General features: G+C 38.1%; 7 protein-coding genes, 1 non-coding gene and 1 pseudogene across 10 annotated transcripts; 6 read left to right on the top strand and 3 right to left on the bottom strand.

Annotated features, from left to right (window-relative positions):
• Positions 1-3219: 3219 nt before the first annotated feature.
• On the bottom strand, positions 3220-5620 carry LOC110891501 (probable enoyl-CoA hydratase 1, peroxisomal). The gene is made up of 3 exons (XM_022139201.2): positions 5163-5620; positions 3813-4095; positions 3220-3457 (listed from the first exon to the last, which is right to left on the bottom strand). The coding sequence occupies exons 1-3, from the start codon at positions 5570-5572 to the stop codon at positions 3350-3352; spliced, it is 801 nt and encodes a 266-aa protein (XP_021994893.1). The 5' UTR covers positions 5573-5620; the 3' UTR covers positions 3220-3349.
• Positions 5621-8215: 2595 nt separating this feature from the next.
• Positions 8216-11485, top strand: LOC110889022 (annotated as a pseudogene).
• Positions 11486-12049: 564 nt separating this feature from the next.
• On the top strand, positions 12050-13878 carry LOC110887508 (probable pectinesterase 67). Its single transcript, XM_022135095.2, has 5 exons — positions 12050-12316; positions 12661-12823; positions 12914-13120; positions 13199-13446; positions 13511-13878. Exons 1-5 carry the CDS (start codon positions 12051-12053, stop codon positions 13656-13658), a joined length of 1032 nt encoding a protein of 343 aa, XP_021990787.1. The 5' UTR covers position 12050; the 3' UTR covers positions 13659-13878.
• A 3065-nt stretch (positions 13879-16943) lies between these two features.
• LOC110891503 (huntingtin-interacting protein K) lies at positions 16944-18296 on the top strand. Its single transcript, XM_022139203.2, has 4 exons — positions 16944-17131; positions 17196-17251; positions 17869-17935; positions 18062-18296. Exons 1-4 carry the CDS (start codon positions 17003-17005, stop codon positions 18152-18154), a joined length of 345 nt encoding a protein of 114 aa, XP_021994895.1. The 5' UTR covers positions 16944-17002; the 3' UTR covers positions 18155-18296.
• Positions 18297-19640: 1344 nt separating this feature from the next.
• LOC110891502 lies at positions 19641-20843 on the top strand. The gene has a single exon (XM_035980406.1). The coding sequence runs from the start codon at positions 19815-19817 to the stop codon at positions 20304-20306; it is 492 nt and encodes a 163-aa protein (XP_035836299.1). The 5' UTR covers positions 19641-19814; the 3' UTR covers positions 20307-20843.
• A 1093-nt stretch (positions 20844-21936) lies between these two features.
• On the bottom strand, positions 21937-23349 carry LOC110889023 (ubiquitin-conjugating enzyme E2 32). Its single transcript, XM_022136512.1, has 4 exons — positions 23275-23349; positions 23071-23203; positions 22835-22989; positions 21937-22571 (listed from the first exon to the last, which is right to left on the bottom strand). The coding sequence occupies exons 1-4, from the start codon at positions 23347-23349 to the stop codon at positions 22356-22358; spliced, it is 579 nt and encodes a 192-aa protein (XP_021992204.1). The 3' UTR covers positions 21937-22355.
• Positions 23350-34912: 11563 nt separating this feature from the next.
• Positions 34913-35019, bottom strand: LOC118484451. Its single transcript, XR_004873562.1, has one exon. It is a non-coding gene; the product is annotated as a small nucleolar RNA R71 (small nucleolar RNA).
• Positions 35020-55215: 20196 nt separating this feature from the next.
• LOC110891505 (lysine-specific demethylase JMJ25) lies at positions 55216-60063 on the top strand. Of its 2 annotated transcripts, none has more exons than XM_022139207.2 (13): positions 55216-55380; positions 55459-55583; positions 55721-55817; positions 55923-56052; positions 56140-56203; positions 56267-56804; positions 56879-57184; positions 57380-57586; positions 58463-58535; positions 58610-58695; positions 58767-58886; positions 58998-59121; positions 59202-60063. In XM_022139207.2, exons 1-13 carry the CDS (start codon positions 55279-55281, stop codon positions 59855-59857), a joined length of 2628 nt encoding a protein of 875 aa, XP_021994899.1. In that variant the 5' UTR covers positions 55216-55278; the 3' UTR covers positions 59858-60063. The 2 variants fall into 2 exon arrangements, with proteins under 2 accessions (XP_021994899.1, XP_021994898.1); XM_022139206.2 differs by having other exon boundaries at positions 55920-56052.
• Positions 60064-63298: 3235 nt separating this feature from the next.
• Positions 63299-67367, top strand: LOC110891504 (lysine-specific demethylase JMJ25). Of its 2 annotated transcripts, none has more exons than XM_022139205.2 (13): positions 63299-63485; positions 63575-63687; positions 63780-63876; positions 63964-64093; positions 64165-64228; positions 64304-64832; positions 64907-65212; positions 65381-65653; positions 65740-65812; positions 65891-65976; positions 66060-66179; positions 66257-66476; positions 66567-67367. In XM_022139205.2, the coding sequence occupies exons 1-13, from the start codon at positions 63363-63365 to the stop codon at positions 67268-67270; spliced, it is 2838 nt and encodes a 945-aa protein (XP_021994897.1). In that variant the 5' UTR covers positions 63299-63362; the 3' UTR covers positions 67271-67367. The 2 variants fall into 2 exon arrangements, with proteins under 2 accessions (XP_021994897.1, XP_021994896.1); XM_022139204.2 differs by having other exon boundaries at positions 63961-64093.
• The last annotated feature ends 3460 nt before the right edge of the window (positions 67368-70827 follow it).

The following is a 70827-nucleotide window of genomic DNA, read 5'->3' as shown; positions in this document are numbered from 1 at the left end:
TATTTCTTCTTCTATTTGTATTATCTGTTTATTACTATTAGACCCTGATCCTCGTCTAAGTATCCGATTTAAAAATGTTTCAGATGTAATTATATCTTGTATACTACTTGTTGAATTTCTAGCTTCTTGTATAGATCTACTTCTTCTTGAAATTTGGTTATTCATTTTCGAGGTTGCCAATGTTTATATGGTGTTGGTTTTTTAATAATTTTTATATCTTCAATGTTAAGCTTGTTTATAGCGTCTGTGATTTTATCTACTTCTATTTGTATATTATTATTTTGTATATTTTCTGTTTGTTTTTCTAAACAACTTCTCTTTAGTTCTTTAAGTATTTGGTTATTTTGATCTTTTATATAATCTAAATTTTGAGAATATTTTTTAAATTCTTCTGTATATACCGAAATCTTTTCAAGTAACTGTTTATTAATTATGGAATCTTTCTGTAGGTTACAACCGAGATTTATTACCAGATCTGTTAAAGCGTTTAGATGTGGGTTATCTGTATGTAGACTATGTTTACAATTATCTTTAATTCTGCAAATAAAACTATATTTTTCTGTATTAATGTTTTTAAGGCTGGGTTTTTCAGTAAACTCTAAATTCAAGAATTCAAATTTTTTGAATGGCGAAGATGATTGAGAGTTCTCTATGGTTTAATAAATTCCGTCTCCTTAGCTTTAATTCCTACCCTTAGTTTCTTGTTAGATATTCTTATATTCCAGTTTTTTAAGATTAATATGAATTTAATTCTATTATACAAAACTACAGATCCTCATCCAATTTGTTACCAAAGCAATAAACATTTCCCATAATCTTCACCTGAGAGAGTTCCCCACAAAAAGTTTTGGGCATTCAAAGCCAGTAAAAATATGGAGCTTGTCTCTGTCTTTTAGATTTTAGGAAAGCCTTTGCTCTGATACCATATCAGAGGGGGTATATACCCATTTTTTTTGAAAAATATATTTTTTTTAGTATGCAAGAAATATAAACATGGATATGTAAAAAGAAATATAACCAGAAATATAAAATATATAAGAAATATTTTATATATTTTATAAAATATTCTTATAAACATGGATATGTAAGTTTGCCATTTACACATGTGTAAATCTGTTATATTTACACATGTGTAAAAAATTTAAAAAGAGTGATTTTGAAATGAGAAATGAATTATTTGATGTTGTAAATTATTTTTTTGATGCTTAATTACAGTGAGTTTTGTATATATATATATAGGGGAGGGTTATTTTGAGAACGCTAAATATTGCGAGAACCGTGAGAACGAATGAAAAAACCAATCAAAACCAATTTTTTTTTTTAATACAAAACTCATTGTAATTAAGATACAACATCAAAAAAATAATTTACAACATCAAATAATTCATTTCTCCTTTCAAAATTACTCTTTTTAGATTTTTTACATATGTGTAAATATAACAGATTTACACATGTGTAAATGGCAAACTTACACATGTGTAAATTTTCTTTATTCACGAATACACGTAAATTTAAACGTGTAAATTAAATTTCTAACATGGTATTCGAGTAATAATGATAAGTGTAGAAAAAAAATTTGAATTTGAATTGTTTTTGACCAAGTTCTTGCGGTTTTTTCATTTGTTCTCACGGTTCTCACAATATTTAGCGTTCTCATTTAAACCCTCCCCTATATATATATATATATATATATATATATAGGGTAAGGATAGTGTAAAAAGGGCCTAAAGTGTGAGAAGTGTAAGAAGTGTATTATAACACTATATATAATACTATATAACACCATATAAACACCGTATAACAATATGTAACACCATATAATACCATATAACACTATGTAACACTATATATCATTATATAACAAATATAACACTATACATCTATCATAGACATGCTATCAGACAACCTATAGTGTTATATTTGTTATATAATGATATATAGTGTTACATAGTGTTATATGGTATTATATGGTGTTACATATTGTTATACGGTGTTTATATGGTGTTATATAGTATTATATATAGTGTTATAATACACTTCTCACACTTCTTACACTTTGAGTACTTTTTACAGGATCCTCTACCTATATATATATGTACGAGATCAGGAGAAAACGTCCTAAAGTGTGAGAACGGTGAGACCATTTGAGCTAAATTGAGGAGGAGCCCCACTCCACGCCCCCACACCATGTGGTAAAACCATTCAATGTAGTCATTTTAAAAACTAGCAGTGTAATTTGAGGTTACCTAAAAGGAGTGGTCGGGATCAATGGGCCAATCAGAGTCCACCATGTGAGCTTTTCATGGCTTTGTTTGAGCTAGAAACGATAATAAGTACAAGATAAAGGATGGCAACAACTACAAGAAATAAGGATACCGTATAACTGGGAATTGGAGTTAAGAGAAGAGAGCCACATGTTGAAGAAGAAGCCAAAGAATTACAATAATGCGTTTACCTTGTTAACCAAATGATGTTCTAAGATAGTGATGATGACAAATAGGTGGCGATTCAGGAGAATCCAAAGTTGAGTCGTGGTATGAGATTGATTCTAAAACCGCGTAAGGCATCAATCAGTTGGTCAAAATGGGTACCATTAAAAGTTAACTTGTTTGTAAGTTTGTATAAAGTGCACTGTAGAACAAGTTCCTACATTGGAGGAACTGTCCAAAATATCCCCTCAAATTTGTGTCTGATTGGTGGGGGTGGGGCCGGATGTTGTGAACTGATCTAATCACAACCAATTACTAATCAATTTAGGCACTAAACGGCTTGATTCTATTGACTTAGTGTGTACGGATTACAATGGATAGAAGACAATAGAGAAATAAGAACAATTCAGAAGGAGATGGGAATCAGAATAGAATTTGAGATGAGAGAAGAATAACCAACTTGCCTAAACAATCTTCATTCCCTATTGTTCTTGGTTCGTCTTGTTTATATTCTCCATTCACTTTGCTGGGCCACTTGAACTGGGCTGGTCAATTGGGCCCTATATAGGCTTAGGTTCATAACACCGGAGACCACTAATCAAAGCATGTAAAAATCATATGTGCTAACGACTAGACATGGACTAATATATATAATAAATGGTGTTGATTGATAAGATTATATTACTTATTACAAATTCTTAACTACTAACGTTTTATGGACTAGTATTATCATGTTTACTCAATGATATGCGGTGCATGCTCCACCTAATTATTGTATGTATGCAGCAAAAACAAAAAATGTCTGCTTTTTGACCTTTGAAGACATTTTTATTGCCCACGGAACGGAACTTCATGAGATACAAGTAACTCATTGCAACAACAACAACAACATTGATTTTACCGACATTAGACAAACAGACCTATAATTTAGAAGCAGGTTTTCTAGAAGAACTTCTAGCTGCTATAAATTCCTGCATTTTCTTGAACTGCTCCTTTGTCATCCCATTGTAATATTCATGCGCTCTCTCCTACAAAAAAAAAACCCTTTCATCATCATCATCTATCTATACACACAAAATCCTCTTTTGCCAGGAAAAACACACCTAACTGTATAATAATACATAACATTCTCTTGCAGCTCATTTGCCCCTTTTCTATATAAGCAAATTGCATAAAAATGTAACACGGTTGCGGTCAGAGAATTGTATTCTCACTACTACAAAGAGAATTCAAACTCTCAAAAACTTTCATTTATGGGAATCTTGTAAGTAACCGCTTTTCAATGCCATCATCGCTTTGAACGCGACAAATCCCACTATTATTCTATGCCATGACTCAACTATGTTACTTTCTAAAGCTAATTGTGTGTTAAAAATTGCATACCTTCTCTAGTAAAAGAGCATGATGAAGATCTAGCTTGCCACCATCATTTATAACCGCTTTGTACCTCAACACCAAATCCCGATTGTTTTTCATAATGGCCTCTGCAACTTCACGGGCTTTCTTTAACAATTCACTACTTTCAACCACATGGTTCACCAATCCCCACTTCTCTGCTTTCTCTGCAGTTAACGGGGTGGCTGTTAGCGACACTTCTCGGGCTTTATTAGGCCCTATTATGCGTGAAAGCTTTTGCGACAGACCCCATGAAGGAAATATCCCAAATCTGCAAATCAATTTCAACATGTTAAAAATAAATACACAAGGGTTTTATTTGCTTCTTGCTTGACAATTACAGATTTATGTCACCATGCTCTTTGATCAAATAGATAGCACTTTAAACTGTCATTCATTTAATACAAAATTACTCTAAGGTCAAACAGACAAATTTCAATAAGGAAATTACCAAAATAGACAAAACTTTTAAGCCTTTCAAAACTAAACCAGCCACTCAGAGTGCTACACTTAACCCTTAGCCGGTACTTTTGGGCACTAAAATTTAGGATTTTCAAAAGTGGGATCCACCACAAAGGCACTCTCCTTTCTACACGTGTCATATGAAGCCAATAGATCAGTCATTTAGCCGCCAAACTTAGCCGACGACGACACGTGGCCTAATGGTTGAAAAGCCGGCCACGTAACCTATTTTGACGACTGAGCCGGTGGTGTCTAATCGGGTTTTAAAAAGCACCTAGGCGCGAGGCGCAGATCTCAGGTGCAGAAAAAGCGTGTTTTTTTGAGGCTGAGGCACACGCCTCTTGTACATAGAGTGTTTATTTGCAGCAAACTGTTGTACCTTGGGGCTTGGGTAATTTGGCTTGTACATGTAGGTAAAATCATATAAAGACCTTATTTATAGCTATTTTTGGGTAGGGGAAGCTAAAAACTTATAGGATATATCATTAGTTTATATCATCGTCTTGCGCCTCGGTACGAAAATACCCCCCCCCCCCCTTTGAGCATTGCGTCTCGGTTTTAAACTTTTAGGCATTGGCGCTTTTGTACACCTCACGCTTTTTAAAACCAAGGTGTCTATTTGGTTTGGCTGGGCTCACTAGTCATATTAAACCTCAAAACTTGTGAAACCATGTTGACCGTCAAAAACAGTTGACCTCTACTTAATTTACCTGAAAATTTGATCAATACCTAAACAATTTAACACCTACTAAACTCAGTTAGATCTCAAATTAATAAACATATGCATAATTCAGCTTATAACTAACAGTTGAGTCAAAACAAATTCTAGGGTTTCAACTTTCTACAGCAAAATCATCAGCATAATAATAACCAAACCTAGCATGCGTATCAACAAATTTAGCATCAGTAGAAGCAATCAAAATATCACAAGCAAGCGAGATCTCAAAACCCGCCGTAACAGCAAACCCGGAAACCGCCCCGATTATGGGCTTCCGGCACCGCTCCATCTGAGCAACCGGATCCGTTTCCACATCCTTCACGTCTCCTTTGAACACATCCTCTGCAGAAGTCAGATCCACGCCCGAACAGAACGAGCGACCCGACCCGGACAGTATGATGACGCCCACGGAGTCGTCGGAGCTGAGAGAGTTGAAAGCACGCGCCAGATCCACCATCATCGGTCTTGTTAGTGAGTTTAAGGACTTTGGGCGGTTGATTGTGACGTAAGCTATCCCGTCGGGATCTTTTTTAACGACGATTAAGTTTTCCGGTGACGGTTTATCCATTTTTTTGATTTGGTGGGAAATGGGTTTTACGTGTGTGAGGAGTTAACAGATTGGTTTGGTTATATATGTGTTGAATGTGTAATTTGAGTCCTTCAGTTTTGGTGATTGTATTGAAAAGTCCTCGGACGTTTTGAAATGACAAACATATCCTTTTCGAGATTTTTTTGAATGACTAAAATTTCACGACACTGTCCTTTACAAGATTTTATTTGATTGGGAATTCTACCACTTTACCAACATGCTATCAAAATACTTTATAGTTTATACGGTCTAATTTTGTGTAGGCTCTATGTGACATTTGAGTTAAACTTACTTAAATAATATGATCTGGGTAATGTAGACAAGGTTTGAGGTGTTATTTTATCAGGATAGTATTTGATTACATATTTTATTTATTTGTAATATCAAATGAGAAATTGAAATAAAAAATAATGTGAGTTAGTAAGTACAGAGTACGCACTCTATCAAGACTATAATGATTCCACGCACCATGAAACTCTAGTGATGCTTCCCCCCAACTATTATAATGGTTCGACCCAGTGTTTTAAACACCAGTTTTTAAACAATAACGGGTTGGGCTATGAAACGGCTCAACCGGTTGTACCTGGTGGTTTCGGGTTGACTAGTTAACCCTAAAGTTTCATAAAAAATACAACTTTACCTCAATAAAAGTTAGTTTTCCAACAAATTAGAGGGTGGAACTTGAACTTCAGTTGATCAATAGGGTTTAATTGATGATTTGGATGCCGTTAGGTTTTAATCGGCTTGAAATTTTAATCAATAGGTTGTAATTTGGATGGGCTTAATTTAAACTCAAACTTTTAACGTAGGCTTAAAGCGGTAGGTTGGTATGAACCTGTATCAACGGATTTACCGACGGTTTGAAGTCTATACCGGAACCCTATTTATATCGAGTCAACCGTACCAAATAAATAAAGGATAGCTGGTATTACCGGCCGTATGTCCGGGTCAAGGTATCGGACCAGAATAACGTTGAATCGGAGGTTGAGCTGGTGACCCAGCGGTTGGACCGGGAAACCGGCCGGTCAAACTGTTTTAAGGGGTTGGACCATTTTTGTTGTATATTTTTCAGATTTAACCCTATTAAGTTTTATAATATTTACGACACCTTCCGATTCTTACATCCGGTCCGACTGATCGGGACCCATGAACCGATAAGAAGACCGATTCGAAATCCGAACCGGTTCTGAAAACATTGATTTATGCAGTTGGAAAATAAGTAGGCCATTTATGATAAAAGAGTGAATCATAAAGGGGCCCTATATTAGTATAGTTTGTTAAATCAATCTGGATGAGATAACGTCAAGAGATGGTTTTTGCCTTGAAATGTGGTCCATGGATTGTTTGTTTATTTATATACATAAAAACTTTATTTAATTATTTTCATACATTATTATTACAACGGGTTGTTTGATTTTTAAAAATATTTTCATTATTATAAGTGGTGAAATGAAATCAATTAGCAAAGACGTGAAAACGATAACAGTGAATCTGTCATTAGTTCAGGAAATGCATCTAAAAGTTTTGCTTTGATTAATCGATGAAGCAACCTTCATGCTTTAATTTTCTTACATAAGGTTTGCAAGCAAAACCCAATTAAATACTTACAAGTTTTGCTAATTTAAAAAATTGTACTAGCAATCAAAACACTTTCTACAACTTGCATTAAGCTAGATGAAAACAAGCCTTAAACCTTCAATTATTGCTTAAACTTTCTAAATCTTCAGTAACTGCTCTCTATGTTTGAATATTCATAATAAAGGACAATCCTAACCTTGGTCAACACTTGCATATTTAGCGTTGATTAATTGATAATTAATGTAACCCCTCAATTCGTTCTTTATGTCACTAAACAATAAAGTTAGATTTAGTCAATTTTGAGTTTGGAGTTGATGAATGTATTTGTTTGATAAAAAATCTATATATATATCTATGTATATATTATTAAATGAAACGTTACGATCTACGAATTGAATCAAGAGTAACGAGTACACATGGGTGTACGTACCAATGACTTTATGAGGTAAAATGGACAACGAATCAAATATTTACAAACTAGGACGTTTTTAAATTAATCAAAGCAAAAGGACTGTATTATACTACCAGATTAATCAACACATGAGGCTAATTAATGCATGCCAGCTTTCATTCCTTTGTATATTTAATATTTCTATTTCTATTATAGTTTTATAAATAGTTTTACGTTTTATTATTTTAAATTATCTATTCTTATGTTCCCATTAAAGTCAATGGGAACAACAAGAAATCTGAACCCTTAGATCAAACTAAGATTAAATCCTGACCCTTATAATTCAATACAAACTTCTAGAAGGGGAGGTTATTTGACAGTTTCTTGAATTCTCTTTTGACTTTACACATCGCAAAGAACGGAGGCCACGATCAATACCCTGTTACCTGCAGTTTAGCGCCACACATAAACTGTATTTGACAAGAACAACCGGCAATAGTCTTCTTCTCCTGCATTACGTGCGATCTTTCTCAAAAAAAAAATCATGATTTCTTTTTTTCCTTCTGCAAATCAATCACTGGATGGACATGTACTCACAAACACACACCGATCCACCTTTCTCACTCTAAACCCTTAATTTTCCCCCTCTCTAAACTCATCATCCACGATCCATCCCGAAATTGATACGTACGCTTCGGAATCTCGTGTTTCCACCATGTATCAGTAGTGAAATTGGATCGATCCAAGCGGTTACCAGGTATAAATTTGATTTATTGAGTTGTTTTCGTTCGAATTTTGTTGTAATCTGTTTATGCGCAGAAATTGTTTTTGACTATTTGTTGTAATTCGATCACCAACGACTAGAAATCCTTCCCAAAATCATGTATTGGATAACAATATTCAATTATTTGGTCTAATTATTGTTAACTTTTTGACAATTTTGATCTGGATTTAGGTTTGATATGTGTATGTGTTACATGATCCAGTTAGGTCCAAAAATCATAAGTTTAGTCTTCAATCTTGTACAACCAGTGCTGATCATCCTTATACCATAATTGATATCACAGACAGACACATGCTTTTCTATTAAACATGATAGTTTTTATTTATTTATTTTCTTTTTCCAGTTTTGGATATGAAGATATAGGGAGGTCAAGACCTCCTTAACAGCTATGAAAATCAGAATACTTTTTTGGTTTTTATTTTTATTTATTTTTCATAGTTTCAAGCTTTCTTTGAATTATCATTGACTACAAATATTCCTCTTTTTATCTTTCATTTGTTAACAACTGCTAATCCTCCCTTTCGCATTTGTGTTTGCAGAAACCAAAAAACGTTTCGGCCAAAAAAGGGCGCCCCATCAGGAAGTAAGGTTAGTTAGCTACACATTTTAAAGGAATGTTAATGAATTTTTTTATTCTTTATCAAACTTACTTGATGTGCTCGATTTATTTACACGACGTATTCAGGGCGCACAGCTTAAAAAGCACATTGATCCAACTTTGGGTAGTGGAAATTTGAGGGAAGCCGTTCGCCTCCCCCCTGGAGAAGATCTTAACGAATGGCTAGCAATTAATGGTAACAATCTTCACTGATTTTTAGATATAAATTAGCATATGATTACTTACTTTTATAGCAACTATTTTTGCTCATATTTTGTTATCTACAGCTGTTGATTTCTTTAATCAAGTGAACATTCTTTATGGTACTCTTACTGAGTTCTGCACACCGTCAACATGCCCAACAATGACAGCCGGAACAAAGTAGCTTGCTTAATCACTCGTCATTAGTCAAAATTATATAGTCTGTGATATTTTGCTAAGTTTTTTCTTCAGATACGAGTATAGGTGGGCTGGTGGAGTGTCTATCTAGAAACCGATAAAAGTATCGGCTCCTAAATACGTCGAGTATCTGATGGAATGGATTGAAACTCAACTTGATAACGAATCAATATTTCCTCAAAAACTGGGTATATAATAATTCTTTGTAATAAACATACATATCCATTTTTCAGTTAAAAAGAAGATTTGGTCTAACTTGTGTGCGCATTGCAGGTGTGCCATTTCCTCCGAATTTCCAGGATGTGGTGAAGACAATATTCAAGAGGCTGTTTCGGGTATATGCTCACATATATCATTCACATTTTCAAATGATTATGAGTTTGAAAGAAGAAGCTCATCTCAATACTTACTTTAAGCATTTTGTCCTCTTCACATGGGTAAGCCATCTCTAATTTCTCTATAAATCATGTTCATTGATGGTTGGTTATTAGGCAAAGGGGTAATTAAGACAGGGATTTGGATGAAGTAACACACTAGGTTTATTGTAATGTTTAGATTGGTGGAAAGCACATGGGTATTTTTTCCATGATCTGCATTCTTTAATCATTGGTGCAGGTGTGAAAAATCCAATTCTATCGGACAATCTGTGGCAAAATTGGCTGCAAGAATCTTTTGTTTGTTAAATTAGCCAATGCTGATGATTTTGCTTTGACACTTGATGGATATCAATGAGGGTCACGTGTATGTTCCTTTGAACTGGTTGATCAATCATGCACAAAAGGATATTTGGGGACATAGGCAAAATTTCTTAGGTAGACTTTCTTATATATCTTTATGCTTTTATTAGGTCAAAATTTCTTAGACAGAATTTCTTATATATCCTTATGCTTTTATTAGGTATTATCAACCTTAATGGCTGATGAGGAATCAAAGCCTCTTGATTATGTATCAGAGATTGTTCTGTCGAGAAAAAAAAAGGGGATGGGCAATTAGAAGAACAGAGCAGTTGGAACAACGTTTTAAGAAATCTAAAGGTGATAACCGGTCAGAGATTGTTATGTATATCAGCTTCACGGGTGGGGGTGTTTGGTTCAGTACACTTTGGTGTGTGTGAGTATTCGTGATATATGATGGCGAAAAGGGCGCGAGGCACTAGCACCCTGTGTGAGTCCAAAAGGGGAGCAATCGAGTTAGAAATCTGGGTGTAATATGAAAAAAAAATTGGGTGCTAGTGTATCTGCCATTCATATTCGATTCATATACCTTCTTTTGCGTGCTTTCAGTTCGGGGGTGGGGCATGCACCTTTAGGTATGGTAAGATTAAATTTTTAGGTACAATTTGGAATGGTCTTTCCAAAGATAGGAAACATGAGTGGGGGTAATAAATCTTGGTGTGTGGGTGCGTATTGGTGAAACATGATGGCTGAAAGGGAGGGACACTTTCCTAATAGGGCTATTATGTTGACAATTCACATATAATGGAAACATTGAGAATGGAGTCATAAAATGAAGAATATGCAAGTGGGTCTCCTTAAAAGCTACTGAAACGAGGAATATGGTAAGTGGGCATAATAAAAAGCAGCTGAAATGAGGAAAGGGAGGGTATTCAGCATGATGTTCAAATCACATATGAAAGAAAGGCATTATGAGGAAAGGGAGGGTACTAAGCATGATGTTCTTGGTTGCCTTTCTTTCAAGGATCATCACTAGACAGTAGCGCAAGAAACACAAGCAGCTGCTGAAAACTAGGTGGTAAGAGGCCTAAACAAGGAGCATCACTCGACAGTAGCGCAAGAAACACACATAAGCGGTCTGGGCATATCGAACACGGATTTGTATAAGACTAAGGGTAAAAGGTAAAAAAACGTGAGTTGCTGTTGATTCAAGATATTTCGGCTCGGTTATAGTCGTTCTTTTGTACAGAGGGCTGCTAAAGTACACAATGGGAAGACAGGATGAATTTTAGTTCAGGGATTGTATTGGGCAAGTCTCAAACTTAGGTTTATGTCTAGAAGGTTTGTAAAACCATGCTCATGATGTTATTTTGTTGCTGGTATTCGGTGCCAGCTACTTGCTGGTTGGTTAATGGTTATCCTTGCCTTTTAAAAAAAAAAAGAGAGATAATTTTTGCCTTTATTATTGTTCCTTTTTTATGATCGATGAACTTATTCTTGGTAATTTAAGTTTGATAATCTAACTAGCATTTAACATGATGTTTTTGTTTAGAATCATTATGCACTTAATGCAATTTTTTTGTTTAGAATACAAAGAAAAAAAAAATACTTATGTTATTTTGACAGTAAATACTTGTCCACCGGACATGTATAAAACGAGTCCGTTTTATTAACAAGATTCAGTCCGCCGGACGGGTGTAGAACTAAATTTACCCAAACGGAACCCGCTTTGGGTTTTCTTAGAATGCAAAGAAAAAAAAACCGTCATTATACCATTAATATGCCCGTCCACCGGACGGGTATAGAACTAGTTGTATCTTGATTGTTGAACATATATTTTAGATCGTAAACTCGGAAAGTAATTATAAAAATAGAAAGCAGAAAGCAGTATGAAATTAATATAAACCACACGGACCAATTGTTGGAGGAGGAAAAAGCCGTTGAAGAAAGAAATTAAACATCGATTACCTTCTTCAAAACACAAAATATTTTGTTAATTTCCTTCCATCTCGTAAATAAAAAAAGACGAAGACATGATTAAATCAGAATCATGCTTCGTTATCAATATTCTTCTATTGATCACGATAATGTTTTTATTGGACGGCGTGAATTGTAGAAGTTTCTTGACTCTAAGGCCACCGATCGAGGATGATGTAACTCCAAAAATCGTCACAAGAAAAATGATTACAGTTGATGTTAAGGGATCTGAAAAATTTACGTCTATACAAGATGCTATTGATTCTGTTCCTGACGGGAATCAAGATTGGGTGCTCATTCATGTCAAGAAAGGAACTTACAGGTCATTCATTATTTGTTTTTAACAATTAAAAAAAAAACAAGTTACATATGTATTTTAATGCTTTTAAACATGTAAATAATGTCTCTAGCTACATCTATGTTTTTAAAATTATGTATATATCATCTTTCTTGATGTGGTGCTTTGAGCCAAACATGATTCTGACGTAAGAATGAGCATCTCAATTGCTAATTGAGCATGATAATATATGTATGTTAATTGAATAAGATAATATGTGTATGTAAATAACTAAATATAAAATCTAATGAGTTATTGCTATGCAACTTAGCTAAAAAAATACACATTTTAATACAACTTATTTTGAAGGGTTATTTAAATGTATGTAGGGAAAAAGTGAGGATTCCAAGAGAAAAAGGTCACATATTCTTAAGGGGAAGTGGGAGGACTAAAACAGTGATTGTTTGGTCACAAAGTTGTGAAAACAACTATGAATCTTCCACTTTCAAAGTTGATGCTGATGATTTTATTGCCTTTGGTATAAGCTTTAAGGTACGCTTACTTTACTTACAACGCAAACATGAATTAATATTGCAATATGCATATCCACTAATACTAATACTAATGCACATATGGAGTCAGAATGACGCACCTACAGGGATTGCTAACACCTCACATAACCAATCAGTAGCAGCCTATGTTGGTGGTGACAAAGCTGCATTTTATAGTTGTGGATTCTATAGCTCTCATAACACCCTTCTTGACAATGAAGGTAGACATTACTATGATCGATGTTACATTCAAGGTGCCATCGATATCATATTTGGTCAGGCGCGATCTGTCTTTCATGTAAGTGGATGTGTTTTTCATTTAACCACAAGTTGATTATTTCAAAACACAGTACACTTACCTGGTACATATGGACAGGAATGCGAGATTTTTGTGATAGCAGATCAACGAATAGAGATTCAAGGGTCGGTGACGGCTCATACCCGAACAAGTGCAAATGAAAACACGGGATTTGTATTCCTTAAGGGTCGAATATACGGCATTGGACATGCTTTCTTAGGTCGGCCGAAAGGTGACCATTCTCGAGTAGTTTTTGCAAAGACTTATTTATCCAAGTCCATAATACCCCAAGGTTGGAGCGACTGGAACCATCATGGCAGTCTAGAGTAAGTATTTAATTATTAAAGAAAAGAACATAATTGTTACTTAACAAATTTTGTATATATATAGACATGTATACCATGCGGAATACAACTGCCATGGGCCGGGGTCTAGTACTGCGGGGCGGGCTCCATGGCTGAAGAAACTTAGTGGCCAAGAAGCTGCACCCTTCCTGTCTACAGATTTCATTGATGGAAAACAGTGGTTGCTAGCATAGCATGAAGAACCTGTCTGATTGGATGGATAATATATACAGTGGATTGGATTTCCCTTCAGTTCATTTCTTGCTTCTAACGAATAATAAGACAAGTTTATTTTTATGTTTTGTAAAGGATGGATGGATGGTTTATCATGCACACTCATTAACCAATACTCACGTTCATGATTAAACCATTCCATCGAGTCTAGAATTAGAACCATACAGTGTAATATAATAGGCCAGGCTAGGTTTAGTTCAGTTTTTTTATTTGGGCATGTGTTTCCATTGCAACTTCAATAAGAATCAAGATTAAACTATCATCATATACCTTTATTTATTTATTTATTTAAATAATCAATTTTCTTACAACAACATTTTGGTCAAACCCAAATCGGACATGATAGGACTATGACAATTAATCCTAGGACAACCCTCAAAGAAACCAACACCTAATACCATCTAGACACTTTTATGATGAGTGTCAGGCTCTTTTCTAGTTCAATCCAAAACCGAGCCAATCCTTCAATCGAATTTAAGAATTCAACATTCGAACCACTTTCAGCTCTTGTTCGATTTTGCAGCGACCAACAAAAGCCCATTCACCCGGCAAACCCAATGACAGAGGAAACCCACCACCCTAAGGCTCACTGTCCCAGGGCATTTTCTCTCTAGGCGAGACTTGAACTCATGACCTCCACTTTGAAAGGTTATAAAGGTCGTTGGCCACTTATTGTGTAAATAAGTCCTGTGACCGTGACTGAATTAAGTCAAGTAATTTAGGAGTAATATAGAAGAAAAAGTAAAAACCCTGGGCTTAGAGCACTCGGGGCGGTGCGTTATAAATCTTCATCACGCGTTATTTGATCACGGAACACCGCCGCCTCCCATTTTTCACGCGTTATTTTTAAAACGCGTTACACCCATAACGCGTTGAAGTTTGAATTTCGAACGTTGGAAAATGACCGTTTGGGTATTTTTTTTGACCGTTTGGTATTTGATCCATTTTTTTATATAAAATCCAACCTATTTCAATACAAAAAATCAATAAACTCTCCAACTATTCTCACACTCAATACAAAAAATTAAAAAATTCTCCAACTCAATCTAAATAATTTTACAAGAAACATGGAAGGTTCAAGCAAGAGAGGTGGGGGTTCGAAAAAAGAGGTTCGGGTACGAAGAAAAATCCCGTAAGACCCAAGGTTCGAGCGAATCTTGGCGAGCCGACGCGCTTTAGGTTGCAAGACGAACCCGACCAAGTCCCACCCTTTCAAACCCAACAATATCCACCCTTTCAATCGCAAACGTACCAAAACCAACCGTTCGTTCCACCGTTTCAACCTCACCAATTTCAATCGCAAACGTATCAAACCCAACCCCACACACTCGACCCACTACTAGAAGACAACACCCTCATTCATCATTTTGCAAACGCGTGGCGTGAACCACAACAAAGTCTTGATGAGGAAGAGGAAGAAGAAGAGGAAGAGGAAGAGGAAGAAGAACAAAATGATGATGTTCAAGAAATCCCTCCAATTGGCCGACAACTTTGGACGAGCGAGGAGGAGGTGTCCTTGACGAAGGCGTATTTGCACATCTCGGAGAGTAAGAAACATGGGAACGAGCAACGAAAGGATGCGTTTTGGAGACGGGTCATTAATCATTTTAGGCAACTTCCCGGTGCAAGGATACGAAACATGGACCAAATGACGTCGAAGTGGACGGATTTGAATGGGAAAATTAGCAAGTTCAACGCTTGTTTCATTCAAAATGTATGTTTTTTATTAAATTACAGAAACAGTTTTATAAAAACAGTTTTATAAAAACAGTTTTATAAAAACAGTTTTATAAAAAAACAGTTTTAAAAAAACAGTTTTATAAAAAAACAGTTTTATAAAAAACAATTTAAAAAAAACAGTTTTATAAAAAACAACAGTTTTATAAAAAAACAGTTTTAAAAAATACAGTTTTAAAAAATACAGTTTTATAAAAAAACAGTTTAAAAAAAACAGATTTTTTTTTAAAAAAAAAAACATAACATTTTATATTTTTTTAGAACCGAAACCCACAAAGTGGAGCGAGCGAGGCGACGATCATGCAACAAGCCACCGAAGAGTATTGCCGAGTGTACAAAAAGAGAAATTTTTCACACGTGGGGGCATGGGAAGTTGCGAGACATCACCCGAAGTGGGTCCCCGTTGAGTTGGTTGACATGCATGGTCCTGCGGCTCCAAAAAAACGAGGCGGTTCGAAAAGATCAAAGACATCCGAGTCGGGGAACTACACGACTTCCGTGTCGGATAACTTGCCCAAAATGAACTTAAACGACGACCCCCATTGACGAACCCGATCAACCCCTTGACGACCCCGTTGAAGAAGATACACCCACAAGGCCACGACGCAGACGAGGTGGTGAATCGTCAAGCAAAGGGAAGGAAGCGGTGGCGGAGTCGATCTTTAGAATCGAAGAGGAGAAAATGACCCAATTCAAGAAGGCCGAACAAAGAAAAGAAACAATGATGTCCCTAAAAGTTGAACGCGAGCAGGCATACAAGGAACACTTGAAAACGATTGAAAGACAAAATGATTTAAAAATCTTGTGTGAAAACCACGCCATCTCGACGAACCGTTCAAGTCAGTTGTCATTCAACAATTCGCTATTTGTGCAAAGTGGGGTTGGGAGATGCCACCCGTTTAGTTGTTTTTTTATTTGGCTATGTAATTTATTTTTAAAGTTTAATGAAATTTATAATTTAGTGTTTTATTTTTAATTTCTAATTTTAAAATGAAAATTAAAAAAATTGGGAGTGATAGAATTCCATCACTAGTGATTCCACCCCTCCTACATTTCTATCACTACTGATAGAAATTTGGTTGATGACATGGCATGCTTTTATTGGACAATGGGAGTGATAGAATCTATCACTAGTGAACCACCCCTCCTCCCCTTATAGCTCAGGGGTTATGGAAATGAGGGAAGACTCCTGACCGGAAGGTCTCGAGTTCGATTCCTGATCCACCCGGGTTTTACCGGCTCTGCATTGTCGTGCCATCGGGCGGGTGTTGGGTCGGGTTTTCCCCGGAACTGGTGGCATGGTGGGCTAGGGGCTCTGTGCGTGCAGGTTGGGCTGCCACGGGCTACCTTTCGGCCAATGGGTGCCGCGTACAGAGTACCCGGCAATTTTTATGGTCGATGTTAAAAAAAAAAGAAGAAAAAGTAAAAAGGTAATAAATTGGAAAGTGTTGGGCCTGAGGTGGGTTTAGGCCCAATATTAAAATGGGTTTAAAAGGTTAAGGCAGGATGAAAATGCAGCCGAAAACCAACCAACCAAGCAGAAGAAATCGTAGGTCGGCGATTGATAATGGAAGGCGGAGACGAAGGGATAGAGAGAGTAGAAGACTCGAAGGATTTGCAGCAACAGAGCAAAGCACTCGACAAGCTAACCGATCATGTCGAAGATCGTCAGCTCGATTCCACTCGTGTTCAAGAGGTACCTTTCTTTCTGTTTCTTTCCAATCAACTCATTAATTAATTGGTTGTTCTGTTTATATTAGGCTATGGCTTCGATTGCTGCATCAAAGGAAGCTGATTTGAATGCTATGAGATTAAGGTACCTTTTAGGCCAGGGTTATCTTTTTTAGCCTTCAAGAATGAATGAATGCTTTTATCAATTAATTCTTGCAAAGTGTATGCATCTGAAGCTACCATCATGTAATATTATCAATTCATTTTATCAAAATTTTTTTAGGTTGCTTGCTTGGTCCATTCATTTTAATCTTAGTTTCTTCTTAACATGTGGAATATGATCAAATGAGATTCTCATTGTTCCAGATCTATTATTATTATTATTTCAAAACCCATACCTGTTCTGTTCTGTTATGGAAGTAGAGACAGACAGACAGAATTATAGGAGGATAATTGGAGAGGGATAGCTTTCTGTATATTTCAAATTATATACCTTTATATCAACCAAAATAACCAACACAAGTAAACTTACAGAAATAACAAATACAAGGAGTAGTAACTACCCATGACCCACTTCACTACTTCATTGAGCTACCCCGCATTGTGCGAGCATGACTTGGAATTATTGTCCTATGAATACCCCAATATGCCTTCTGGGGTTCAGCAAGTATCCTGCTTTCTAGTCGAGTTTGCTAACATATGTGTTATTTTCAGCACACATTGAGCGTTACACTTATGTTGCAATTTTTTTATTGGTTCAAGGGAGAAAGAGTTGGCTGCTGTCAAAATCAATGCTGCTGAAGTTGACATCATTGCAAATGAACTAGAGGTCAGTTTTTTTTACAAGTAATACTTATCTGAATATGCAGTGTAGCTTTAGTTGTGTACATATGATTTTCTAAAAGGTAACGTAACAGCAACCACTCTTTACTTGTGTTTGTTTGGTTACTTACAGCTGGACAAGAAGGTGGCTGAAAGAACATTAAGGGAACACAAAGGTGATGCAGTTGCTGCAATTAGGCATTTGCTTCATGTGGGTAATCTCTAAATAATTAAGATGATTTAGGATTTTGGTTTTCAACTCCATAAATTTGTGACCGAATCCTGTTCATTACTTGTTATCTTTTGGCGTGCCACAACTTTTAAATCTGATATTTCTCATTAAAAAGTGTGTGAACTTGAATTGGATATTTTCATCTTGTCCCTCCATACACTCGCAGAATCGTGCTTTCATCATACTAATTCTGAACAACAAACACCTAATCGCTGATATATAAGTATATGGGTTCTTTTGGGGTAAGTATTAGTTTGTAAGGGGTCTAAATCGGTAGGGTTAAAAAGAGGGAAAAGAGATAACCGGCCAAACTGGGCCATGAAAAAAGGATGGACGGGTCACGTTGGGCATAAGTAAATAATGAGAATCTGCCCTACGCCCCTACCCAAAGTCCCAAACTCATTTCCACCACTGGCAACTGCAAACTCACCGATCTGCATCATTTTTGTTATTCAGCAATTGTGAGTTCTTAGAACCAAACTTGTTTACCACAGGCTGCTGGAAACAAAAGAACTGACTTTCTGAAAACCTAGCTGTCACCACGTATTTATACTATATTCCGTTGGTTGTCGTTTTCATCAGATGTCATGGTCCCCACTGGGAAAACCGTTTGGCTTATGCCAGCCTTACTCCCATTGGTGGAAAATATTCAATGCCCATGGTGTGTGAGCCTTTTGTCAATGAGAGGTGTTCCAATGTGTGCGGGTCCACGATAAGGAGCAGAGGAGTTCGCCCTAATTCCCCATGGGCCTTTAATCCATTTATCCTAGACTTTTGGGACGACACATAGATTAGATTTAAGTATATTCCTCTACAGGTTCCCAGTCTATGGTTGAGCATGGCTTGCGCACATGCGGCGCCTTAGACTTTTTTGGCAAAAAGGTTTGCGTGATGATGCCATCATTAAATATTGTTTGTCTTCTAATGCGAGTAGTTCGTACGGTGAAGTTTTTTTGGTACGGTGATTGCTGCCAGGAGTTCGCCCTAATTCCCCATGTGTCAGTCTCACAAAGGATACTGTCCAGCAGCATTTCTGTCGTCGTTGTGGTGCCGCAGTCAGGGGTTTGGTGGGTCTGCAGATGTCAGTTTGTCATGCCAACTTTTCGGCTGCTGACGTGTATGTCTCCATTGGTCCTTTTCTGCCGTCTTAGAAACCACTACGGTTTCCTATCAAGAAGGGAGTTTCTCAAACTGTGCAGGACATATGGCTTCCCGCCAGAATGTATAACCTGATATTACTTTATTAAGAAACAAAAAAGATGAAAAATAAATTTGTAAAGTTTTGAAAATTAATTTGGATGGTTGATCTCATTCCGTTAGCAGAAAGTTCAACCATTTGACATGTGGTAAATCAAGATGTGATTTAAAAATTAAAACTTATGGTATTTGACTCGCCTACAATTAATGCCATTCTCTTGTTTTTTAACTGGTCAACATTAAACATGTCGATCTCTCTCGCATATTATTATTATTTAATTAATTGAAGTACTTTTCACGATCCATACACATACATGGAATTCAACAACACTAATTTGTTCTTGGTTTCCTTCTTTTCTGTATTCTTATTCCATTCCATCATCCCTGCACTAGTTTCACTCTCACAAGAAACTCTTACTTCCACCACTCCCCCTGTACTCGTGCCACGACTCGAAACATGGGCTCGCGCAATGCAGCTCCACCCGAGTCACCCCAATTCCCATCCCACTCTTCAGCAATGCAAGCATCCGAATCCTATTCTCCTCCACCAACCACTCCATTCCTCGATGGGAACTTGGGAAAGACAATGAAATCCATTGCACGCTTCACTTCCATTCAAGCTCAAAGGCTTTCCACCACCAAAGGACATGAAGCCAAGGTCCTTAAAATTTGTAAAGAGAGCTATGACAATGCGTCAACCGATCTCCAACAGGCAATGAAAGCATTGTCATCCAAGAACGTTGAACGTGTGAACTCGTTGCTTAACACTGTTTTGTCAGATGTTGGAGCTTGTAGACACGAGTATGCGGGAAAACTCTCCCCCTTTGCTAATTATGATGACACGGTTACAAAGATGACTAGAAGTTGCCTCGTAGTTCTTCGTTTGGCTGCTCCGTCAACCCCTACGCATGCTTATACAAATGACAATGACTCCATCAAGATATCATGATGTTTGATTTCAGACCACCATGTTAGTGTTTCACTTGCGTTTATCGTTTGTTGGGTTGAGAGACTACTAGACCAGTTATTGTGCCTAAAAAACGAATGTAACAGACGTTCGAGGGAATGTACCATTGAAATTAAGAATCTTAATGTGAAGTTCGATTACCATAATCAATCTTAACTTAGATACTAACATAAGTAGAGGCTATTTGTTTCAAAGAATATACATGGTTTCTGGCACAAATATATGATTGAATATTACATCTTTGCACATTGTTCTCAAAAGGTTGAAGCATGACCTTGCATCAAAACCATCTTACGTTCATTGCGTGAGAAGTAAGTCAAACTCATTGATACAGCTAAAGTCGCTCTTATGACTCCAAGCAAACTATTCCCTTAACGCCCAAAAGTAAATTCTTTATAAATCATGTTCATCCTTGGTAATACTGATATTGAGCTAGGCTTAATTCTCATTAACCATCTCGATCAAACCTTCAAGCCTATATATATATATAGGGTAAGGTTCATGCGAGAACCACCTTTATTGCGAGAACCGCGACAACCAATGTGAACACAACCTAAAATAGTTAAAAAACCCTAAAAAAAACCTAACCCCCACCCCCCCCCCCCAAAAAAAAAAAAAAAAAAAAAAACCTAACCCCCCCCCCCCCAAGCTAAAATGCTAAAAACTAAACCCCCAAAAAACCTAAAAAAATCTAAATTTTTTTTTAATATTTTTTATGTTAAAATCGCTACTTTTAGTAGCCAATTTTTTTTTTAAATATTTTTTTTTGGCTACTACAAGTAGCAATTTTCTTATAAAAAATATTAAAAAAAATTGTGTTTTTTAGCTATTTTTAGGCATTTTTTGTTGTGTTCACATTAGTTCTCGCGGTTCTCGCAATAAAAGGTGGTTCCTAACGGATCTTTGTCCTATATATATATATAGGTAGAGGATCCTGTAAAAAGTGCTCAAAGTGTGAGAAGTGTATTATAACACTATATATAATACTATATAACACTATGTAACACTGTATATCATTATATAACAAATATAACACTATAGGTTGTCTGATAGCATGTCTATGATAGATACATAGTGTTATATTTGTTATATAATGATATATAGTGTTACATAGTGTTATATGGTATTATATGGTGTTACATATTGTTATACGGTGTTTATATGGTGTTATATAGTATTATGTATAGTGTTATAATACACTTCTCACACTTTGAGCACTTTTTACACTATCCTTACCTTATATATATATATATATTTGAACGGCTAATTTCTTCAATCCACTGTTGTCTGTGCACTTGAACCCAAGACCTTTCCCTTCCCAGCCTAGGTGTTTTAAAGGTTTTGCCTTTGCCAATGGACCACCACCCCAATGGTTCAAGGCTATATTTTAGATCGCTGTCCGCGTTACTAAGAGGGATTGATTTAAGAACATAATACTTTGGTAGAAGAAATAATCATCTAAATTGTGTATAAATAATGAAACTCTTGGATATGAACATTGTTGTAACATACTTGCACATTTATCAGGATTAATGTTGTATCTAACTACTGAAATCAAACAAATGATAATTTCTTATGCGTAACAGAAACAGGCACTATTACAAATATTAAATCTTAAATAACACTCGGGAGTCTCTTTATAACAATGAAATTGTAAGTAATTATATACACAATACAATCACCAGTGTGAAAGCAAATATACATAAATTAAGTATAGCAGACAGAAAATTCAAACTGGACAATTTAGCCGTAAATCCGCATACCTGAAAATACTCGCTTTTCAAGATTGACCCATGAACACTGCACCATGTCCACTGGCTTTCATCAACTTCTTCAACAGAAGCATGGCAATAGCAAGCGCCAGTCAAACCGCTGCTATTGTGAACAGGCGGTCATCAGCCTGTTTCTGAACCATCGGTTGGTGCTGCTGCACCACCGCAGCTACAGAAGAAGGTGCGTTCACAGTTGCAGGAGGTATAACAGGAGCCACCTGCGCTGACACCCTTGACTCTTCAGCTTCTTGGTTCTCGTTTAAAAAAAGGTTAATTTGCACGGTAACTGGTTCTCGTTTAAAGGAACTTCATGATGTTGTTCTTCGTGCTCAGTTATCTCTGTGATAGCATTAGTGTTAGCAGGACTAACCGGTGTTTCACAGGATTGTTCTGTGGCGGCAGCTGGTGGTTCTGAAGATTCCGGGGAGTTAGGTTGAGGGACCGGAGATGCCTTACTGATCATGTACTCGTGAATCTGCACGTTTAGATATGTGATCATTGCAACCTAAAAGAAAGCAACCAGTTGACTTATATAAGCCAATCTTCACTTAAATGCATATTTTTACTAGCTAAAAATACCAGTTTCTGCGTGTGCTTAATTTCTTGAAAAAGAATTAATGAAGTTATAATTAGCAGTATTTCAATAATATAAGACCTTGGCTTTATATCAAATTGGAAAATGTAATCATATCTTTTCGAGCTTGAATTAGAATGAAAAGTTTGGGTTATTGTTGTGACCTCATCAATGAGCTTTTGACGATCAGGAGAACCAAAGTTGGGTGCAGTTTCACGAGATTTAACTGCAAGATCAGGCCGTTGTTCTTTCATGTAGTCTAATGAGCCCAAAGCACCATTAGGGTTTGTGGGCATAAATGCAATTAGAGCAGTCCTAACTGCAGGTCAAGATATTAGGTTGACCACTCACAATGACATAACCAAAATAAAAAATAAAAAAGTGAAAATCAGACAGTCACCACTCCATGATGGTTGCCAATGTTTAGGATGATGATTGGATATGCTTAAGCAAATTTTTGTTTGTGTTTCAAAACGTCCGTTTGGCTCCGTTTGGCTGAAACAAACAAAGACAGTACAGTAAATATAATTGCCCTATAAATATTATCGTACACCACCATTGTCATTTTCGTCACACAACACAACGAGTTGACGTCGTCACCAACCACAGTCACCAATGCCAACACCCACGACCTAATTTTGCCTGTCGATGCCATTACTTCCACATCCACATCCACCATCACCTTCAACGCTCGGTGACAACTCCATCATCAACAACACATCTTCTCTATTTATACGTTGTATGAAACATCTCATTTCAATACAAGCTTAAATTGGTGAGAAGTAACATTTGACTCACTTGTGTAACTTCCGGTCTTATACTTTTATGGTCAAATAAAACACTTTATTGTACGTTTTATAATTTAAGCTAGTAGGGATTTTGTCAACAATGCTTTTATATCATTGGAATTGGACTAACAAGCTTATTAGAGAGAAGTTATAGTGATATATATATATCCTATTATAGAGAAGTTTGTATATTATGATCTATAGTGGTTAGAAAGAAGATTTGTGAAGAACAACTTTTGGTGGTAGGTGGAAAATGGATGTATGGTGAGTTAATTAACACACATTTGTACCACTATAAATCATTGTTGTTTGCTCTACAATTTGTCTTACAAAATATTTTCTGAACATACAAAGAGTTAAGAAACTAAAAATAATCCATTTCATTCACTATATTTTCTTGGCAACACGTTACGTTAACTTTTGTTAAAAATATTCTATACAAATATATTGCTACACATAGTTAAAATTCCTGGAAGTGTTAATTGGAGTAATTTTATAATGTCTCCAACCAAATTCATAAATTATAACTTTCTACATTAAGAAAAAGGGTAATAACTCATTAGAGAGGTTCATTTGAGAAGAAAATTTAATTGAGAAGAAAAACAACAAAGGGTACAATTGTAAAATATCAAATAGTTATTCTTTCATCTCGTTGATTGCAATCGTTAAGTAATTAATTACTCATAAGACTATTATTCTCTACACTAATTTTCTTTGCCTACACATATAAAAAATTATCCTAAACATTTCGAAAATTGTCCTACACATACGTAAATTTATCCTACACACCTACTAATTTGTCCTACGCTCTAAACTATTTTTTTTATTTTTTGAAAAATATATATTTTGAAAATAAATTACAAATTTAATGTAGTTAGCTATTAAAAAGAAAGACTAGAAATTAATGATCTAGCCCAAGGCTTTATAGCCTAGTGGCATCTTGGGGGTGGGATAAGCTTTGGGACCAATAGGTCCTGGGTTCGATTCCCACAAGGGGGTTTTCTCATATTTATTGGGTTTCCTCCTGAATTGGTGTATAGGCATTACGCCTAGTGGAGATGGATATGATCGGGTGGTTCCGCTGGTGACTCGATGATACTCCAGTGGTCCGTCAGTGATCCAAATTTGCCGTTCAAAAAAAAAAAAAGAAATTAATGATCTATGTAAGTTTACAAATATACCCTTACATTAAAATTAAATCCAAATATTAAATGATGTAAAATGAAACATTCTAATTGGTTGAAATTTATTCTTTTATCTTCTTACAAAAATTTTTTCTCATTTGAATCTTCCACTAACTCACTATACGTATTAAAAGTTTTAATAACTTTTGACATTAAGAAAAGGGTAATAACTTTCTACATTAATCTTCTGTTGAAGGGCTATAGGCTTTAAAATATCTACCAGGTTTGGAAGTGGGCTGCAATTGTTGGGCCCAAACAAAAAATTCTCCTACATATTAAAAAACCAAGTTTGTGAATAGTTTCTTCACCATTCAAAGCTTGCCACGTGTCAAGCCTTTTTTTTCATTTAATGAATAGTATCTTCTCCATTCAAAGCTTGCCACATAGTTAGAATTAAATCTCCTATATATTAAAAACCAAGTTTGTGAATAGTTCCTTCACCATTCAAAGCTTGCCATGTGTCAAGCTTTTTGTTTTTTTTCATTTAATGAATAGTATCTTCTCCATTCAAAGTTTGCCACGTAGTTAAAATTAAAAACTAGTGCAAAACAAATGGGAAACCAAACCAGTCGGGGTGTATCGTGTATGTTTAACAAACTACACGGTTCAACGATCGATTATAAACATAACACTGTAACTATGTGTCTAATAATATTTAAAAATCAAAGAAACTATTGGCAGATACAATTGCCCGAACTAACTAACAATCAAACCCCAAACACCTTCCTTGTTCGAATCATCATAAACATGCTACCTATAAAAATGAAATTTCTCATTTAAATCTCTACTTCCTTTTTTTTCTTTCATTTAATTCAAAAAATATCTTTATTAAAATAACTTCTTTGTATCAAATTTAAAAAGTTAGGTTCATTATTATTTGTAAATTTAGACAACTTGCTTGATGAAATAAAAAATATATAATCAATCACCTTTAGTGTACAAATTCACAAGTTTCTTGCTATTTTTTTAGTTTTAGGTAAAATCACACAAAAAAGAGTTTTAGTCCCTCACCTTGGACTTTGATTCCTTTGCCATTTGGCACTTTTAGTCCATCTTCTTCCTCATAGTTGGGATTAGTCGGAGATCCGGGACGCGTTTTAGTTAACACACAATAATAGTTTATCTCCTTCCGAAAATCGGGATCAGTCGGAGATACGGAACACGTTTCAATGAACGTAGAATGTAAGGCCTTCCTCCTTTCACATAATCGGGATTAATTGGAGGTTCCTCCCTCCAGTAACACCTCGAATTTTTGTGTCCAATAATGTGTTAACACGTGTCAATTGATTACACGTGGCATTGATATTAAATAAAGGACTAATATTGACAAACTTTGAAAGTATATAAATTCGAGGGTTATAAATGTCAATCAAGGGTAAATATACTGCATAGTAACCCTAAATAATGCTTGTACCTTCAAACGAGTAAATCATAGATCGTACGGAAGTGAAACGCGGAAGAAAGTGAGAGATTACAAACCACAGGGGTTAACTGTGTCAACATGTTTAATTATACCTCTGAGTGACCCTTTAACGTTCCCAAGGTTTTGTAACGGTATTATACACTCACTAGAATGTAATATATAAATTCCGCGAAGTTCCGTTATAAGACGAGAAAGTTACGATCGAATTCGTGTGAGAAGGGTTAAAAGCGTCAATAATATAAATTAAGGCCTTCTGGAATATAAATAAATTAACCAGGGGCTTAACAATACGGGTAAATAACGCGAGGTCCCTAATCGTAATTAATCGAGGGCCTTATCGCAAAGTTACCCCTTCAAACCCGAAAGGTCAGGTAATTAATTACCAAGATTTTTAATCATTACAAAAAGATTTGAAAAAAGATTTATTTTTAACCCCTTACGGACCGTAAAGGGTATGCCTTACGGACCGTAAGGAGGGGGAATGATTGCTGATGATCCGCCTATGGCTTACGGACCGCAAGGCCGAAGCCATACGGTCCGTAAGAGGCGCCCAGCGACAGAAATGTGGCTGTTGGCTGATTTAAGCGGCCAAACATGAAGTAATGGGTTTTTCAGAAGTATGGTTGCCCCCTACTCGACCCATAACCTTCTAGGATACATGCCATTCATCCCTTATCAGTTGTAGAGTGTTGTGTAATGATCTAAGGGCTTGACATTGGCTATAAATAGCATGCTTATGCTCACAACTTTCATCACAACTCAAACACTCTCATCTGATCATTCCAAAAGCTTTCAAGTCTTCTTCTCTGCTCTATAATCAAGTCTTAACTTCAGTAAGTTGCTTAGATCCTTTGTAGTTCAATTTATGCTTAGTAAATAGCTAAAAACCAAATCGTCGTAAATACGGTTTGACTTTAAAATAAATCCGTGATGGTTCTGTTTTATGACGAATCAAAGGTATTTATAAATTGGTATTTATGTGGGTAATAACCCTCTAAAAGGGTTCCCTCTGATCACCACTCTAACTATGTCAAATGTCGAGTCAAACGTGCGCTTAAAAAGTCAACAGAAAACTATTTTGCCGTTTTATACATAATCTGTAATGTATATGCTTTGGAACCTGTTTAGACACTCATAAAACATGATAATAAGTATATAAACTTGTTTGCGCTCGTTTGAATCGACCATTTGCTATATTGACCCGGTTCGGAGCCGAATGTCGCAAAAGTTTGACTTTTGTTTTGACTTCAGTTCTGACCCGTTTTAGTAAGGTATAGATATGCCTTAGGACTCTCTTAGGACCAGGTTACATGATGGTATAAACCTCTGTGATCGGTTCATGAATTGTCCGAGTCTTTTACGCATTTCCGTTAATCGCCTAAAAGTTGACCGTAACGGCCTTTTAAAAATAAAACGAGTATTTCGGACACGTGAACGGACTATAACCTTGCTTACTAAATTATAAGCATGTCCTTAAAGTTTCACGTCAATCCGAGGTCTAGAATGAGAGTTATGCTAAAAAGCGCAATTAAAGTAAACTTTTGTAATTAACGGCGCAATTAGCATAACGCCCATCTAAACCAAGATTTCGTCACCAAAACTTTTACCCACTGTTATAAAATAATATTTTTGGAATTTTAAAGACTTTTAATAATTTTTACCATGCTCATAACCTGCGGTTATGGCTACGGTTCGGTAAATACCAAATATGCCCTTTTCGGCCAAAACTTGAGTTCTACAAGGTCTTTTGACCCGATTCCAGTTGCTACCGATTTTAAATAATAAATAAAGTATTTTAGACCTTATAAACTGTTCGGGAAACTCAGATTTCCTGTAGAACTCGAAAAGCTCTTTAAAAGTCTTTAAAATGACCGAAAAGCCCCTACGGGGCATAATATTAACTTAAACTCGTTATGGGCATCACGGAAGGTATCCTACTGATACCACAACCTCTTTAAGGCATATTGACTTAGGAAATAAGCGTAAGACTCTCATGGTTAACCGTTTCGCCTATTGCGCGCACGGTTCGGCTTATGAAACTAGTTTTCATAAATTAGCCGATACGGGTCAAATCATATTATTTGAACCCCAAAATCCAGAGTGTGAACCATAAACCCATATAAAACAAGTCTTTGAACTTGTTGGGTCAGAATCACACTCCATTCTCGGTTTTCGCCTTTCGCGCGATTAAACCATATTTATATTCCGGAACCAACCGGTCTAGGCTACGGCCAATATAAAGACCCGTTAGGATTCTAAGAGGTTAATTAAAACCTTCGTTCCAGATTAGGAGCCCCAGTAAAAGCTATCGGTGATTTAATCAAACTAAGGAATAATACTTGCAAAGGTAAATACTTTTAACTTATTTCCCCTATACGGGCTTGGGTTACGGTATGTTAATACCGCTTGATTGAGCATTATATTTTTCCATCGCTTAGGTGGTTAATTAAATAATATGATCGGCTCATTTAAACAATTTTGTTTCTTAAAAGCCTTTGGGGGGGGGGGGTTTAATGACCGTTGTCCCGGATATCCTTGGCATCATTTTACGAAATGGCCACGACCATCGACATCCCGGTGTAGGCGTACACCCGGTATATATTGTCGACATTAAATTAAAAGACGTAGCCGTTGGTTTTCATACTACGGTTTTACGCAATGTGGTGTGTCTATAAATCCTTAACCCGGCACGACCCGGGCTACTGAACGTATAAAAGAACATGTAAAACGTTCACAAGATTTTAATAATTTTCCCAAGTTATAAAAGAGTTTGTGCCTTGTGCATTCAAATCAATTTTTAATGAACATTTTCAAATGTGTCAGTTGAATGTATTTACCAGTGTAAACTGACGTATTTTCCCCAAAAAGATTAAGTGCAGGTACTATACGAAATTGGCTGGTATTAGCTTCCTAAGCATCACGAATAGTCTCGCAAACTCGATGCCGTATCTGAATGAACACTATTTTTATTTTGATCCGCTGTGGATACATTCGACTTCTGTAATATATTTGATATTACAACCAGAGGTTGAAGTATATATTTATCTTTAAGCTTCCGCTGTGCATTTATATAATTGTGTGGTTTGACTATATTGTTGCCAACTACGTCACGGTAATCCCCCATCGGGCCCACCGGTGATACACGTGGAAATCGGGGTGTGATAGGTTGGTATCAGAGCCAACGTTGAGTGAATTAAACACTATCCTATTGTGTTTAATCTCAATGACACAATTGCACGTACTTGAGTCTAGACAAGAACTTTGGACAAATTCGAATTGTGATTTCAATTTTGTCTTTTTCGTTTATTATTGGTATTTAAAGTTTTATAAAGCAGGAAAATGCCACCTGTTATATTCCGAGGAAGAGGAAGGGGAAGAAGAGGCAGAGGAGATATCGTGACGCATCACGATCACGAAGCTGGACCGTCAGGTACAAGACCTCCTTCAATGACAAGGAGCGAAGAACCACAACGACGAAGAGATCTTTACGAACCCGCGAGACATTCCACCTCGCACAGCTCAACGCCATCATACCGGCACTCCTTTGGGCCAAACTCAGAAAATGATCCCAACAACCCACAACCTTCCTTCATACCTCTACAACGTTCGGTATCGCACCGAAATTACGACGACCCTACCCCATACTTCATAGGTCAGTTTAATCCAGCTGACTACATACAGGAACCTTCAGGCTTTGTTCCATTAGGGCCACAAGATCACTTCTCCGAAGATCATATGGATGAAGATACTGATCCAACTGAACATGCTCGTGGTACGCCCACGCATCCGATAGAAGTCTCTGATGGGTCATCCTTCCATGGCACACCCTATCAGGGGCCAGACAGTTTCCAAGCGTTGTTTGACCGACATGAGTGGTACTACACACCACCTCACCAGACATCACAACAACCGCGACATCCACAGGATCCCTCTGAGGATTCACGCTTTGTGGCAGTTACGCCACCACCTCCGCCACCGGCGCAACCAGTAATACCTGATCCGCCAAGGCGTAGGAGGACAAATGCTCGTATGTCTACACGAGGAGGAGGGGGTATCCACTTCAGCACCCCTCGACACTCTAGTAGTAGCCACTATCCGCCACTACAAGAAGAAGGACCTTCAAGTCCTATACAGGAGGCGAACTCCGCCCCAGCTGCACCAAATTCGCCACCATTTGGGTATGACCAACCCATACCTGCTTACACGGGTCCAACGGCTTACAACCCGTTCGAACCGTCTCAGGCACATTACAACTACAATTATGAGCGCGACCCGTATGTGGTGTCGGCTAGATATAATGCACGCTACCCTGACGGAGCACATGGAAACATGGGACCACCGGACTACTCAGCTCATGGGTATCCAATACCTCCCAGACCTCCAGTTCCGCAGCAAGCGCCGCAACCACGTTTCTCTCCTCCTGAACAGGAAGAGATACTCCATCGACTAGATCGTGTGGAAAGAGAGTTCGAGGAAGAGAAAAAGAGCCACCGAGGATTTCTCAAGGGCTTAGCGAACCTATTAAAGGGCAAAAAGAAGAAACGTGACCACTAGCCCTTAATAGTTGTACTAATGAAATTTCTACTTTGAAAGAAGTCCCTGCGTGGACACTTATCGTATTTCAGTCCCTACGTGGACTTATCTTTTAGTCCTTGCATGGACACTTATCTTATGTTAGTCCCTGCGTGGACTTGTCACTTATTTTTAAACCTCTATGGAGGTATGTACTATTTGAAAGACCCGTTTAGGGCAATATGTGATTGTATTTGAGATTATGAAATGTATGTTATGAGTTTTGTTTTAATGTGTATGAAATAAATCAAAACCATTCCTTTTAAATTGATCTGCCTAAATAAAGAATCTTACGAGTGAAACCTAGCCTGGTGTCTTTTAAGATCCGGCCAAGATGGTAGGACTTAACTAAAAGATTCAGACTCCCTGTTAACCGCTGCAAGCATGTTAACAATCATGGCAGATGTGATTCGTTAAAATCACACAAGTCATTCTTATGCAATAATCCTTTAGAGGATTTTAAAGACCCAACTAAATGATTTATAAATCTTGGGCAAAAATCATCAATAAAGATGATCATTTATAAAACATCCATTAGTGATGTAGTGCCTACGGGCCAACCCTGTTTAAAACATCCATTGGAGATGTAGTGCCTACGGGCCTATTTTGTTAAAACATCCATTTGAGATGTAGTGCCTACGGGCCTATCTTATTAAAACATCCATTAGAGGTGTAGTGCCTATGGGCCGTAATAATTATCTTATAACGACGAAGGACAGCGGTGGTCTATGACTCCCTGTCAGAAAGAGATAAAAGAACTACGGTTCAAATCTCTATGCCTTTGATTCTCTGAAATCTCGGCTAATATTATAAAACATCCTCATGATTAGGCTTTATGCCGCCAATATTATTGTTATAGCTAAAATAGGATGTATTCAAATCCTAAAACTTAGTGAGTAATAAGTTAACCAAATATGGTCTCTGTTACCATGGTTAATGAATTGTCATAAAAGACAAATTCCATAATAATCTCCTGAATAAAATTTTGTTATCTTCTGTAACAGATTCAAGTTACAATGGCGGATCCCAATGGAGAGAACAGCCATACAAATGAAGATGAATACGACAATGCGCCAGTGCATCTGACAGGCGCACAACTAAAGGCTCTAATTGACAATGTTGTTCAGGCAGCTCTTGACCGTCAATACACTGAGTCTCATAGCAAATCTGTAACAAAACCACTCTCCAAACCAAAGACACACTCCAAACCACCTTCTCAACCCAAGAAAGATGACGACAATCACTCGTCAGCTGAGAATAGTATTTGTCGTGCACGAGAATACACTGATGCATCTGGTGCCAAGGGTTGCACCTACAAGTACTTTGTATCTTGTAAGCCCCGGGAATTCACAGGGGAGAAAGGTGTTGTTGATTGTATCACCTGGCTAGATGAGATGGACACTATTGTGGACATCAGTGGGTGTGCAGAGAAGGACGTGGTGAAGTTTGTGTCCCAGTCATTTAAGGGCGAGGCCCTGGCATGGTGGAGGGCGTTGGTGCAGGCATCAGGTAAGTCTGCTTTATACAAGATGACATGGGAGGAATTTATTGCTCTCATTAAGGAAAACTACTGCCCTCAGCATGAGGTTGAGAAGATCGAGGCTGACTTTGTGTCACTGGTGATGACGAACCTGGACTGCCAGGCATATTTGACGAGCTTCAATACGATGTCTCGCCTGGTCCCATACTGATGTGTGTAAAATGCAACATATAAATCACATCAATTAAGGCATAAAACTAACCCTTTTTAAGTACTAATGTTGGAAAAAGAGTGTTTTTGTCTTCCTTTTGTATTTTCAGAATGAAATGAGCTCAAAATCACAAAAGAAGCAAAAAGACAACTTATTCTACCATAAAATACAAGAAAAGGAACAAAAGTGGACTGCCCGGACCCTCAACGGCATCTCCCAAGGCAAAAGAGAAGAAACAGAGTCTGAACACGCCCCGTGTCCAGCGAACACGGGGGCGTGCCCAGGAAACAGCAGAAAAGACAAACCAGTAGAAGTTTCCATTGCCCACCACGGGGCCGTGTCCAGCGGGCACGGGGGCGTGGTGAAAGTACAGCAGACGCATTAATTGTAATTCGCAATTACAATTAATGAGGAGAGAGAGTGTCAGGCGGGCACGGGGCCGTGTCCAGCGGACACGGGGCCGTGTCCTGCCTTCTGTTCAGCCTATAAATAGAGGAGCTTGGCTTCATTCTCCCTCATCCCTTGGCACACCACCTCTCTCACACTTCATCCACCACCCACCACCACCATAACACCATCATCCACCACCATCATCCATTGTCTATCGTAGAGTGTGTGAGTCGTCTCGGGATCCAAGATTGATCGTAAGAGTTCTTGACAATCAAGGCCATGTTTGTCTAAGTCTCTTACATCACTTGGTGAAGACAAGTGTTTAGTATAATACTTTTTATTTTTAATCTTTTGCACTTTTTATTTGGTTTTGTATTAATGACTTTAATAACTAGTTACTTATGTTGAAGGTGATCTTTCCTTATCGTTTGTCCGTGGTGTCTTGGCATTATTTTACTGTCTATATAAAATAAAAGATTTTCACCATTCATATCTCCACGGTCTATATGGAGGTATGTTGGCTACCTGGTCGGGGGTTAAGGGAACGGTTTGGTAAAGGTCTTGCCCTTGTTCAGCGTTTAGAGGTCCTGCTTGGGACCTGGGTCAAATTTAGTAGGATCTCCTTCAATGCCCATAGGTATTGGATGGCGGGGATCCAAACTCTTTGACCCCCTCATAAGTTAACTACTATTAATACTATAACCCGGCTATTTAGGACTGTATCCCTGCTGACTCAGACTACTTAGCCGAGGGTAACGTCACCGCCAAAAGCGGGGCCTACCATAATTTGCATTAATAACTTAATTCATTATCTTTCAATAATCCGACCCTTTAGGATTGTATCCTTGCTGACTCAAACTACTGGGTTGAGGGTAACGTCGCCTTCAAAAGAGGGGCCTACTACAATAACTAAGATAATCTCTTAAACAAGTGCAAAAGTGCGAAAATAATCAAAGGTTATACTAATACACGTGTCGGATCCAAGTGATTCATCTTGTCTATCTGTTTTTATTTTATTTTTATTTTTCAGCATTTAGTTAGTTTTTATTTTTCTTAGTTTAAAACATTTTTCTAACTTTTTGATTTGATTAGACGTTGAGGATAAACCGGTATTAAAAGCTCTTGTGTCCTTGGACGACCTCGGTATCTTACCAACACTATACTACGTCCACGATGGGTGCACTTGCCCATATGTGTGTTTAGTGTTAGTGAATATCGTGTTTTATAAATTTAAAACTTGGCTAAAAGTGTAAAAAGGGCTTAAATATACATCTAAAAACATATATACACTGACACGCATCAAGTTTTTGGCGCCGTTGCCGGGGACACAAGGATTTTAAGAAAGTTAGGAATCAACGGCCTAATCATATTTTTATTTTTCTTTAATTTTTTAGGATTTTTCTTAGATTTTTAGCTTCTGCAGAGCTCAGCACGGGGCCGTGCCTGGTCGGACACGGGCCGTGCTCAGCAAAGTTACTGGCAGTTTTTGTTTTTTAAGTTACAGAAGGCTGACCAGGGGGCCGTGCCGGTGCAACACGGGGCCGTGTCCAACTTCCAGTAACTGGGATCTGAAAAACAATCACTGTACTTCCGACCACGGGGCCGTGTTCGCTCAACACGGGGCCGTGGTGAACCTTCTGACCAACATTCTTTTTTGTTTTTATTGCAGGACTTGGAACCCGACGCCATCCTCACGTAGTGTATGAGCTCCAGTTCCAATAAAGACATAAAGGAACCACTAGAAGAACCCGAACGATTTCTCAGAAAAAGGTTAAAAGCCAAAAACCAAGAGAAGGTTTCGGGTGATCCACCCCCAATGGCGGACCAACGTACCCTTATGGATTATCTACGGCCCACCGTAGGTAATCTAGGCGCCGCTATCAATGCTCCGAATGTCGAAGCCAATAACTTCGAACTTCGACCGCATTTGATACAAATGCTCCAAAACTCCGCAACCTTCCACGGGCTTGCGGACGAGGATCCTCATCTACATATAACTAATTTCTTAGAAATATGTGATACCTTTCGGATCAATGGAGCATCAAACGACGCCATCCGCCTCCGTATGTTTCCATTCTCACTAAAAGACCGAGCGAAAGCTTGGCTCAACACCCTCCCAGCTGGATCGGTAAACACCTGGGATGAACTAGCCCAAAAGTTTCTATATAAGTATTTCCCTCCTTCTAAAACTGCTAAATTTATGGCTGAAATTAATACATACTCACAAGAGGACGGGGAATCCTTATATGAAACATGAGAAAGGTTCAAGGAGCTATTACGCAAGTGTCCCCATCACGGCCTCGCAATATGGCAACAAGTATCCACTTTCTACAATGGATTGTTGCCACACACTAGGCAGACACTTGATTCTAGCTCCGGGGGACTTTTAGGTAATCGACGCCCACACGGAATATATAATCAGATTGAGGAAATTGCTCAAACCAATTTTCAATGGCACACTCCCCGGGGAAATAAGTCTATCGCCCCGGGCGCCCATAAGGTCGACGAAAGCACCTCTTTACAAGCCCAAATCGAGGCCCTTTCTTCAAAAATAAAAAAATTAGAAATGACAAAAACAGCCTCGGTTATGGCTTGTGAAGGGTGTGGTGGGTCACATGAAAATTGGAGTTGCATGAAAGAAACGGACGATCAACAAGAAATGGTAAACTACATTGATAATAGACCTAGGCCGTCGGGTCCTCCAACGGGAACTTACAACCAAGGATGGCGAAACCACCCAAACCTTGGTTGGAGGGAAACCGGCAATAGTAGTAACCAACAAACCCAACGAACAAACTTTCAGCAATCAAGAAATGAGTCACAAAATTTCACTCAACAACAAGGTGGACGAGAAAGGCTCGAAGATACTATATCTCGCCTCGTCTCCGACACTGATAAGAAAAACTCGGAAAGATTTCTACAATTAGAATCTAATTTTAGGAATCAACAAGCTAGCATTCAAAACATAGAAAAACAAATAAATCAACTAGCACAAAATTTTTCCGAGAGACCGCAAGGCGCATTACCTAGCAATACCGAAACAAACCCAAAGGCGCAAGTTCACCTCATCACACTACGAAACCGCACCGTAGGGCCTGCAGAAGTACCTCCACCAACGGAAGAAACAATGCCAACACATCTGCAGGAAAAGAACTCTCCCCCATCACCAGAGCCTACCAAGGCTCCTCGAGTTCCGTACCCCGGTAGGTTAATTCGTCAAAAGACCAATGAGCAATTCGCAAAATTCGAAAGTCTGTTAAAACAATTGCATGTCAATATTCCTTTTATCGAAGTCCTAACCCAAATGCCCAAATACTCTAAATTTATGGGGGACTTCCTTACACATAAAAAGAAAATTGAAAATTTGCAATTAGTTAATTTAGGCGAAGAATGCTCTGCCCTCGTACTCAATAAACTACCCCAAAAGAAAATCGATCCCGGGAGTTTCACGATTCCATGCTCAATAGGGGAATCACCCGTTCGCAATGCCTTGGCCGACTTAGGGGCTAGCATTAACCTCATGCCCTCATCGATGTTCAAAAGGCTTGGCTTGGGAACCACGAGCCCTACAAAAATAAGCATACAACTAGCTGATCGATCAGTCAAGTTCCCACAAGGTGTCATCGAGAATGTCTTGGTAAAGGTAAGCAGATTCGTTTATCCAGTTGACTTTGTCATACTCGACATGGAGGAAGACACCGAGGTCCCCCTTATCCTAGGGAGACCCTTCCTTGCCACAGCACAAGCAGTGGTAGACATGAATGACGGGACACTGACTTTGAGGTATGGGGACGATGAGGTGAAATTCGGAGTTGGGAAGAAAATAGAGGACGACGACCCAGTCAATTACATGAAGGTTATTGATTCAAGCTTGGATGCCGCTCTCCGACGGTGTAACTTGGGAAACAAGGCACTCCACTCAGAAGATATATAACCAGGAATCGGGTCTAGCCAAGGACCCTTATAAACGTGGCGCACCACGGAGGCATTCCGCGGATCTATCCTTAGTTTAGTTTAGTTTAATCTTTTAGTTTTTGCAGAATAAAACACACTCATGGTGGTAATAGATGAAAAATGGAACGAGAAAAATGGAACCATGCACAAGGAACAGAGCAACCCGACAAAAATCTCCATCACAGAAGGCTCAACACGGGCCGTGCCCAACCAACACGGCCCCGTGCTGAGCCCCTGCAGAAAATCACCCAGTTCAGGTAACTGGACACGGGCCGTGTTCAGCGGACACGCCCCCGTGTCCAGGCTTCTGTTTCAATTCTGTAATTTTTGTTACTGGCACTTGACCACGGGGCCGTGCCCGGTGAACACGGGGCCGTGTCCAGGATGCCAGTAACATAAATCTTTGCTTGTTAACACACTTTTATACATTCTAATCAACCAAAAATATTATTTTTGGACACATTGAGGACAATGTGTAATTTAAGTGTGGGGGGGAATGCTAAAACCTTGAAATTTTGCAAAATCCTAAACACAAGCCTTACACAAAACTCTATTGGAACCGCTAAACACCCCAAATTTTTTCAAAAAACTTTTCATTTTTTTATTTATTTACTTGTCTTAGTTTAAGTTGGGAATAACAAGTTCTAAAAAGGTTATATTTTTACAAGTTTACAACCGATAGCGTCGTGATAAAAAAAAGGAACCAACATAAGAAAATTATGAAACGGTATAACAAGTCTAGTTTAAAATTCGATTATATATGCTTGGTCACATTAAAAACCCATTCCCACAAAAGTGAGTTTTGAGCCTTTATTGAGCATAAAAAAATACACATATTTAGATTAAATGCTCATTTTTCGTTTCTTGTGTGAATAGCCGCTCGGTCCTTACAAATCTAGAACTTGCCACGACGATACATTCCCGGTCCTTACCAACTTAAACCCAAGTAAGTAAATGACGGAGGCATTAGGACTAACCATTTTTTCTTTCAAAACCATTATTTTTCATTTTTTTTACCTACCCAAAATCCCCCTAGATAGCCCCTTTGAGCCTAAACCTTTCATTTCATTACCCCAAAACCCTTTTTACCCACCAAAAACCTTTTTATTTATTTTTTTTTAGTAACAAGTTCGCTTTTTCGTAAACTCACCTTTTTATGTGACGATTGAAAAAAAAAAATTGATGAAGTCAAAAACAAACAAAAGCTATAAAATCTTGTTTGGAGAAATACTTCAAAAGAAAAAGTCACTAAAAACAAGGTACTTCACGAAAACCGACGCTTGTTACGATTTTCGCCCTTTTTACTAACCACTAACCAACCACCCACCTTTAAACCCAAGCCTTCACCCAAAAAGTCCTCTTGATATTTACAAAGGTAAAAAGTTAAAAAGGAGGAGGATTGATTGCTTGGCAAGCCTATGGAAGACGTAAGTTCCGTGCCGCTCTCGAGTGATTCACTAAAAATATACACCTTCGGCCGAGTGTTGAGTGATCTCCCGTGAGGTATGTGAACTTGTATATAAATGGAATTTTAATAAGGCATGCTATGCCCAAATAAGTAATTCATCTTATGAAAAGTTCAAAATAAATCATAACGAATAGGATTGTAAATAAATAAAAATAAAACCTATAAAAAACTTGGATTCCCGACACTCTAGGACAAGCTAAAAAACTTCTCTTCTACCTATTCCATTTGGGAGTGTAAGCCACATTTAAAGAGTTTTGCTTGAGGACAAGCAAAAGTTCAAGTGTGGGGGTATTTGATGTGTGTAAAATGCAACATATAAATCACATCAATTAAGGCATAAAACTAACCCTTTTTAAGTACTAATGTTGGAAAAAGAGTGTTTTTGTCTTCCTTTTGTATTTTCAGAATGAAATGAGCTCAAAATCACAAAAGAAGCAAAAAGACAACTTATTCTACCATAAAATACAAGAAAAGGAACAAAAGTGGACTGCCCGGACCCTCAACGGCATCTCCCAAGGCAAAAGAGAAGAAACAGAGTCTGAACACGCCCCGTGTCCAGCGAACACGGGGGCGTGCCCAGGAAACAGCAGAAAAGACAAACCAGTAGAAGTTTCCATTGCCCACCACGGGGCCGTGTCCAGCGGGCACGGGGGCGTGGTGAAAGTACAGCAGACGCATTAATTGTAATTCGCAATTACAATTAATGAGGAGAGAGAGTGTCAGGCGGGCACGGGGCCGTGTCCAGCGGACACGGGGCCGTGTCCTGCCTTCTGTTCAGCCTATAAATAGAGGAGCTTGGCTTCATTCTCCCTCATCCCTTGGCACACCACCTCTCTCACACTTCATCCACCACCCACCACCACCATAACACCATCATCCACCACCATCATCCATTGTCTATCGTAGAGTGTGTGAGTCGTCTCGGGATCCAAGATTGATCGTAAGAGTTCTTGACAATCAAGGCCATGTTTGTCTAAGTCTCTTACATCACTTGGTGAAGACAAGTGTTTAGTATAATACTTTTTATTTTTAATCTTTTGCACTTTTTATTTGGTTTTGTATTAATGACTTTAATAACTAGTTACTTATGTTGAAGGTGATCTTTCCTTATCGTTTGTCCGTGGTGTCTTGGCATTATTTTACTGTCTATATAAAATAAAAGATTTTCACCATTCATATCTCCACGGTCTATATGGAGGTATGTTGGCTACCTGGTCGGGGGTTAAGGGAACGGTTTGGTAAAGGTCTTGCCCTTGTTCAGCGTTTAGAGGTCCTGCTTGGGACCTGGGTCAAATTTAGTAGGATCTCCTTCAATGCCCATAGGTATTGGATGGCGGGGATCCAAACTCTTTGACCCCCTCATAAGTTAACTACTATTAATACTATAACCCGGCTATTTAGGACTGTATCCCTGCTGACTCAGACTACTTAGCCGAGGGTAACGTCACCGCCAAAAGCGGGGCCTACCATAATTTGCATTAATAACTTAATTCATTATCTTTCAATAATCCGACCCTTTAGGATTGTATCCTTGCTGACTCAAACTACTGGGTTGAGGGTAACGTCGCCTTCAAAAGAGGGGCCTACTACAATAACTAAGATAATCTCTTAAACAAGTGCAAAAGTGCGAAAATAATCAAAGGTTATACTAATACACGTGTCGGATCCAAGTGATTCATCTTGTCTATCTGTTTTTATTTTATTTTTATTTTTCAGCATTTAGTTAGTTTTTATTTTTCTTAGTTTAAAACATTTTTCTAACTTTTTGATTTGATTAGACGTTGAGGATAAACCGGTATTAAAAGCTCTTGTGTCCTTGGACGACCTCGGTATCTTACCAACACTATACTACGTCCACGATGGGTGCACTTGCCCATATGTGTGTTTAGTGTTAGTGAATATCGTGTTTTATAAATTTAAAACTTGGCTAAAAGTGTAAAAAGGGCTTAAATATACATCTAAAAACATATATACACTGACACGCATCACATACCTTGTGACACCAGAACCCCGAAGAATTGCCCGTTTCATTGGGGGCTTGGAGCCTGCGATAAAGGCTAGCGTAAAGGCCTCTCGGCCGACGACCTTCAGGTCAGTTACTGACCTCTCCTTGTCTCTCACTTTGGATGCTGTCCGTCTGAGGACGCTAAGGAGCAAGGAGGCTGAGAAGCGGAAACGTGAGGATGATACCTCACGAAAGTCAGGAAAGAAGCACCGTGGAAACGGTGACGGCAAGAGAGGGGCTGAGACGAAGAAAGATGGGTAAGCTGGTGAAAGACCCAATTGCAAAATCTGCAAGAAACCTCACTCTGGGAAGTGTAGGTTTGCATCGAATTCACAGTCTCAACCAAAGACTTTTTCCTGTGGACTATGCAAGTCCAAGGATCATAAGACTGTGGATTGCAAGAAAATCAAAGACGCAACCTGCTATGGTTGTAATGAAAAGGGGCATATCAAGAGCAACTGCCCTAAGAACGCCAAAAAGGCGGAGGAGACCAAGAAGACAAATGCTAGAGTCTTCCGCATGGATGCAAAGGAGGCAGTTCAGGACGACAATGTGCTTACAGGTACTTTTCTCGTAAATAATATATTTGCAAGAGTACTTTTCGATTCTGGCGTTGATAAGTCCTTTGTAGACCAAAAGTTTTGTAAACTATTGAACATGCCGATCAAAACCCTAGATATGAAATACGAGGTAGAGTTAGCAGACGGTACGATAGAAACCGTCTCCACCGTTCTAGAGGGATGTGAAATGTCCATTAAGAACCATTCTTTTCCTCTATCTCTACTTCCTTTCAAACTAGCGGGTTTCGACATAGTCCTAGGCATGGACTGGTTATCCCGTAATCAGGCCCAAATCATTTGCGGCAAAAGGCATATAGTGCTAAAGACTCCGAGTGGTGAATCACTCACCATTCGAGGAGATACGCAGTTCGGATTGCCCGAGGACGTATCTATGCTCAAAGCTTCTAGGTGTTTGAACAGAGGCTGTGTCATTTACATGGCTCAGGTGATAATTGAAGAACCTAAGCCAAAGATCGAGGATCTTCCTGTCATTTCTGAATATCCCGAGGTTTTTCCTGAAGAACTACCTGGTTTGCCACCAGATAGACAGGTGGAATTCAGAATAGATATCATACCTGGAGCAGCTCCCATAGCAAGAGCACCTTACAGGCTAGCTCCTACTGAAATGAAGGAACTAAGAACCCAGTTGGATGAACTATTGGCAAAAGGTTTTATCAGACCTAGTTCGTCTCCCTGGGGAGCACCTGTCCTATTTGTAAAGAAGAAGGACGGATCGATGCGGTTGTGCATCGATTACCGAGAGCTAAACAAAGTTACCATAAATAACAGATATCCTTTGCCAAGGATCGACGATCTGTTTGACCAGCTGCAAGGAGCAAGCTATTTCTCGAAGATCGACTTGAGGTCGGGCTATCATCAGCTAAGGGTCAGAGATGAAGATGTACATAAGACAGCATTTAGGACTCGCTATGGTCATTACGAGTTCCTAGTGATGCCTTTTGGGCTCACAAATGCACCAGCTGCGTTCATGGATCTCATGAATCGCGTCTGCAAGCCGTATTTGGACAAATTTGTCATAGTCTTCATCGACGATATCCTTATATATTCCAAGAACCAAGCTGACCACGAGAAGCACCTCCGTTGCATTCTCGAATTACTACAACGTGAGAAACTCTACGCAAAATTCTCGAAATGCGAATTTTGGCTACGAGAGGTTCAGTTTTTAGGTCACGTTGTAAGTGAGCGTGGTATCCAAGTGGATCCCGCTAAAGTAGAGGCGGTCATGAACTGGCAAGAGCCAAAGACGCCTACCGAAATTCGTAGTTTCCTGGGGTTAGCAGGATACTACAGGAGGTTTATTGAGATTTTTTCGAGGATTGCTGCGCCCTTGACTTCCCTAACCAAGAAGAAAGAAAAGTTCATTTGGGGCCCAAAGCAGCAAGAATCCTTCGAAATCCTGAAGCAAAAGCTGAGCAACGCACCTGTGTTGACCTTACCTGAGGGTACAGAAGAATTCGTAGTTTACTGCGATGCATCACACACAGGCATGGGGTGTGTGCTTATGCAGAAGGGCAAGGTTATTGCCTACGCTTCACGACAATTAAAGGTGCACGAAAAGAATTACACCACCCATGATTTGGAGTTGGGTGCCGTTGTATTTGCACTGAAATTATGGAGGCATTACCTTTATGGTATTAAATTTGTGATTTACTCTGATCATAAAAGCCTCCAGCACCTGTTCAATTAGAAGGAGCTGAACATGAGGCAACGCCGTTGGATGGAAACATTGAATGATTATGATTGCGAGATCAGGTACCATCCCGGCAAGGCGAATGTAGTCGCTGATGCCTTGAGCAGGAAAGAAAGGGTAAAACCTATTCGAATCAATGCCAAGAGCATTGAAGTCAAGAACAATTTGATTGAGAGGATATTAGCTGCACAGCGAGAGGCTGTGTTGGAAGCTAATTATCCTGATGAAAAGTTAGGAGTAACTGAGGAGCAGTTGACTCTTAGCAAGGATGGAATCCTTAGATTAAACGGACGAATATGGGTTCCGATTTATGGAGGACTACGAGATGTTATCCTCCAGGAAGCCCATAGTTCCAAATATTCTGTCCATCCTGGAGCGGACAAGATGTATCAAGACTTAAAGGCAAACTATTGGTGGATAGGCTTGAAAAAGTCTGTGGCCGCCCACGTAGCAAAGTGCTTGACTTGTGCTCAAGTCAAAGCCGAGCACCAAAAGCCGTCTGGCTTGCTACAACAGCCTGAGCTTCCCGAGTGGAAGTGGGAATGTGTAACTATGGACTTCATAACCAAGTTGCCCAGAACCAGGAAAGGAAACGATACAATATGGGTCATAGTCGATAGGCTGACTAAATCAGCTCATTTTCTACCCATCAAGGAGACGTATAGCTCCGATATGTTAGCCCAACTTTATGTTGATAAGATTGTAGCCTTGCACGGCATACCTGTGACTATTATCTCCGACAGAGATACCAGGTACACGTCTCATTTCTGGAAGAGTTTCCAGCAATCTTTGGGCACGCGTTTAAACTTTAGTACGGCTTATCATCCACAGACGGACGGTCAAAGTGAGCGTACTATCCAAACGCTAGAAGACATGCTTCGTGCATGTGCAATCGATTTAGGCGGTAACTGGGATAAGAATCTACCCCTGATCGAATTCTCCTACAATAATAGCTACCACACCAGCATAAAGGCTGCGCCTTTCGAGGCATTATACGGTAGGAAATGTAGATCGCCTGTTTGTTGGGCGGAAGTAGGAGAGGTCCAATTATCGGGACCAGAGATAGTTTTCCAGACGACGGACAAGATTGTCCAGATCCGGGAACGTCTCAAGGCTGCCCGCGATAGGCAAAAGAGCTACGCTGATCCGAAGCGTAAGGACCTTCACTTTGAAGTAGGTGAAAAGGTACTGCTTAAAGTGTCACCCTGGAAGGGGGTGATGCGTTTCGGCAAGAAAGGCAAACTGAGTCCGAGGTACATAGGACCTTTTGAGGTCATTGAACGTGTCGGATCAGTCGCCTATAAGCTGAACTTGCCAGAAGAGCTCAATGGAATTCACAATGTGTTCCACATCTGCAATCTCAAGAAGTGCTTCGCCGATGAATCATTGGTGATTCCACGCACAGATGTGCATATAGATGAGAGCTTAAAGTTTGTAGAAAATCCCCTGTCGATTGAAGATCGACAAGTGAAAAAGCTTCGCAGAAAACACGTACCGATTGTGAAAGTAAAATGGGATGCTCGTAGAGGTCCCGAATATACGTGGGAAGTCGAAGCCACAATGAAAGAAAAGTACCCCTATTTATTTGAGTAAATCTCGGGTTGAGATTTATTTTAAGGGGGTGAGGATGTAACACCTCGAATTTTTGTGTCCAATAATGTGTTAACACGTGTCAATTGATTACACGTGGCATTGATATTAAATAAAGGACTAATATTGACAAACTTTGAAAGTATATAAATTCGAGGGTTATAAATGCCAATCAAGGGTAAATATACTGTATAGTAACCCTAAATAATGCTTGTACCTTCAAACGAGTAAATCATAGATCGTACGGAAGTGAAACGCGGAAGAAAGTGAGAGATTACAAACCACAGGGGTTAACTGTGTCAACATGTTTAATTATACCTCTGAGTGACCCTTTAATGTTCCCAAGGTTTTGTAACGGTATTATACACTCACTAGAATGTAATATATAAATTCCGCGAAGTTCCGTTATAAGACGAGAAAGTTACGATTGAATTCGTGTGAGAAGGGTTAAAAGCGTCAATAATATAAATTAAGGCCTTCTGGAATATAAATAAATTAACCAGGGGCTTAACAATACGGGTAAATAACGCGAGGTCCCTAATCGTAATTAATCGAGGGCCTTATCGCAAAGTTACCCCTTCAAACCCGAAAGGTCAGGTAATTAATTACCAAGATTTTTAATCATTACAAAAAGATTTGAAAAAAGATTTATTTTTAACCCCTTACGGACCGTAAAGGGTATGCCTTACGGACCGTAAGGAGGGGGAATGATTGCTGATGATCCGCCTATGGCTTACGGACCGCAAGGCCGAAGCCATACGGTCCGTAAGAGGCGCCCAGCGACATAAATGTGGCTGTTGGCTGATTTAAGCGGCCAAACATGAAGTAATGGGTTTTTCAGAAGTATGGTTGCCCCCTACTCGACCCATAACCCTCTAGGACACATGCCATTCATCCCTTATCAGTTGTAGAGTGTTGTGTAATGATCTAAGGGCTTGACATTGGCTATAAATAGCATGCTTATGCTCACAACTTTCATCACAACTCAAACACTCTCATCTGATCATTCCAAAAGCTTTCAAGTCTTCTTCTCTGCTCTATAATCAAGTCTTAACTTCAGTAAGTTGCTTAGATCCTTTGTAGTTCAATTTATGCTTAGTAAATAGCTAAAAACCAAACCGTCGTAAATACGGTTTGACTTTAAAATAAATCCGTGATGGTTCTGTCTTATGACGAATCAAAGGTAGTTATAAATTGGTATTTATGTGGGTAATAACCCTCTAAAAGGGTTCCCTCTGATCACCACTCTAACTATGTCAAATGTCGAGTCAAACGTGCGCTTAAAAAGTCAACAGAAAACTATTTTGCCGTTTTATACATAATCTGTAATGTATATGCTATGGAACCTGTTTAGACACTCATAAAACATGATAATAAGTATATAAACTTGTTTGCGCTCGTTTGAATCGACCATTTGCTATATTGACCCGGTTCGGAGCCGAATGTCGCAAAAGTTTGACTTTTGTTTTGACTTCAGTTCTGACCCGTTTTAGTAAGGTATAGATATGCCTTAGGACTCTCTTAGGACCAGGTTACATGATGGTATAAACCTCTGTGATCGGTTCATGAATTGTCCGAGTCTTTTACGCATTTCCGTTAATCGCCTAAAAGTTGACCGTAACGGCCTTTTAAAAATAAAACGAGTATTTCGGACACGTGAATGGACTATAACCTTGCTTACTAAATTATAAGCATGTCCTTAAAGTTTCACGTCAATCCGAGGTCTAGAATGAGAGTTATGCTAAAAAGCGCAATTAAAGTAAACTTTTGTAATTAACGGCGCAATTAGCATAACGCCCATCTAAACCAAGATTTCGTCACCAAAACTTTTACCCACTGTTATAAAATAATATTTTTGGAATTTTAAATACTTTTAATAATTTTTACCATGCTCATAACCTGCGGTTATGGCTACGGTTCGGTAAATACCGAATATGCCCTTTTCGGCCAAAACTTGAGTTCTACAAGGTCTTTTGACCCGATTCCAGTTGCTACCGATTTTAAATAATAAATAAAGTATTTTAGACCTTATAAACTGTTCGGGAAACTCAGATTTCCTGTAGAACTCGAAAAGCTCTTTAAAAGTCTTTAAAATGACCGAAAAGCCCCTACGGGGCATAATATTAACTTAAACTCGTTACGGGCATCACGGAAGGTATCCTACTGATACCACAACCTCTTTAAGGCATATTGACTTAGGAAATAAGCGTAAGACTCTCATGGTTAACCGTTTCGCCTATTGCGCGCACGGTTCGGCTTATGAAACTAGTTTTCATAAATTAGCCGATACGGGTCAAATCATATTATTTGAACCCCAAAATCCAGAGTGTGAACCATAAACCCATATAAAACAAGTCTTTGAACTTGTTGGGTCAGAATCACACTCCATTCTCGGTTTTCGCCTTTCACGCGATTAAACCATATTTATATTCCGGAACCAACCGGTCTAGGCTACGGCCAATATAAAGACCCGTTAGGATTCTAAGAGGTTAATTAAAACCTTCGTTCCAGATTAGGAGCCCCAGTAAAAGCTATCGGTGATTTAATCAAACTAAGGAATAATACTTGCAAAGGTAAATACTTTAACTTATTTCCCCTATACGGGCTTGGGTTACGGTATGTTAATACCGCTTGATTGAGCATTATATTTTTCCATCGCTTAGGTGGTTAATTAAATAATATGATCGGCTCATTTAAACAGTTTTGTTTCTTAAAAGCCTTTGGGGGGGTTTAATGACCGTTGTCCCGGATATCCTTGGCATCATTTTACGAAATGGCCACGACCATCGACATCCCGGTGTAGGCGTACACCCGGTATATATTGTCGACATTAAATTAAAAGACGTAGCCGTTGGTTTTCATACTACGGTTTTACGCAATGTGGTGTGTCTATAAATCTTTAACCTGGCACGACCCGGGCTACTGAACGCATAAAAGAACATGTAAAACGTTCACAAGATTTTAATAATTTTCCCAAGTTATAAAAGAGTTTGTGCCTTGTGCATTCAAATCAATTTTTAATGAACATTTTCAAATGTGTCAGTTGAATGTATTTACCAGTGTAAACTGACGTATTTTCCCCAAAAAGATTAAGTGCAGGTACTATACGAAATTGGCTGGTATTAGCTTCCTAAGCATCACGAATAGTCTCGCAAACTCGATGCCGTATCTGAATGAACACTATTTTTATTTTGATCCGCTGTGGATACATTCGACTTCTGTAATATATTTAATATTACAACCAGAGGTTGAAGTATATATTTATCTTTAAGCTTCCGTTGTACATTTATATAATTGTGTGGTTTGACTATATTGTTGCCAACTACGTCACGGTAATCCCCCACCGGGCCCACCGGTGATACACGTGGAAATCGGGGTGTGACACACATAGTCGGGATTAGTTGGAGGATTGGACACGTATCATTACATAGTTGAACGATAAATTTCCTTTCCTTAGTTGGAGATTCGGGACATGTGTCGTCGGATATTTGGACAAAAAAATTTTGTATGTTACAGTTACCTCACTTCCAAGTCGAAAACGCAATGGTTGGCTTTCACAACTAACATGATCATGTTTTGTTTTAACATGAACATGTTAGTTTAGTGTACCTAACATTCCAGTTTCATGTTTCAACATGATCATGCTTTTGTTAAACATGATCATGTTCTTTTAGTCTGCAGCAGGTCTAAAACGCAATGGGTTGGGTTTCACAACATGATCATGTTTCTGTTTTAACATGATCATGTTTATGTTTTAACATGATCATGTCAGTTTGTACAGTACATTATAGGTCTAAAACGCAATGGGCTAAAAATACAAAAAAAATGTGTTTTTTTTTTCATATTGTGTTATAAAACTCAATGGATTAAAAGCATAAAAAAATATTTTTTATTGTGTTATAAAAACGCAATGTACTAAAAACACAATTAAATGTTTTGTTTCTAAAACGCAATAAACTAAAAACACAAAGAAATGTCCTTTTTTTCTAAAACGCAATAAGCTAAAAAACACAAAGAAATATATTGGAGCTAACAATGGAAACAAAGGACCACTTTAAATTGTAGTCAAAGTTGTTACAATTTTCCTTGTACAGTTCCTAATTATATGTTGTTTCCTTTGTAAATTATTTGTTATATATTCTCAATGTAATAGAACATACCATTTTCACGGTGAATCATTATCTAAACCTAATATGGTATCAGCCTAACCTGGTTCCTCTTTTTCCTCTCATCTGCCATTTTCCTTTTCTTCTCTGTTGAAATCTCGACCCATCCCATGTCTTCTTCCACAGAAAATTCTCTTTCCATGGCCACTCTCCTTCATATGCTTACAATTAAACTATCCTCATCTAATTTTCTTGTATGGCGAAATCAAGTGTCCACCATGCTGCTGCATCAGAACTGGTTGCGTTATGTGGATGGTTCATACCCTGTTCCATCCAAAACTATCTCTAGTGACAACAAAGAAGTCGTGAACCCAGATTACACCACCTGGTTTGAAACTGATCAACTCATACTTCTACTTCTTCATTCTTCTCTTTCTGAAGAAGCTATGGCAGAAGTTTTGGGTCTATCTTCTTCCCGAGAAGTCTGGAAAGCATTAGATTCAGCATACAGTAATGATTCCATGGAACGTTCGCAGAATCTTAAAGACTCACTACGACAATTAAAAAAGGGTAATCTTTCAGTCTCTGAATTTTCTAAACAGTTTAAAGCTATTTGTGATAAACTTGCAGCCATTGGAAAACCCGTATCTGATGACGACAAAAGTCATTGGTTCCTATGCGGTTTAGGTCCGACATTTGAAACTTTTTCTATTGCTCAAAGAGCCATTCAACCCAGGCCTCCCTTTCGAGATCTGCTCGCTCGGGCAGAGGGTCATGAGTTATTTGTCTCCTCTCTTCATGGTTCCACTCCTGCCCCTGTAGCCTTTACTGCTCATCATCGGTCTTCATATCAACAGCCTTCTCGTGGTCGAGGCAGGTCTGGTCATTTTAATAACCGTGGCACCTCCTCCTCTCGAGGACGAGGACGTCGTCAGCCTCATTGTCAACTGTGTAGGCGTGACGGCCACTATGCTTCTTCATGTCCAGATCTGCAATCCTATGCTCAAAAGCCCTCTTATTCAGCAGCAAATCTTGCTGAAGCCTTTTATGCAGATTGTAAGATAAATGATTCATCTCTGGATTGGTGCGCTGATTCCGGGGCCACAGCTCATATGTCATCACCAGCAAATAATCTTGAATCCACAGCCCCTTATCATGGTCATGACAAGGTTGTCTTTGGAAATGGTAATATACTCCCCATATCTCATGTTGGTACTTATTCAATTAATCCACAATTGAAATTACAAGATGTTTTGATAGTCCCAAATCTCAAGAAGAACCTACTTTCGGTTAGCAAGTTAACTAACGATTACCCGGTTGACTTCGTGTTTTCTCGATCTTATTTTATTATACAGGACTCAGTCACCAAAGCAATTCTGGCCAAAGGAACACATAAAGATGGGCTTTATATCTTGAGTCCCGGTTTTCAAGCTCTTGCTACTTCGGTTATCTCATCTCCCAAGGCATCTTTTGAATTATGGCATAAACGCCTTGGTCATGTTAATTTTGATGTTATTTCAGTTTTAAATAAACATGGACTATTAAATCTTACATCTATTTTACCCAGACCAACGATTTGTTCCTCTTGTGAACTTTCAAAACAACATCGGTTGCCCTTTCAGTTGAATGAAAAACGTTCTTTAAGTGTGCTTGATATGGTGCATTGTGACTTATGGGGGCCCGCTCCCGTTGTTTCTCGTGATGGTTATAGATACTATGCTTGTTTTATTGACGATTATTCAAGGTTTACATGGTTTTATCCATTGAAAACCAAATCAGCTTTCTTTGAGGTGCTTAAAATTTTTTTGTCGTTCGTCCAAACACAATTTGCTTGTAAATTAAAGGTGTTCCAAAGTGATGGAGGTACCGAATTTCTAAACAATCAAGTTCGGGACTTATTCCTTGCAAATGGCACTCATCATCAAATGTCATGTCCATACACCCCAGAACAAAATGGACGAGCAGAACGCAAACACCGACACTTAACCGAAACTGGACTTGCAATGTTATTTGGGGCAAACGCCCCTGCCACTTTTTGGGTAGACGCTTTTTCTTCAGCCGCATATGTTATTAATCGACTTCCCACTAAAGTTCTACAAGACAAATCTCCGTATGAGCTTCTTTTTCATACGCTTCCAAATTTCAACAACTTCAAAGTGTTTGGATGCCGAGTTTTTCCATACTTGCGACCTTATACGGATCACAAACTTGCACCGCGGAGCATTGAATGTATCTTTATTGGCTATTGTACTCAATACAAAGGGTACAAATGTTTGGATCCAACAACGTCTCGCATTTACATCACTCGCCATGCACGGTTTGATGAGGGTTCATTTCCATTCTCAAAAGAAAATTCTCAAATTAATATGTCTACACTAATTTTGAGTTCTTTTGCTGATGACCTTCCTCAGCCTACTATTTCCAACCCTTTAGTAACACCTCTACATCCTACTCCCTTAGAATCCTCCACCCACTGCCCTTCATGCATGCATGAAAATACTCCACATATCACCTCTCTCATGTCGACCCCACCAGACACTCCTACACACCCACCATCACCCAACTCTTCTTCCACCCATTCCATACCATCCTCACTTCACCCACATTCCTCGACATCCTCACCTGACCAACACGTCTCACCCGCATCATCCAACCCATCTCCCATACCACACCCAACCGAAGTCACCTCCGGTATTAACTCACCACCCGCAAACGCACCACTCTCATCTTCGACTTCATCCCACCCAATGATTACAAGGGGCAAAGCAGGCATAACAAAACCGAAGCATGTGGTAAATCTTCTTGCTATAGCTCCAACTTCTCTTCACAATGCTCTTCTCACTGCTACGGAACCGAAAGGGTTCAAATCCGCCTCCAAACAACAACACTGGTGTGATGCTATGGCTGAAGAAATTAACGCTCTACATCTCAATAACACGTGGACTCTTGTTCCCCGTCCTTCCAATACAAATGTTGTTGGCTCGAAATGGGTATTTCGAACAAAATATCATGCGGATGGGACGATTGATCGTTATAAAGCACGTCTCGTAGCGCAAGGTTTTACACAAATTCCGGGTTTCGATTTCTCGCATACCTTTAGTCCTGTCGTTAAAGCTACCACTGTTCGTCTTGTTCTATCCTTGGCTGTGACAAATCGATGGTGTCTACACCAACTAGATGTAAAAAATGCGTTTCTTAATGGAACTCTTCGAGAAACCGTTTACATGGAGCAACCACCAGGCTATGTTGACTCTACCAATCCAAATTATGTTTGTCCGCTAAATAAAGCACTTTACGGCCTTAAACAAGCTCCAAGGGCTTGGTTTCAACGTCTTAGCAATTTTCTAGTGCACCAAGGTTTCAAATGTAGTCAAGCCGACACCTCTCTTTTTATTTTCCATCGTGGCTCATGTCTCCTATACTTATTAGTATACGTTGACGATATCATTCTTTGCGGGAATCACGAGCCATCCGTTAGACGTTTTATTGATCACCTACAAAGCGAATTTGCCATTAAAGATTTGGGAAAATTAAGTTACTTTCTTGGTCTTGAAGTCTCCTATACGACTGATGGGTTATTTTTGAGTCAAACCAAGTATGCTAGTGACATTCTAAATCGTGCCGGTCTTCTAGACTCCAAACCAGTTGGGACACCTCTTGGTACTGGTGATGTTTTCAAAAGCAATGGTACAACTTTTCATGATCCTTCTTTGTATCGATCACTCGTTGGTGCACTTCAGTACCTAACTATCACTAGGCCAGATCTTTCTTATGCCGTCAACCAAGCCAGTCAGTTTCTGCACTCCCCAACGACTGAACATTTCCAAATGATTAAACGAATCATGAGATATGTTAAAGGCACTCTCACTTATGGGCTTCATTTCTCTTATCCTACAAAATCAACACTTGTAGGATATTCCGATGCTGACTGGGCTCGATGCATTGAAACCCGACGCTCTACTTATGGATATTCGATTTTTTTTGGTGGAAACCTCGTATCTTGGAGTGCCAAAAAGCAACCTACCGTTTCACGTTCCAGTTGCGAGTCTGAATACCGTGCTATGGCGAACACCGCTGCTGAACTCATATGGATCTCTCATTTGTTACGAGATCTTAACGCTTTACCATCTGAACGACCGACCTTACTGTGTGACAACTTAAGTGCTATTTTCCTTAGCCAAAATCCAGTTGCTCACCGACGGGCAAAGCACATTGACATTGATTATCACTTTGTGCGTGAACTCGTGTCCGCCGGTAAACTACACACACAATTTGTACCTACCAAGCTTCAAGTGGCCGACATTTTCACGAAACCTCTACCAAGACCCCTCTTTGAATCCTTTCGTGATCAATTACGAGTTCGTCCGCCACCCGTTCGCTTGAGGGGGGGTATTGGAGCTAACAATGGAAACAAAGGACCACTTTAAATTGTAGTCAAAGTTGTTACAATTTTCCTTGTACAGTTCCTAATTATATGTTGTTTCCTTTGTAAATTATTTGTTATATATTCTCAATGTAATAGAACATATCATTTTCACGGTGAATCATTATCTAAACCTAATAAAATATCTTTTTTTTTAAATCGCAATGGACTAAAAACAAAAAAAAAGTGTTTTTTCATTCTTTTATAAAACGCAGTGACTTAATTCAAAAACCCAGATCGTAAAACGCAATTCAAAAATTTCTTACACAGTCCGAAGCCGATTTCTTCGAATTTTTTCGACGATTAACGAAATTTTAATGTTAGAAATACTTATCAACGATCGAATCGAACAAATCGAGTGATTCACTTCAAAATCACGGGGAAAAAAGAGAAATTGTATGAAATTGAACCGAGTTTCTTCAAAAAAAAAATGAACACATTGATTGGGTGTTTGAATCATTGACGATGACGGAAATCGCATTATGATGTAGTGATTATTGAGATAGAAAGTGAAGAAAAGGTTAAAGATGATAGGTTTAGAAAATTATGGGTTTTGAAGTTATAAGGAAAGAAGAAAAAGAGAAGATTGGATAAATTGACAAAAATACTCTTCCTCTTTATTTTTAAATTTTGTCGAATGTCATAACCCTATTGCTTCCTATATTTGCTAGCTAACTCCTATTTAATATTTTCACTTTTTGCCATGCTTGCAGTGTGCACACATAATGTATATATGTGTGGGCGCTCAGGGGGCAAAAGTGAAATGGTACAAACTTTAACGTTATTTTACTAATTTCGTGAAAATGCCGTTAAAAGCGGCGGATGGTTAATCATGCATCATGTGGTGGCGTTGATAGCTAAAAGAAACGCGGGTACATGCACTAATCGGCTTCTGTCCCGATGGTTTGAATGTTATGTGCCTTAGGTCCAAGGTTTGATACAAAACTACAATCTAGTCGGGGTTCTCACTGGAAGCAGTCTCTCTATTCCTGCGGGGTAGAGGTAAGGCTGTCTACATCTACACTCCTCAGACCCTGCCTTAGCTTTGCTATTTGTGGGATTTTGAGTATGATGATGACTTGTAGCGAAACCCACCTAATATAGCATAGCACAACACAGCACAGCACAGCACAGCGCAGCGCAGCACAGCACAGCACAGCACAGCACAACATAGCATAGCATAATAGAATAGAATAGGAAGTTTATTTGGGTAGGAAGCTTAAGAAGAAGTAATCTTGACCATCCATTTATTTAATCAAGGCTAAGATTAAATGAGTGAAAGTGAAGGAAAAAAATTAGGCGCGTGGGTTTTTCTAGGGGCATTATAGTCAATCCAAGACAATAGTTTATCTCTCCTCCAATTCCTCCCATTTTTTAAACGTTAATAACTCTTTCATACGACATTATTTTTTTTATAAAGGTTGCACCAAAAAAACGAGCGTTTTTTATCTTTAAAACGAGTATACTATTGCTATATTTTCAAAAAAAAAATCGAAAACCCAGTTGCGTAAAACGCAATGGAAAAAAACCCTAAAAAATGACATTTTTCTAAAACGCAACGCACCAAAAACACAAAGAAATGTCTTATTTGTAAAACGCAATGGTCAGAAAACACAAAGAAATGTCTTATTTCTAAAACGCAATAGCCTAAAAACACAAAAGAAAGTGCACTTTCTAAAACGCAATGGACTGAAAACACATAAATGTGTTTTACCTAAAACGCAATACACCAAAAAACACAAAGAAATGTCTTATTTCTAAAACGCAATGGTCAGAAAACACTTAAAATGTCTGTTTTCTAAAACGAAATGGACTGAAAACACATAAAAATGTGTTTTTACCTAAAACGCAATGCACCAAAAAACACAAAGAAATGTCTTATTTATAAAACGCAATGGCCAGAAAACACTTAAAAAATGTCTTATTTCTTAAACGCAATGGCCTAAAAAAACAAAAGAAAGTGTTCTCTCTAAAACGCAATGGACTGAAAACACCTAAAAATGTGTTTTACCTAAAACGCAATGACTAAATCAAAAACCCAGATCGTAAAAATGAAATTAAAGAATTTCGTACATGGATCGAAGCCGATTTCTTCAACGATTGATGAAATTTGAATGATAGAAATACTTATCAGCGATCAAATCGAACGGATCGAGTGATTATCTTCAAAATCACGGGAAAAAAATGAGATATTGTATGAAATTAAATTGGGTTTCTTCAAAAAAGCTGAGGAACACGTTGATTGGGTGTTTGAATCATTGATTGGTGACGAAAATCGCACTATAATGTAGTGATTATTGAGATAGAAAGTGAAGAATGATTGAAGATGGTGGATTTTGAAGTTACTCGGGAGAAAAGGAAAAAGGAAATATACGACTGCCTAAAATATCATTCTTCTTTATTTTAAATTTTGTCACATGTACTAATCCTATTGCCTCATAGCCAAAATAAACTTTTTATTTGATCCTCACCCTAATATAATATAATATAATATAATATAATATAATATAATATAATATAATATAATATAATATAATATAATATAATATAATATAATATAATATAATATAATATAATATAATATAATATAATATAATATAATATAATATAATATAATATAATATAATATAATTTAATATAATATAATTTAATTTAAAATTGATTTTAGTAGTTTTGAATATGAGGAGACTCAAGGTAGCTTCCGGTGGAAGTCTCAAGCCCTGATGAGTTGACACAACCAACAATGGCGAACGATCGATCCACTAAAAAACCTGCAAAATCAAGTATCAGCAGCAGCAATAATCCAAGTAAAAAAAGAAAGAAGGAGAATTCTGCTTCAGACAAGGTGAAACTTCATAATCAGCCTGCCTAGCCTAGCTTACTTATTTCTTTCTTTCAGTTTAAAATGTTTGCTGTTTGGTAGGTTAAGAAGACGAATGCAGTTGAGGAACCAAAAGGCTGCCACCAATGTAAGAAGGTAAAAGACCATGTGGTTGAATGCACAAAGTGTCACTCCAAGAGATACTGCGTCGCTTGCATCACTAAATGGTATTATTATTATTATTCTTTATTCTTCATTTAATTAATGTCTTCTTCCCAAACAAAACAAAACAAAACAAAACTACGTGCTTTCTTTCTTTCTTTGTACAACTCCCATTTAGGGCTCAAAGGAGTTTGCCTTGTAGGTACCCCCATGTATCCGAAGAGGAGTTTGTTAAAGCCTGCCCTGTTTGTTGCAATTATTGCAATTGCAAAGCATGCCTGCGCCGCTTTTCACCTAAAGTTGGTTTCCGCAGCAGCAAACACTTTTGATCTATCTTATTATATCTGTAATTAATAATTCCCTGAGTGTATTATTAACTTGTTCATTGATGTTTTATGCAGCAGGGGGGGTATAGTTGCTCTGAACCTGATAAAATCAAACACTCCAAACAAATCCTGCACAAAGTCTTACCTTTTGTCACAAAACTCAATCAACACCAACTCATGGAGAAGGAAATAGAGGCTAAGCTTAAAGGTAACTCCTCCTCCTCCTCCTTTCCATTTTTTTTATAAGTAAGTAATAAGTTTGACTCCATTTAACCTATTGTTATCTCATTGACAGGCGTAACTATATCAGACTTACAATTACAGGATGCCGACTGTGAGGTTGACGATGATATATTTTGGTAAGTCATCAAATGCCTCATTTTTCTTCTTCTTATACTACTTCTAAGTTATCTTTTACGCAGTGACAACTGTGGAGCGTATTCCTTTGATTTTTATAGAAGTTGTGCATGTGGATATGATTTATGCCTTTCGTGTTGCCGAGAGTTGCGTGATGGCCAACTTAAGCGTATGACCATTGGGTGGAAAGCCCGCATAGATGGTAGCATTCCTTGCCCACCGAAAGAAATTGGTGGTTGTAATGATGGCACCCTTGACTTAAAACGCATATTGTCTGTCAATTGGATTGTAAATCTTTTAGAGAAAGCACAAAGGGTATACAAATTCAACAACAGTTATGATAGTCCCCAAACTTGTATGGAATCCAGTGCTAGCTTTTTGTATTCTTTGAGTGCTAAAGACATTCAACCTCAACATATGCAGCATTTCCAATCACATTGGTCAAAAGGTGAGCCAATAATAGTCAATGATGTTCTTTCAACTTCTTCGGGGCTAAGCTGGGAGCCAATGGTTTTGTGGCGTGCTTTTCGTGACATCACAAAAAGTGGCAGTCATTCCCATGCTTATGAAGTGAAAGCAATCAACTGCTTGGATTGGAGTGAGGTCAGTATGTTGGATATACTTGTTACATTGAAAACCTAATATTAACATATGTTACTATCGCTCATGATATATAGGTGACTATAGACCTTAGCAAATTCACCAAGGGATACTCTGAAGCTCAAGTTCATAAGCAGGGGTCGCCGTTGATTTTGAAGTTGGAAGACTGGAAACCTTCTTGCTTATCACAAGGAGAATGGCCACGTCATTTTGTTGAATTGATTAACCGCTTGCCTTTTAAAGATTACACTAACCCTCATAACGGCTACCTTAATGTGGCTACTAAGTTGCCTGATCTATCATCAAAACCAGACATGGGTCCAAAGATGGATATTGCTTATGGAGACTCCGTTACTAAGCTTCACTATGAAAAATCTGATACTGTAAGGTTTCTTTAACTTCAAAATGCTACTTTTGTTCTCATACGCGTGCTTACATACAATTATAGGAAGATGCAATCAGCTCGAACCTATAATATATTCTGTTGTTGGATAATCATCACGGTTTTAACATGAAGTTATCGCATTTTCAAGATTAGGTTGTTATTGATGAAAGTATTTAAAATTATTAACTTGTAGGTGAATGTACTGACACATACAAAATCCATTGTCATTACATCCACAAAGCTTAACAAGGCAAAAAAAGTGAAAGAAAAGCATGGTGACGCAATGGAGGGAATCGCTCTGTGGGATGTATTTCATAGGCAAGACGTAGCTAAATTAGAGGAATATTTAAGAAATCACACAGCAGAGTTTAGGCATACCGATTGTCTTTCAGTTGAGCAGGTAATTCTACACAATTGCAAGATTCCTTCAAAACTATTATCGCTTGTTATCATAACAAATATTGATGATACTGATTTGGGTCCAGAAGATATGCGAGTTCAACATATGAGATCATTTAATCATCGGAATTGGAGTCTTATTTTTTCTGTATTATCTCCTTTGCATGTTTTTAGATCTGCTTTACTGTCGATGCAACCCTGTTGGGTGAACCATTGTATCTATGTTTTAGAGGTGACGAAATAGGCAGGTCGGGCTGGTTGAATAACACGTTTGGGTCAACATGAGTAAATTTTTTGTATCAGTTAAAATGGGTGTGGTTGGCCTGAAATAGTCTGTCCAATCCAAATTAATTCTTCTTATAGGCACTTAGTATGTCGTATATGATTACATAAGTTTTATTATTTCAATAATAACCTACAGTTATAAATAAAATGATTTAAGAGGTTGAATGCATTCATGGGCGAAGGATAGTGGGGGCGGGAGGGGGCGGCCGACCCCCCGAACTTTTTGCTCAGTAGTGGAGAGTATGTAGTTTTCGTATAGAATTTTTGGGTATATACGTTTTTGACCCCCCGTTTTATAGAAATTTTTTGGTATATACATTTTCGACCCCCCGGTCGGAAATCTCAAGATTCGCCAGTGAATGCATTAGAAATACAGTTTGGGAAAGTTTTGACCCGTTTAATCCGTTTGGCCTTTTTCATCTTTAACTTGTCTTTTTTTACCCGTTTTACCTGTTAGAGGTGAAACATAAACCAAATCTACTCATTTATAATTAAATGGGTTGACAATGCTACTTTTACTCTTTATCAATTGTGTAGTAATTTGCTAGATTAATTAGAATGCATTTGTTCAAAAGCTTATGTGATGCTGCAGGTTTTTCACCCTATACATGACCGGACTTTTTACCTGAACGTTGAACATAAAAGGAAGCTTAAAGAGGAATTTGGTATTTCTTTAACAAGCTTGTTTCTGATTGCTTGTAATGTAACAAATTCATCAAATCCTTTTTATGCTGATTAGGAATCGAACCATGGATCTTCAAACAAAAACTCGGTGATGCGGTTTTTATACCAGCTGGTTGTCCTTACCAAGTTAGAAACTTGAAGGTCAGCGTATAGGTATCACTGGTGTATTTCAAACATTATTTGTTTGCTAATATAGTTTCCTCCTTTTACAGTCATGCACCAAGGTTGAACTCAACTTTATTTCACCTGAAAGTCTTGGCGAATGCATCCGCTTACAAACAGAACTCCGTATGCTTCCCAACAATCACAGGGCCAAAGAACAAGAATTAAACGTAATTTTTTTTAAATTTCTGCACATAATTTTCTCATTAATCAAATCAAGAAACTGGAGGCCGGGTGCATGTTTTTCTTTTATATAACCTCTCGCTTTTTTTGTTGTACAGATTGGGAAAATGATGATTTATGCATTAGACCACGTTGTATCGGAATTGTCGGGATTTATAGATTCAAATGGGCCCGCTGATGATCTTCAAAATCAATTCGCACAGGAGCTCGAGATCTTAAATGGTATGTAAACCACAACATTCAACATTCAACCTAATGTGTTTGAACATTATTACATAGTATTGTATTAAACTTTGGTGTAGGAGGCAATGGTATGGATATTAACAATCACACCAATGGCTGGGTATGTGATTCCGAGAGTGACGACAGTGCTTTATCACCATCGGTCAACCATACAGTTAATCACCAGTCTGCCACCATAGAAGATTCAGGTACATCAGAGACGTTTCAAGGGCACGCTGTCGGACAACCAGGAAAAGAGATATTACAAGCTGTTATGGACCGCTACCCGGAAACATTTCAAGGGGTAAAAATTGGTTCAAAACCGTACTGGCTGTCCATTTTGGAAGAATTGCATGTGTTCATCAAAGGTTTTCTAGAAGCATCCGTGGATGCGTTGACGGAGGACGAGATCACTAGCCTTAAGGCGGATTTGAATGAGTTTGAGAGTTTGGGGTTCGATCTGTCATGGGCCCGTAAGAGGCTAGACATGGTGAAAAAACTCAAATTTGGAAATGACCCATTGAGACAGGAGCTGCGGGTACTAGAAGAATCTTTAACATTATTACATAAAGAGTTGGTGGATGCAAATGCGAGGTTGGAGAAGGCTCGGTTAGATTATGATAGGGCTACATATGCCCGAAACAAGAAGGTAGATGAGGTGGCACGGAAGTTTGGAGCTGAATATGAGGACGTATTAAATGGGAAGCTTGGTTTCGGTATGCTGCCTGGACATTAGCTTATTAAGTGAGAGTTTTAGGTTTTGAGTAGTTTAGTGTATTATATGGCAGGCAGTGATGTTAAAATGTGATATGTTGCCTTTCTTATGTCTAAATATAAAAAAAAATGTTTGGGACATTATTTACTTGGTGAAGAAGAAGTATTGTTTTTAAAAAAGTAAAGGTTGCGATGAAGGGTTAATTGTAAGAATGAAGTTTGGAGTTTTAGAATGTTGAATTATTATTATGTTTCTGGGAATGGGAATGGGAATGGGAATTGTTGTAGAAAGTTGGTGTGTGCATTTCATCAAGCCATTCAAGGCCAAAACATAAAAAAAAAAATAAAAAAAAAAATAACAAAAATGTTGCTTCTGTGAAGAAAATAACCATAAACTATGCCTTCAGGTAACATCCATACAGAAAAAGCAATGTTTAACAAAGAAATCCATAATACCAGCCAGCAAGCAATATGGTAGCATCAGTGACCGACTCGTTTAATGTTCATTTACGAATACGAGGTAACTTAGTAACACTAACCGATAAGGCTACTGGGTGTGGTGGGCAAGGGGGGCGTTTTCCGACACGTAGGCAAAGGCCAAAACCATGGGATGGTGGGCAACCCAAAAAAAGTCAATCACCCTTTGGTGACTCACACCATCTGCGGCGGGAGTTTGGTCGACATCGGTTCGGTTCATTACGGTATCGATATGATACCGGCACCTACTGTAAGACAAAAACATAAAAATAAATTCGAAAGAAAAGTTTATTGAAGTTTATGGGTTGTTTGATACCTTTAATAAAGTTTAGGGTGTAAGAAGTAAAATGAGTAAACTACAGGGGTTGAAAGTGAAAGATCAATATGTCTTCCCCATTGACACCACCCTTTGGTGACTCACACCATCTGCTAGGGGTGTTAAAAACTATCCGTATCCAAAAATCCGATACGAAATATCCGATATCCGAAATATCCTAAAAATTCGGATATCCGAAATTCCAGATATCCGAATTTTTCGGATTCGGATAGTGATTTTAAACTTTTTCGGATATTTCGGATATCCGAAATATCCGAAAATTTAATTTTTATATTCTTTCGAATATCCGAAAATATCCGAAGTATCCGAAAATATCCAAAAAATATCTGAAAATATCCGAAAACTTATATTCGGATATCCGAAAGTATCCGAAATATCCGGTTCCGAATATAAAAAATAATAAAAAAGTAAAAATTAAATATAAAGTTGGATTTTCGGATATCCGATTCACTATCCGATCGGATATCCGAAATTTCAGATACGAATTCGGATAGTGAAATTTGGTATCCGAAAATTTCGGATATCCGGTTTTGAACACCCCTACCTGCATATCGATTTTCCCACCTCTCTCTCCTTTGAAACCTTTGGTGACCCCATAGCCACATTGTCTAGTGGTATTGGTGGTGATATAAAGATAAAGGACAATCATTGCAATTCACTCTTATTAAAGTTAAAGGTTGTCCATTGTTTGATGCGCTTCAGGCCGGTATCAACTTATAAAAACAAACAGTCTTATATTTTCAGCTTGCAGATCTTCAGACCACATCTTTAGTTGCAAACATAAAAACAGATGAAATCAGCTTGCAGACAATTTATGTCTGCAAAAACAAACAGCACTTTAAAGAGAAAGCTTAAAAGACAATGTCAAAGAAAAGTTTATTAACGTTTCGGGGTTGTTTGACAATTTTATAAAAGTTTATGGTGTAAAAAGTAAACTACAGGGAGTGAAAGTGAAAAATCACTAAATAACAAAAAAAAAAAAAAATGCACTACTTATCAACCTACGTCTTTTTATGGGTTCTTTGATAACTTTAATAAAGTTAAGGGTCTAAGAAGTAAAATGAGTAACATAAGTGACAAATAAGGACCTAGTATAATAACCGAAAGAGAGAGCTTAAAAAACAAATTCAAAATAAAAGTTTATTAAAATTTTAGGGTTGTTTAGTAACTTTATATAAATTTATGGTGTAAAAAGTAAACTAATTAAAGTAGAATGTGTGAAAATGAAAAATCACTAAATGACAAAAAAATGTACTATGATGTGCAACTAGTAATATGTCTTCCCCATTAACACCACCCACCATCCTGCAACGTTGGTGACTCACACCACCGGCTGCTAGGGGTGTTCAAAGCTATCCGTATCCGAAAATCCGATAAAAATATCCGATATCCGAATCCGAAATATTCGAAAACTCGGATATCCGAAATTTCAGATATCCGAATTTTTCGGACTCGGATAGTGATTTTAAACTTTTTCGGATATCCGAAATATCCGAAAATTTTATTTTTAATTTTCTTTTGGATATCCGAATCTCTGAAAATATCGGAAAGATCCAAAAATATCCGAAAATTTATATTCGGATATCCGAAACTATCAGAAATATCCGGTTCCGAATATGAAAAAAAACAAAAAAATAAAAAATAAAATAAAATTTAAAGTTGGATTTTCGGATATCCGATTCACTATCCGATCAGATATCCGAAACTTTGGATACGGATTCGGATAGTGAAATTTGGTATCCGAAAATTTCAGATAACCGAAATTCAGATATACGAATTTTCGGATATCCGGTTTTGAACACCCCTACCACCTGCATATCGATTTCCCCACCTCTCTCTCCTTTGAAACCTTTGGTGACACCACAGCCACATTGCTTAGTGGTATCGATGGTGTCTGGCGTGGGTGAAGGTTGGGGAAGATGAAGTGGGGATTGAGGAATAAAATGAGGGTAGTGAGTCCCACGACTAATATAACTCTTAATTTATTAAAACCAGATAGCCTAAATTGAATGAATAATGACTTTTGTTTTTAACTTAAGGGTATTTTTGTGTTTTCAGAAAAATCATAGAAAAAATTAGCTTGAATAGCTAATTCAGGGTACCCCAAGAGTTACATTTGACCAAACATGTACTTTCTCATATATGGGATCCAATCCAACTCCAAAGTACTTGATATAACACATGGATCTTTTTGTGTAATTTACCTAAAGAAGAAGAATCTTAAGATGATGTAGGTGAGATTTCTAAGGCGCTAACCGATTGGGGCTTTTGTCTTTGTGATATGGAAACAAGGGATTGCTAATCGTAACGCGGTGGAGCATGTGTACCAGTTTTTTTCTTATATTATTTTATTGTAGTTTTTTTTAAAACCTAAGAATGAATTGGTAATATAATAATTTGCCGTTCAAAAAAGTGAATTGGTAATGTAATAATTTATCGTTCAAAAAAAATAATAATAACAAAAATATTTAGGTAAAACAATCAAAACTTTCACTAGGATTAAAAGTGGACTTTTTTTTTAATAAAAACCAACGTTACCTTCGCTTGAAACAACCTTTTATTTGAATTTATTAGAACAGTAAAGTGTATATGAGGGGGGGGGGGGGGGGGGGGGTGTTTGGATAGAATTACTGTTGTTGTGGCGTTTGAATTAAAAGACACGCAAGAAGCTGCCGCCCAAACTACTGATCACACAACACAACCAACGATAGGAATGGCGAACAAAGATACTGTTAAAAAACCTTCAAAGTCGACTCCTCGAATGCAAAGAACATCGGTCCGTACTGAACCGGAAGTTGGTAATTCAAGTAAAAAGAGGAAAAAGACTTCAGCCAAGGTCGAGCTTCTTCAAAATCAGACTTATATATATATATATAGTGTTCACTACTTATGTATTTATTGCTCATTTTTTTGGTTTGTTTGTAGGGAGTTGACGAAGAACGAAAATGGTGCCACCAATGCCGGACTGTAAAAGAGCCTGTGGTTGACTGCACAAAATGTTACTCCAAGAGATATTGCCTCCCTTGCATCACTAAATGGTATTCAATTAAACTTATTAGGTTTCTTGATTACCCCAACATCATTTATTTATGTCTACACAACAAATCATTAAACTTATTGGGGCATGTAGGTACCCCCATGTATTCGAAGAGGAGTTTGTTAAAGCCTGCCCCGTTTGTTGCAATAATTGCAATTGCAAAGCATGCCTGCGCCGCTTTTCACCTAAAGTTGGTTTCCGCAGCACCAAACACTTTTCATCTATGTTAATTAAATTCTGAATGTATTAACTTGTTCATTGATGTTTTATGCAGCAGGGGGGGTATACTTGCTCCGAACCTGATAAAATCAAACACTCCAAACAAATCCTGCACAAAGTCTTACCTTTTGCGACAAAACTCAATCAAGACCAACTCATGGAGAAGGAAATAGAGGCTAAGGTTAAAGGTAACTCCTTTCCATTCTTTTTGTAAGTTACTTTGCTCTTGTTAATTATAAATGTTCGTATTCATGAGCAGGCGTATCTGTATCAGAGTTACACTTACAGGATGCTCACTGTGAGGTTGATGATGATATATTTTGGTATGTCATCAAATGATTACTTAAACTTGTGAAACTAGTTTTATGGTATTATATAGGTTTTTATCTTTTATGCAGTGACAACTGTGGAGCGTATTCCTTTGATTTTTATAGAAGTTGTGCATGTGGATATGATTTATGCCTTTTGTGTTGCCGAGAGTTGCGTGATGGCCAACTTAAGCGTATGACCATTGGGTGGAAAGCCCGCATAGATGGTAGCATTCCTTGCCCACCAAAAGATATTGGTGGTTGTAATGATGGGACCCTTGACTTAAAACGCATATTGTCTGTCAATTGGATTGTAAATCTGCTAGAAAAAGCACAAAGGGTATACGAATTCAACAATAGTTATGATAGTCCCCAAACTTGTATGGAGTCCGATGCTAGTTATTTGTATTCTTTGAGTGCTAAAGACATTCAACCTCAACATATGGAGCATTTCAAGTCTCATTGGTCAAAAGGTGAGCCGATAATAGTCAATGATGTTCTTTCAACTTCTTCAGGGCTAAGCTGGGAGCCAATGGTTTTGTGGCGTGCATTTCGTGACATCACAAAAAGTGGCAATGCTTATGAAGTGGAAGCAATCCACTGCTTAGATTGGAGCGAGGTTAGTATGTTGGATATACTTGTTACATCGAAAACCTAATATTAACATGCGTTACTATCACTCATGATATATAGGTGACTGTAGACCTTAGCAAATTCTGCAGGGGATACTCGGAAGCTCAATGTACAAAGCAGGGTTTGCCGTTGATTTTGAAGTTGGAAGACTGGAAACCTTCATGCTTATCACAAGGAGAATGGCCACGTCATTTTGTTGAATTCATTAACTGCTTACCGTTTAAAGATTACACAAACCCTCATAACGGCTACCTTAATGTGGCTGTCAAGTTGCCTGATCTATCATCAAAACCAGACATGGGTCCAAAGATGGATATGGCTTATGGAGACTCCGTTACTAAGCTTCACTATGAAAAATCTGATACCGTATGGCTTCTTTAATACTTAAATGCTATTTTGTTTTAACACATGTGCTTAAACGAATATTAGGACCTATAAATAAAATGAATAATCATGGCAATTTTAACATAAAGCTATCTCCTTTTCAAGATTAGGATGTCATTGGTAAATTGTTTTGAAATCATTAATTTGTAGGTGAATGTACTAACACATACAAAATCCTGTGTCCTTACATCCACAAAGCTTAACAAGACAAAGATAGTGAAAGAAAAGCACGGTGACCAACAGGAAACTTTAGTTTGTAACACGGGCCTGCAAAGAAACGAGAGTCAACAAAATGCAGTTGACCCAATGGACGGAGGTGCTCTGTGGGATATATTTCAGAGGCAAGATGTAGCTAAATTAGAGGAATATCTAAGAAATCACTCAGCAGAGTTTAGGCATACTGATTGTCTTTCTGTTGAGCAGGTAGGTAACTTTATACAACTGCAAGATTCCATCAAAACTATTATCTCTTGTTATCATAACAAAGTATTGATGATGTGATGCTGCAGGTTTTTCACCCGATACATGACCGGACTTTTTACCTGAACGTTGAACATAAAAGGAAGCTTAAAGCGGAATTTGGTATTTCCTTAACAAGCATGTTTCTGATTGCTTCTCGTGTACATATACAAATTCATCAATCGTTTTTATGCTGATTAGGAATCGAACCATGGACCTTCAAACAAAAACTGGGTGATGCGGTTTTTATACCAGCTGGCTGTCCTTATCAAGTTAGAAACTTGAAGGTCAGAATATATATATATATATATATATATGTATCACTTATGTTTTTCTGTTTGTGTTTACTAATAGAATTCCATCCATACAGTCATGCACGAAGGTCGAACTCAACTTTATTTCACCTGAAAGTCTCGGCGAATGCATCCGCTTACAAACAGAACTCCGTATGCTTCCCAACAATCACATTGCCAAACAACAAAAACTGAACGTAAAGTGTCTGAATTTTCTGCACAAAATTATCACTAATTTTCTTTTACATAACCTCTTGCTTTGTATGTTGTATAGATTGGGAAAATGATGATTTATGCATTAGACCACGTTGTATCGGAATTGTCGGGATTTATAGATTCAAATGGGCCCACTGATGACCTTCAAGATCAATTCGCCAAGGAGCTCGAGATCTTAAATGGTATGAACATGAACAATCACACCAATGGTTGGATATCTGATTCGGACAGTGTGATCCCACCATCCGTTCACCAGCTTGCCCCTATAGAAGATTCCGGTACATCACATCTGCCCTATCTGGTAACAAGTAACAACTTAATGTTTTTTTTTATTCTAATTACAATTATTATATTAAACTTTAATGCAGGAGGAGATGGTATGGATATTAACGATTACACCGATGGTTGGGTATGTGATTCCGAGAGTGAAGAAAATTCGCGGTATATCCGCTGCGTATTTCCCAGTTTAAGACCATCGTTAAACCATATAGTTGTTCATCAGTCTGCTGCCACCATAGAAGATCCCGGTACAACAGAGGAAGAGGAATCAGTAGGATTGTGGCAAGGGAACGTTATCGGACAACCAGGAAAAAAGATATTACAAGCTGTTATGCACCACTACCCGGAGACATTTCAAGGGGTAAAAATTCGTTCAAAACCACATTGGTTGTCCATTTTGAAAGAATTGCATGTATTTATCAAAAGTTTTCTAGAAACATCCGTGGATGCATTGTCAGAGGACCATATCACTAGCCTTGAGGAAGATTTGAGTGATTTTGAGAGTTTTGGGTTCGATCTGTCGTGGGCCCGTAAGCGGGTAAACATCGTGAAGGATCTCAAATTTGGAAATGACCCGTTGAGACTGGAGCTGGTGGTTCTAGAACAATCTGTAGCGTTTTTACATAAAGAATTGGTGGAAGCAAATGCGAGGTTGGAGAAGGCCCGGTTAGATTATGATAGAGCGACATATGCCCGGAACAAGAAGGTAGATGAGATGGCACACAAGTTTGGAGCTGAATACGAAGACGTGTTAAATGGCAATCTTGGTTTCGGTATGCTGCCTGGGTATTAGTTATTGTATTATATGCTATCTTTTGTATAAAGTTGTATAGAAGTCAAGACTTTTGACTTTCTTATGTTTAAATATATAATTTTTGGGACATTATTTACTTGGTGATGGTATAATAATATAATTTTAAAGACTGAAGGTTACAATGAAAGGTCAGTATAACTGTATAAGCAGCTTTTGGTTTGATAACGTGCAGTCAGCGTGATATTAATGAGTTTGTGCTTATATAATTGGTTTAACCCAGGTTCATGGTTTGGAGGTTGATGGGTTTATTACGTGTTAGAAATTTCGAATAAAAGAGCTTTCTTTGCGTACAAGGCGAGGAAAACATGGAGTGGATAATTATAGAATATTTAAACGTGTTTAGGTTTAATTATTTAGTGATAATTATCATGTCCAATTTAATAGTTTATTAGTAATCCTAGTTATAATCTAATAGGAGTGTTTAGATTATAAATACCATGCTTTGAGTATTAGTGATTGTAATTCAAGTTTTGAGCCAGTTTCTTTCTTGAATAATAATAAACGTTTGGGTGTTAGCCAAATACTTTGCAATTTCCGATTTACAATTCCGTTCGGTACCGATTCATCTTGAATTGGTATCAGAGCAATACCTGGGAACTAACTCACCTACGATCGAGCATAGGGTTGAAGGTGATTTCACCGGAAGTTTGAGTTCAAGGATCGGCAGGTTGGAAACGGTTCTAGCAACTGTTGATTGTCCTGTCGTCCGATCGAAAGCAGGTTGGAAGCAGTTCTCTGAACTGCTGATTGTCCTGCGCAAACCGATCAAGAATCAAGCTAGACGCCGGCCGGAATCGGAAGTTTAATCGGAGCTGCGACCCTGCGTACTAAGATCCGGATAGAGAAGGGAACAGTGTGTGTGCTGTTTCTGTCGACTAAAAGGGGGGAGCAAATAAGAGTTTTTTATTGGATTAAAGTTTTATTGACTTTAGACCCATATAAAAAAAGAATAAAAAAGGTTCTTTGAAGTCCAATTTAAATTCTCTCATATTTGGTACTGTTGTTTCCGAGAGAACAGTAGAAATACAAGAAAAGATTTTTTGTTTTAGAATTTTTTAAAGTTCAAAACAAATTTAGTTTTTTTTCGGGTTCGTGTGCGAAGTGGAACTCAGGAATTGATTGTGTAGGCTGGAAGAAACTGAACCAGTTACACCGGGTTCGTTTAATCTTACGTATAGTCGACGAAAGAAAAATATGGCTGGAAGCGATGGCAGTAGCGGCTCGAATACCGAGAAATCGGTTCCAAATTCAACAGCGCTTCAATGCCCGATGTTGAATAAGGTTAATTATACAATTTGGGCGTTGCGTATCCGCGCGATTTTTAAAGTTCATGGCGTGTGGGAGGCCATTGAACCCGGAACTGAAACCGATGTGAAGAAAAACAATATGGCGATTGCTTTGTTGTTTCAATCCATACCAGAAGAACAGATCTTGCAAGTTGGTAATATGAAGACGGCAAAAGAGATGTGGATGCACTGAAAGCGCGCCATCTGGGAGCCGATCGGGTACGTGAAGCAAGACTACAGACACTCATGTCAGAATTTGAGGCGTTAAAGATGAAGGATTCAAGTACAGTTGATGAGTTTTCTAGCCAGTTAACAGGAATGTCTTCAAAAGCGGCGTCTCTCGGTTCTATAATAGAGGAACAAAGGATCATGTCAGTGGTTTACCAAGGCGGTTCATCCATATGGTAGCCTCAGTTGAGCAACTTGTGGATCTAAAAACAGTTGCATTCGACGATGTTGTTGGTCGAATAAGGGCGTATGAAGAACGCATAAAAGATGAAGACTTGTTGTCGGATAATCATGGTACTCAAATGAAACTAATGTTTAATAATTCTAATGCCTCTTCAAGTTCTAGACAGACTTCACGCGATTCGAGTAGGGGACGCGGGAAAGGCTCGAACCGTGGACGTGGTGGTGGTGGACGCGGTCGAAACCAATTCGGTCAAAACCGCGGGTCACAAAACGGGTCCAACGAAGGGGATAAACAACAAGGAAAGAAGGATTATTCGAAGGTTCAATGCTTTCGATGCGACAAGTTCGGTCACTTTGTTTCGAGATGTCCAGAGCGAAAGAAAGACAAACAAGCAAACTTGATCGATGCGGAAGAAATTGACCCGTCTTTGTTTATGGTGCAAGATGTTCAAGAAATCGTTTACTTGAATGAAGAAAAGGTCATTCCAAAAAATTACGAGAACGGTTCGGAAGAAAATGACTTGTGGTATTTGGATAATGGCGCGAGTAACCATATGACGGGTAATATATCTTTTTTCTCTGAATTAAATAAGCGCGTTGGTGGCAAAGTTAAATTTGGGGATGGTTCTCAAGTCGAAATATGCGGGAAAGGGTCTATATTACTATTGGGTAAAACGGGGGAGCAAAGGTTAATGACCGATATTTATTATATCCCTAGTTTACGTAGTAATAATTAGTCTCGGTCAAGCAACGGAGTGTGGATGTGATATTCGTATGAAAGACGATTATTTATTAATGCATGACGCTCAAGGCAAGGTATTAATGTGTCACACCCCGATTTCCACGTGTCTCACCGGTGGGCCCGGTGGGGGATTACCATGACGATGTTGGCAACAATATAGTCAAACCACACAATTATATAATGCACAGCGGAAGCATAAGATAAAATATAAATTTCAACCTTTGATCGTAATATCAAAATGTATTACAAGGGTTGAATATATCCACAGCGGATCGTAAATAATTATAAAGTATTGTTCCATCAGATACTGCAATCAAGCTTGCGAGGCTTATCCTGACGCTAGGGAGCTAATACCAGCCAATTACGTTTAGGTACCTGCACTTAATCTTTTTGGGGAAAATACGTCAGTTTACACTGGTAAATACATTCAACTGACACATTTGAAAATGTTTATTAAAATTGATTTGAATGCACAAGGCACAAACTCTTTTATAACTTGGGAAAATTCATAATAATCTTGTGAACGTTTTACATGTTCTTTTATGCGTTCAGTAGCCCGGGTCGTGCCGGGTTAAAGATTTATAGACACACCACGTTTGCGCAAAACCGTAGTACAGAAACCAACGGCTACGTCTTTTAGTTTTAATGTCGACACTTTATACCGGGTGTACGCCTACACCGGGATGTCGATGGTCGTGGCCATTTCGTAAAATGATGCCGAGGATATCCGGGACAACGGTCATTAAACCCCCCAAAGGCTTATAAGCAACAAAACTGTTTAAATGAGCCAATCATATTATTTAGTTATCCACCTAAGCGGTGGACGAATATAGTGCTCAATCAAGCGGTATTAATATACCGTAACCCAAGCCCATATAGGGGAAATAAGTCAAAAGTATTTACCTTTGCAAGTATTAATCCTTAATTTAGATCAAGTCACCGATAGCTTTTACTGGGGCTCCTAATCTGGAACGAAGGTTTTAATTAACCTCTTAGAATCCTAACGGTCCTTATATTAGCCGTAGCTTAAACCGGTTGATTCCGATATATAGATATGGTTAATTCGCACGAAAAGGCGAAAACCGAGAATGGAGTAT

The sequence above is a fragment of the Helianthus annuus genome, chromosome 11 (genome assembly GCF_002127325.2).
Source record: "Helianthus annuus cultivar XRQ/B chromosome 11, HanXRQr2.0-SUNRISE, whole genome shotgun sequence".
NCBI classification, from domain to species: domain Eukaryota; kingdom Viridiplantae; phylum Streptophyta; class Magnoliopsida; order Asterales; family Asteraceae; genus Helianthus; species Helianthus annuus.
This window is presented reverse-complemented; position numbering and strand designations above follow the sequence as displayed.

Coding starts and splice junctions, on each gene's coding strand:
- LOC110891503 (XM_022139203.2), top strand. CDS start 17,003: ATGGAAGGCGGAGACGAAGGGATAGAGAGAGTAGAAGACTCGAAGGAT. Junction 17,132..17,195: donor ATTCCACTCGTGTTCAAGAG/GTACCTTTCTTT, acceptor TGTTTATATTAG/GCTATGGCTTCGATTGCTGC. Junction 17,252..17,868: donor TTGAATGCTATGAGATTAAG/GTACCTTTTAGG, acceptor TATTGGTTCAAG/GGAGAAAGAGTTGGCTGCTG.
- LOC110891505 (XM_022139206.2), top strand. CDS start 55,279: ATGGCGAACGATCGATCCACTAAAAAACCTGCAAAATCAAGTATCAGC. Junction 55,381..55,458: donor AGAATTCTGCTTCAGACAAG/GTGAAACTTCAT, acceptor GCTGTTTGGTAG/GTTAAGAAGACGAATGCAGT. Junction 55,818..55,919: donor TGCGCCGCTTTTCACCTAAA/GTTGGTTTCCGC, acceptor TGTTTTATGCAG/CAGGGGGGGTATAGTTGCTC.
- LOC110887508 (XM_022135095.2), top strand. CDS start 12,051: ATGATTAAATCAGAATCATGCTTCGTTATCAATATTCTTCTATTGATC. Junction 12,317..12,660: donor GTCAAGAAAGGAACTTACAG/GTCATTCATTAT, acceptor AAATGTATGTAG/GGAAAAAGTGAGGATTCCAA. Junction 13,447..13,510: donor AACCATCATGGCAGTCTAGA/GTAAGTATTTAA, acceptor GTATATATATAG/ACATGTATACCATGCGGAAT.
- LOC110891501 (XM_022139201.2), bottom strand. CDS start 5,572: ATGGATAAACCGTCACCGGAAAACTTAATCGTCGTTAAAAAAGATCCC. Junction 4,096..5,162: donor TTTGTTGATACGCATGCTAG/GTTTGGTTATTA, acceptor ATTGATTTGCAG/ATTTGGGATATTTCCTTCAT. Junction 3,458..3,812: donor ATGCTCTTTTACTAGAGAAG/GTATGCAATTTT, acceptor TTTTTTTTGTAG/GAGAGAGCGCATGAATATTA.
- LOC110889023 (XM_022136512.1), bottom strand. CDS start 23,349: ATGGTGGATGTGGATGTGGAAGTAATGGCATCGACAGGCAAAATTAGG. Junction 22,990..23,070: donor TTGGCAACCATCATGGAGTG/GTGACTGTCTGA, acceptor CTTGACCTGCAG/TTAGGACTGCTCTAATTGCA. Junction 22,572..22,834: donor GTCAAAAGCTCATTGATGAG/GTCACAACAATA, acceptor CTAAACGTGCAG/ATTCACGAGTACATGATCAG.
- LOC110891502 (XM_035980406.1), top strand. CDS start 19,815: ATGGGCTCGCGCAATGCAGCTCCACCCGAGTCACCCCAATTCCCATCC.
- LOC110891504 (XM_022139204.2), top strand. CDS start 63,363: ATGGCGAACAAAGATACTGTTAAAAAACCTTCAAAGTCGACTCCTCGA. Junction 63,877..63,960: donor TGCGCCGCTTTTCACCTAAA/GTTGGTTTCCGC, acceptor TGTTTTATGCAG/CAGGGGGGGTATACTTGCTC. Junction 65,213..65,380: donor ACTATGAAAAATCTGATACC/GTATGGCTTCTT, acceptor ATTAATTTGTAG/GTGAATGTACTAACACATAC.